This window comes from Magnolia sinica, chromosome 18 (genome assembly GCF_029962835.1).
Source record: "Magnolia sinica isolate HGM2019 chromosome 18, MsV1, whole genome shotgun sequence".
Classification (NCBI taxonomy): Eukaryota; Viridiplantae; Streptophyta; class Magnoliopsida; order Magnoliales; family Magnoliaceae; genus Magnolia; species Magnolia sinica.
This window is the reverse complement of record NC_080590.1, coordinates 42,645,797-42,717,885: the sequence shown is the minus strand read 5'-3', so window position 1 is coordinate 42,717,885 and position 72,089 is coordinate 42,645,797. Positions and strand designations below refer to the sequence as shown.

At 40.5% G+C, this 72,089-nt stretch overlaps 1 protein-coding gene and 2 non-coding genes across 3 annotated transcripts; all 3 read left to right on the top strand.

Annotated features, from left to right (window-relative positions):
- The first annotated feature begins 3,520 nt into the window (after nucleotides 1-3,520).
- LOC131233521 (vacuolar protein sorting-associated protein 32 homolog 1-like) lies at nucleotides 3,521-4,088 on the top strand. The gene is made up of 2 exons (XM_058230266.1): nucleotides 3,521-3,645; nucleotides 3,731-4,088. Exons 1-2 carry the CDS (start codon nucleotides 3,556-3,558, stop codon nucleotides 3,884-3,886), a joined length of 246 nt encoding a protein of 81 aa, XP_058086249.1. The 5' UTR covers nucleotides 3,521-3,555; the 3' UTR covers nucleotides 3,887-4,088.
- Nucleotides 4,089-23,979: 19,891 nt separating this feature from the next.
- On the top strand, nucleotides 23,980-24,086 carry LOC131234124 (small nucleolar RNA R71). The gene has a single exon (XR_009165534.1). It is a non-coding gene; the product is annotated as a small nucleolar RNA R71 (small nucleolar RNA).
- A 27,390-nt stretch (nucleotides 24,087-51,476) lies between these two features.
- LOC131234184 (small nucleolar RNA R71) lies at nucleotides 51,477-51,583 on the top strand. The gene has a single exon (XR_009165592.1). It is a non-coding gene; the product is annotated as a small nucleolar RNA R71 (small nucleolar RNA).
- The last annotated feature ends 20,506 nt before the right edge of the window (nucleotides 51,584-72,089 follow it).

Below are 72,089 nucleotides of genomic sequence, written 5' to 3'. Positions count from 1 at the left end.
CAGGGTAATGTAGCGTCAATGATTTTGTACGTTTTGGATCGTGCAAACCATATTTAAAGTGATTAGTGCTAATTTCATAAGCACTCTAGTTTAGCATTTGCTAATATTAACCTAATTTCTAAAGGATTTGGTCTTGGGTGATTTTCTACCTGAGGTGGTACTCGGGTCCTTATACGGATTTTTCCGAGACGTTACACCTTGCATACCACTCCCTAGCCTAGCGAGCCCATCCGCCATCGATTTCGCCACTTTCGGTATGTGAACAAGACAGACCTCCATTTTACTCTTGAGAGACTCTATTCTTGCAAACCAGTACCACATTGACCGGTGGAGCATGTTTGTTGGAGAGGGTAAAGATGACCGACTTGGAGTCACTTTCAATCATTACCTTGGAAATTCCCTTGTTTGCGTATCGAGAGAGGCCCTCCTGGATGCCTTGGTTTCACCCCAGAGCCTGAAACGAATCCAAAACCCGCCGAGAACACAAAGAGAAAAACTCCTAAACCTGTCTCTAACCACTCCACCACCACCTGACGGGCCTAGATTTTTCACCGAGGACCCATCAATCACTACAAGAAATATGGTTTTTACCGACGAAACTTTTACTGACGAAATTAATTTTCGTAGGTAAATATGACTTTTACCTACGAAATTTATTTTCGTAGGTAAAAGTAAACTTTTACCGATGAAATTAAATTTTGTAAGTAAAAGTTATCTTTACCTACGAATATTTTCGCAGGTAAAGGGTGTTTTCAATTTTTCCTTACAAAAATTTTACTTTTACCAACGAAAGGTAATTTCGTAGGTAAATGTCATATTTACCTATGAAAATTGTCGTAGGTAAAGGGTGTTTTCAATTTTTTTAAATACAAAAAAATATTTTTACCGCTTTTCCCAGCGAAAGGTAATTTCGTAGGTAAATGTCATATTTACCTATAAAAATTGTCGTAGTTAAAGGGTGTTTGCAATTTTTTTAAATACAAAAAACATAGTTTTACCTATGAAAAGTTTACTCTTATGAACGAAAGTCAATTTTGTGAGTAAATGTGATATTTACCTACGAAAATTGTCGTAGGTAAAGGGTGTTTTCAATTTTTTTTAATTACAAAAAAATATTTTTACCTACTAACTATAATTTCGTAGGTAAAGGGTGTTTTCAAATTTTCAACTTCGTATGTCTTTTGCCTAGTAAAGGTCAGCAATGAAAGATTACTTTTACCTACGAAATAGAAATTGGTAGGTAAAACCCATCTTTACCTATAAAAGTTGTCGTAGGTAAAGGTGTTTTAAATTTTTGAAAAAACCAAAAATTGAAAAGTTTACTTTTACCTACAACGATTTCATAGGTAAAAAAACGTCTATGAGACTTTTTACCTTTAACTATTTTCGTAAAGAAAAACCTTTATGAGATAGTTGTGGATGAGGCGTTTACCTACGAAATATTTCGTCTGCAATTGTAGTGATTATGATTACTTGAATCATGGGTATATGATTTTTACGGGTGCCAGACTCTATTAGATCCAGGTATGTGCATGTATCTTTTTGATGATTACTTTGCTTCCACTAGTTTGTATGAGTCATATAATTTCTCTTCTTGGTAATTACTTTTCTCTTGCTCATTATTCCTAAATTAGTTTGTTGTTGAATTGTTCGTAAGTTGCTTGACAAACGGCACTGATAGCATTTAGAGTTTTCCAGCTACTTTCCTCGAAACATCTCTCCTTTTTAATTTTCAAATATTTTTTAGCACACCCAGATTCATTTTCTCCTTCCTTTCTAGATAGAGATTGATGCTATTGATGTAGTACATTTTCCTTCTTTTGGTTAAAAGACATTAACCTTAAGCAGTGGCCTCTACATTAACAGAATGCTTTCTGTTCCAACTGTCCGTCGATATCCAGAATGAATTTTTGGGTGAATGGTTTCTTTCAAGCCTTATATTGCATTCGTGAAAATTTGTATGTAACTTGGACATGGACATGGGCATGTGTGTCCGTGTTGGATACAGACACCAGGTGCTGGACATTGGAAACTTGGAAAACCTGATATGCTGGCACACCTACAATGATATATAATGAAATTGAAAATATATTTCATAATATGAATAACGACAAAAAATCCTATAGACTTTAGTTTCATAATATGAATTCATGAAGCATTAGATATATGCGATCTAAAATATCATGCTCTATCCACATCATCTGGCAGTTTTTTTATGAAATCCAGTTCTCTCAGTTCAGGCAGATGATGTTGGCAGATGGATATTTTGACTATGGGCATTTGAGTTATGAATTAGAGTTGTAGAAGAAAATATTGCTTTATTTGTATAAACAAGTGGACGTGTATATGATAAAGTTGTTGCAACAAACTTGAAGAATACAACAGTCTTCAATAACAACTTTTGAAAACCCTTATCATCTTTGATGCACCTGTCTGATTTGCTGCACCTCTCCATTCAATTCTCTTCTTGTCAGTGTTTCTCCTGATGGTGACTCTGTTTCTTACTATAACTCACTAGTCTAATCAAATTCCACCTCCCTTTTCTTCTTCGAGGCCACTTCCTTTACAGCTGTTGTGGATGAGAATATCCTGCAACTAGCTTTCTGTTGGGCCCACCCTCCTGTTTGTATGGCATCTAACCTGCCAATCCACATCACCTCACCATGATAACAGGACCCCAAAAATCTATTCAATTTGAAAAAATAAAAAAAAATCATGCATGGAGCTCACGTCTTTTTCTAGGTTGGAATTACATATAAACATCTTAAAAAACATGTGTTTTGACATGTGTGTAACCTTGTAGCAGCACCAGCAGCACACCCCACACTTGTGTACAAATTTCTCATCCATGTAATATCCTAGTCACTCATTTTTTCAGACTGATTTTATTCAAACGGCCATTTTGAAGTTTGAATGCTTGGCATTGAGCTAGATATTTGAAAAATCCAATGTCCATACCTGAAAAAAAAATAATAATCATGTTAGTTATATTCTTTTACTAAACAAAGAGAACAATGATTATAATTTTATCTAGTCTTTATATCAAAATGTGGACGATTGAAAATTGGTTTTGGTGGGCCGTTTATGTCACCAATAGAAATGGGCCATATCACCCTTATCCGGTGACGTGGATGATACAACCGTATTGTTCATGGACAAAATCATATGGATTGGGCAATGGTTTTGCCACAATGGAACACTTGTGGAGGATGTGAACTTTGTATTAGCTTGGATCTTAATACCATATTTTACAAAAACTGCACAGGAAATACCACAATGATACCTAGTTCTAGTGAAAAATTTCTCCTCTTCCAATGCAAAATCGTGATACACGAACATCCAGTCTAGGATTCTTCAACCATTTCCCCATTGCATTTGAAATCACTTTCTTATGGCCTGATGGTGTTTTGAGATGACAGCACTTTGCACACATGTGAATTCCCATTCTTAGTTTTAAATGAAAATTTTCACTCTACTCATTTATTGCAAAACTGGTTTCAATAATTCCATAATGGTGTTTTATTTTACAGAAACATTGATGATGTGGACAAGACAATGGATGAGATCAACGAGCAGACTGAGAACATGAAACAGATTCAGGAAGCACTGTCTACTCCTATTGGCACAGCAGCTGATTTTGATGAAGTACGTTCATCCTCGCATCAATCTTCATTTGTCAATTTACTTTTTCTAGCTGGAGATTCTGAATATAATCTTTTCACCATGTTAGAATGAACTGGAGGCAGAGCTCGAGGAATTGGAGGGAGCTGAGTTGGAGGAACATCTTACTGATTGCTTCCATCATGTGGAAATTTTGACATTGTTTTTTTCTCTTTCTGGGTTGTCTTCTAACAGGAAATGCCTTTTGGATGGAAACTTTTTATAAGTATACATCTCTGCCTGCTTCACTTTAAGGAATGTTTCTTATAGTTTAAATTTACAAATTTACATGGCATTAATATTTTTGGTGTTACATGATGTTTTCTAAGCATTATCTTTGATTGGGTTATCTTTGTGAATCATGTTTTTGTTTTCCCTAAGAAAGTTTGCATGACCAATAAATTGTGTTTTGAGGAGAATTGCATTTACCTAACCTTCTTATTCTGCATATTTTACTTTGAACTTCTGCAAGTTGGGAGGATGGATGATTGTCTTATATTTTTCTTCCCTTTGACCCTTCCATTGCTTTTATCTCCTTGCCTTCCACATTTTTGATCCATTAATAAACATGTTACATTTATTCTTCTATGCATGAGAAGAATTGCATTTGACATGTTTCGATATGGATTTGGGAGCGGTGTGGGAAACCTATGTCTTAAGTGAAATTAGTATTCACTTAGTACTATGATGGCATACATGTTGGCCTATTAAACTGTCTTGTGATTATACGGACAGAAACTTATGTTCCAGCTGACATTATACAGGTTCATGCTCAATTACTTCTTTGTTTCTGTAAAAATGCATAATCTACTCTTTGTAGACTTGAATCATTTGGATTATTGTGCTTTAGGAGTGCGATGGAGATACACACAGGGTATTATCAAATATGTAGGCAATGGAGTAGCTGGTAATAATGCAAGATGAATACTACCTCAAATGGCATCCTTAGTGGCATATATATTTTGGGTTTTTGCAGGATGCTGAACAGGATTATGAAAGAGAAGCTTAACGAAAGAATAGCAAAACTCTCTGGTGGTGTTGCTGTCATTCAGGTACTCTTTCGGAGTCTTCTTTTAAAGCTGTCATTTTCATGTTTTAATAGAACTCTCTATGTTAAAGTGGAGGTTTTTTTAAAGCTAGTGTTTTGTGAACATAGTGTAGCCATTGGTTTAGTTTTCCATTCTATGTACACTCATTACTTACATGCTTATTAGCTTCCTAATATTCTCATTGCTTGTATTGTAAAAGCTTAATACAAGTGCCTGAGTGGATTTCGAAATTCAGGTTCTATTTTCACTAGATATGGCATGGATAAGGCACTGGTATAACATGGATGCAGCTTGTGTACTAAAGTAGCCCAAGGGTTGAAATAAAATTAGAAGCAAGAAGTACCATATTTGATGGTCAATTCCCCATCTCTCTAGGTGCTTCAGTCGATCTCCAATCAATCCCCACACCTGGAAGAATAAAAGGGGAACAGAAAATGGTGATTTCATATCTAGGATAAAATCTGATTTGCATTTGTAATTTGTCAACAATCTCACAAGTTCTCATTTTATTGGAACCTGAACCAAGTGGAAGTTCCTAACCATCCACTCTTTGGCATTTTTACAGACTATTGCTGTATTTTTTTTCCTTAACCGTTTACTCCAGGGACATTGATCGAAAGATCAGGAACCTCTCTATCAGAGGGCATCTTCCATCCACACTGAGATTCATTGGATTTATAGTGTGGATTATCACTTGCTCCATTTGGATGGAATGAGTGCATCATCACAGTTTTTGCATTTATGTATTTCTATTTTGTTGATGAATTACTTTACTATGAATAATTGCACAAGTGGTGGATTCTTGAAAACAGATTTAGAAAGTAAATCAGCAACCGCAACTTTCAGGACAAATAAAATTAGGGGCAAGTTTATGTGGGCCCCATGCTACTGTATATGATTTAATACTTTGGCAGGGTGTGATGGATGATACACTGGCACTCAGAAATGGCACATCTGCCTAAAATTAAACTGCCTAGAGGGTATTAAAGGCAAAAAAGAAAAAGGAAAAAAAAAAAATCTGAATGTGGGTATGATTGTAGCTTCTGCGGTATCAATGCCAGTTATTGGGAAATGGGTGCTTGGGGTGTATGTTATAATAAGCACATTACGTACTTGGGGTGTTTGTTACAGCTTTATACAATTTTTTGGAAAGAATAGTGATATAAGAATGAGAAGCCAACATTTTTGGTTGTTCCTGAACTTCGCAATTGGGTATAACCGTACTTGGATTTTGGATATTCTTAGAAAGGTGGGATGGGATGCTTTTCTGCAATATTAATACCTTTCTGTTTTGGGTAGGATGAAACACTTTGGATATTATTTTGTGCAGAGAAGGTAGAGACACCATATCCCATATAATGTGATTCTGGTTTCTTACTCCATCTGAAATGCTTGGCGAGTTGATGGCTGTTCTTGTTGCCAAAATATATGAATAACCAGTGATTTGGAGTACATCAAAACACAGCCTCATTGTGGTTTGTGCATAATTAGCGGTGGCAGTTTCTTAAGGGGTCCTCATGGTACATGTTGACAAAGTCCATCTGTGCATCCTAGAGTATAGGATGTTTTTATGTTCTTCATGATTATACAGTTCTGTGCAATTTCTGAGACAGAAGAATTAGTTTTCTTCCATTGAAGATCCAGGTCAGTTCCCAACCTTAGGTGCTAAGTGAGATCAGCAAATGTGATCGAGCTTTTCTATCTTACTACCAACCGGCCTGATCTGGTTTTACGGATCCCCTTTCTTCCTAATGCTTAGAGAAACATTTTTAAGAAATGGGTTTGACTGAATTGTTCCATTTCAATCAGCAAATGTGATGTTGCCATGCATTTCCATCATTGTTGTCATTAACAATCCACCTGCAATGTAAATTAAAATTAGTTCATCTCATTTTAGTTAAGAGTATTTATATTTCAGTGATCTTGGTTTATATAAATTATCCATGTCATTGATATAAGAATGTGAACCTTTCATCCATGATTCAAGTTTTTGCCAAGACAAGGTGTGGTTGTGAAAGGATCCAGGGAAATTGTTTTTCATGATTGGTTGAAAGGTCAATTGACATCTCGTCCCATTTTGCTTTGTTGGAAAGCACACATAGTAAAGGTGAAGTGCCTGTTTACCTGTTAGTAAACTTAATTGATGTAGTGTAATTGAAGATTTAACTTAGAACTGGATTCCTGCGAGAACTCTTTTCATGTTTCTAGTCTTGTTGAGTCCGGATCAAGACAGGATCTCCAGCAAGTTTTTTTAAAGAGTTAATCTCCAACGAGTTTTGAAGAGACGCAGCTCAAAATCTTGCCAAGTCGAGTTGAATGATAGGGTAATTAGGTTCTCATTGTCCTTTTTTAAAGTGTAAATCTTACTAATTGTATTCAATATGTGCAGAGAAAAGCAGTTGTATAGCACGTACTTGGGAACGAACCTGCTGATGTTTACAGAGAAAAGCAGTTGTATAGCACATGACTTTTCCTTTTTGTTTATAACCATCTTTTGAGATGGTTGGCTCAGTTGTTTTTTGTTGCATTGAATGGTTGGTTTAGACAACACATCGTGGTCCAAGATGAAGTCCCAGCCAATAGGTTGGGCTTTATTCCCATCACAGCTGACCCAAGGCTGTTCGAATATGTTTCAGGTTGACAGTTCGTTGACTTTTTATTTTTATTTTGGCTTTCATTAATTTGAATTGGGCTTATTTGTACATTGATTTTAAATTTTTTTTTTTTTAATGTATGTATTAGGTACTTCTTCAAGGTCTTTCTTCAAGGGATTTGATTTGTGGAAGGAAGAAACTGTAATGAAGGTAAAAAATCAAAGATAATATGGTTTGCTAAATCTGTTTCAGGCATATGAATTACTAAAGAATAAGCGGAGAATTGTGAAATCTGAACGTTTGAACTTTTTAACTGTCAAAATGCAAAAGGTTGTCCCTCCTGAAAGACTTTTCAATGATTTAGATTATAGTAAATGATTTCCTTGGTCAAGGAAGGTTTCTGGATTATCTTTTGTTGTTTGACAGGAGCATGAATGTTGACCATGAACAAAGCCTTTTAACTAAGCTGAAGCAACAATGGGGTGGCCAACTTATGTTGTAGATGGAAGGAATGGTCTGTCATATACTAACTACTTGCCTGAGCTAGTTGCATGCGTGCGTGTGTTTTCTTCTTCTTTCTAAAAGGGATTTCTTGGTGGTGTTCTTTCATGTTTTTCTGGCAATGCAGGTTACTGATTTTCCATTAGCAAGGGAGAATCAACAGAATGTTTTGAAGCTCCATGCCCATTTCCATCTTTATATTGCTAACAGAATGTCCTTTACCTTCACTATGGTTTTATTTAGGATGATGGTTTTCATATCTTTTCTTTTCCTTTTCAAACTATTCAACAGTCTATGTTTGTAGCTTGCTCAGCTCCAAGATACATACATGTTGCATCGTATTCTAATTAGACCAAGCTATTCAGGATGATGGTATTTTAATTAGACCAAGCTATTTGTGACAAGAGGTCTTGTGAAAAAGCTAATTGTTTTGCTAAATGTCAAATGTGCGTAGGTATGCTCGTGATTTTGTTCTGACATCTTTTGAGAAAAGCTATTGTATTTTATTACACCTTTCAAAAAAAAGGCTCTTGCGATTTGTTTTGCCAATGCGTATAGATGTATGCTAAGTGTAGTTGTGTGCTCTGTGGAAGCCAACCCAAGAAATGTGCTGATTGGCCCCATGTATACTACTGCCGTGTTGAATGGGAAGATGCCATTTCTTTCAATATTGCCACTTCTGACATACCTACTCATATTCTTTTAAGCTTTTTTTTTTGAGCAAATAATTTGGGGATTTTCCATATCTGTTTGGTTGTTGCTTGTTAGGTGACTTTTGCCTCACCTTTGTTCGCAGGTCGGCTTACTTGGATTTCACAGATGGTGATAGTTTCTCCAAGGCCTCCGAACTTAACGGTTCGGAACTTGGGGACTACGCCTTGAGCCAAGAAGTGACAACCGTGAAGGTGGTGGCAGGAGCGGCGGTGTTAGAGGTCGTAGAGATAGTGGTGGCCGATTTGGAGGCAGCCGAGCCGGTGGTGGTTTTGGCGGTGGTAGGGGACATGGAAATAAACCAAGCATGGGCGCAGCTGGTACAGGTAGGTCATGAAGTCTCATTACTTGTTAGCCAGTGTCGGGAACAGATGAATTGTATGATCTGCAACCCGAGGATGTTATGTAATATCTTAGTTCCTACAAGTTGAGCTCATTAGCGTGAGTGAATGTGAATATGATAAAATATATTACATAACAGGTGTATATCAGGAAGAATATAATGAAATATATTGTCACAGGTGTACATCAGGAATTTTGCACTCGAATGTTGGGAAAAAAAAAGAAGATACTTTTACCAACGAAAATATTCGTAGGTAAAAGTTTTGTAAATATTTTTTGCTACGAAAATTATCGTAGGTAGAAAGTTTTGTTAATATTTTTGCCTACGAAATAAAGCGTCGCTAAAAGATTTTACCAACGATAAAATTCGTCGGCAAAAGTCTCATCTTTGGCAACGAATTATTGTTTTCGTTGGTAAAAGTGTTTCCCCACGGACTTTTACCAACGAAATTACCGATGAAAAAATTCGTCGGTAAAAGTTTCTGCCAACGAAAAAAGGCTTTTAGCGACGAAAAATGTCGTTGGTAAAAGTGGCTTTTCTTGTAGTACTCAAGTTGCTTTGATGGCGTTGGGGGTTTTTCCCCATTTGACCACCTGGAGAGTCGGAAGTTTGGGTTGGATGCCTACGATTCCCAAGATCTGTAGAGATAACGCCATGGACATATTTGGAGCCTTAGGAAGTGGCAATATAAGCCCAAACAGTCTGATCCAATGGAGGGTATTAGAAATAACTGTTGATGGCCGAAGCATGGTGCCATCGAAGTGAACCATGTTTCTGGCCTTCCAAATCTCCCAGAAGATAATGATGGGCATGAGGCCCTTCAAAGCAGGAAATTTATTCGAGTTTGTAGTAGTAGCCCACCAATTTCTAGACATCCCAACCGCCGTTGAGGGGTGGGGCCCACAAATATTGAAGATCTACCTGAAATGCCCCCACACATGTGTTGCCGTTACACCGGAGGAGAACAAGTGGTATATTAGATATATGGGCGAAACTAGAGAACATCTATGCAAAGAAGTCTCTTGAGAATCACTTGTATCTGAAGTTATAATTGTTTAATCTTAAGATGACAGAAGGTACCGACGTTAAGGCCCACATCAGTAACTTTAATAGGCTCATTTGTAAATTGCTAGATGTGGATAAGACAATGAAAAATCAAGATCAAGCATGCATTATATTGAATTTTCTTCCAGAATCATATGAGTCGCTTAGAGACTCTTTGTTCACCGGTAGACCGTTATCTCAATACTTTAATCAAATTAGATGGTTGTACAGCGACGAGAGCTATTGGGAGCCTCCAATCTGAGAGTGGACCAAGGCCTGTCCAATCCATAGTCCAGAGGCAGCAATCCCCACACCTAATCAGCTAGCACGAGCGAGCATCAGCCCTTGGGCTTATTCTGCAAATGTGCTTCCAAAATGGCGATGCGAGCAGAGTAAGAGACCCCACCTACTGACTAAAAATCCCTAGCATATTTGCCCCTCATGAAGGTGCTCCAGGAGTTATTTTCTACTATGTACCAACTCATCCGGGCCATATTCATGCGGAAGGCCTCCATAACCGAGTTGAGACTGCGCATCCCCATCCCCCTCTCAGGCTTTGGGAGAGCCATTCTATTCCAACTCAACCAGTGACAGCATTTTTTGTTGCCTTCCCAGAGTAAATGGTTGTTTGACATTTCCATCCCCTTTGAAGATCATGCAAGAGGCTGGAGAGAATATCCGTGGCAACTAGAGTGTGGATAGGGACGCTTGCAAGCACATGGTTGATCAAAGTCATCCTGCCAGCCTGGGATAGAATACAGCAGTTCCAACCTATTATCCTATATTTGATTTTCTCAATCAAAGCTTGAAAGTAGGCCTTTTTCGGTCTGCCTTGGAAGATAGGGACCGGTACGTGAATGGCGCCGTTGCTTTTTGAAAATTAAGGATATTAGCGGTTGTTCTACTATGGGACTCAGATTGCTTCGAAGGGGGGGATGAAAAAGCTCTTCTCCTTGTTTATTTTCTTACCCGAAGCCATCTCATAGTCCTTGGAGAAAGCTAACGATCTAGTTAAGGGACTCGCATCCTCCGTTGGTGAAGAGGATTGTGTCATTTATGAACAAAAGGTGGGATCTGACTTGGCATCCACGTTTTAGTTGGTAAGGCTAGCAGAAACCCCGGTTAATCTCTCTTAAAGCCCCCATCGAAAGCTTCAGCTATTATGATAAACAGGCTTGGGAAAATGGGATCTCCCTGATGCAGACCCCGTGATGACTCGAAAAAAACGCATGATTCTCTATTTACCAGCACAGAAAACCAGCTGTTGGCCCAACATTTTTCTTCCAAGAATATCCATTAATGGAAGAACCCAAACTTTTATGACACTTCTTTCAAGAAGCCTGACTCCACTCTGTCATAGGCCTTTCAAGATCGAGCTTCATAATGATGCTGCTACCTCGAACTTTTCTCCTTATGTCCATGTAGAGCTCTTGCATCAGGGATATGCTTTTCGGCTATGTTTCTTCCTCTAAAAAAAGCCCTATGTTCAGGGGAAATGATCTTGGGGAGAAAGACATTCAACTTAGCTACCATAATTTTGAAACAGATTATATATATATATATACACACACACACAATTGCATAAGCTAATGGGGAAGAAGTCAGAGAACTTAGCTGGAGTGTTTCTCTTAAGGATGAGGCAAATGAGCGAACTTGTGAAAGCACACAGGATGTTCCCACCTAAGAAGAGGAAGCACGTCTCCTAAAGAATGCCAAGGCTAATGATGTCCTAACATTTTCCACCCAGCGCACCATCGTGGGAAAGGCAAAACCGCCCGGCGTACCTCCTCCATAGATGATTCTTTGGATCGGGGCCTTGTTATCGGCCTTAGAAACAGATTGGGAATTACCTCTAGGAGTCCCTCCATGTGGGGGCTGGCACAACCTTTAGAAGATGCTCATAGAATGAGAGGGCTACAACCATGATGGAGTTACTATCTCGAGAGAACCTCCCCCGTCAAGCTTAATCTCATGAATTGCCATCAAGCTTGATCTCATGAATTGTGGATTTTTTGGTTCTCACGAGTGCACGCATGGAAGAATGCGGTGTTTCTATCCCCTTTATGCAACCATTTGTTACGCAACTTTTGTTTCAGAAGATTTCATGACAAAGCTCAAGACGAGCCTCGTGCCGCTTGTAACTATTAGTGAAGAACTGGATCGGAGGAATTTTGGACAACGTTCTCGCCGAGATGAGGTTAGCTTTTTCCTGGTTGAGATATTGGAAGATGTTGGCTCTTCAAATATTGGATCTTTCTTTCTTTTGTTTTAAATGCTTCATCTTGATAAAGAACTTGTACATCGAGGTGGCGAAGATCTCGTTGTCCCAGCTAGCCTTTACCACCTCCTTGAACTAATCGTGTGTTGTCCACATACGCTAAAATCTGAAAGGACGGGGGAAATTGATTGATTTGGCCTAGGAGGTGAGAAGGATGGGGGAATGGTCGGAGAAAGAATAGGTTAGGTGCTCAACTTTACATCTTGGGAAGCTTCTCATCCAGTCAGGATTAAAGAGGATCCTGTCAAGTCTAGCCCATCTTCGGCTCCTACCCACATGATTGTTACACCATATAAAAGGGGAACCGGAGAAGCCCGTCTCCATCTGCCCTATGTCTTGAATAACCTCCTGAAAGTCGATCATCGCCGCAGTCATCTGCAAGGGGCCACTAACTTCCATAGTTCTCTTCTACGCTAAAGGGAGCATTTAACATATACAAATGATAAGAGGAGTTTTTTCTTAATGTCTTGTCTCTCTAAAGTAATTAATATCATTTATTGTGACAGATTTTAGTGACATGTTCAAATGGGAGGAGAAAAGGACCCAAAGTTTCCCACCTACTTCCGCGTTAGACAGGGAAGCACAAAAACCTAACTTTAAACCTATTTTGACTCTTTTGTTATCGGGCAACATAGGCTCTAACACTGCTAGTATGGATGGCTTGTGCTTTTTGATATGACGCTTGAGGGACCCAATGGTGGAAGCATTTCCCACCCCCCGAACATTCCACATTAGTATGTTATGCATGGATAACATGCTCTATTGAACCACCCCTCCATTTTAGTCTTCTCGAGTCTCCCCGCCAACTTCCTTCTAGGTCTCGGGGCTCGCCTCCCGGAGAAAATCATGAGAATATCCCGGCATCACCGGTTTGGTGTGTTTCCTTTAGCGATATGTAACCTACAAAGCTCCAACAGCTTTGGATCAGCTTGGACCAAGCTCTAGATGTGTCCCGGCATCAACACTATGGCAAGCTCCTGTTATGGGTGTCCGAGGGATATTTTGGTATGAGATCCCCATGAGGGGCCACCCCTGGGGACATATGATGTTGTTGTGGATCTCACCTAGGGGAGAAGTTGCTGGGGTTTTGAGAAGAGACTTGTGTATGGGATGCCCACCGTCGTCCCGTCCCCATTGCAAGAGTCTAGCTTGACCAAATCAAATACCCCTGTAATGTATTGGCCTCGAGTTTGCTCTCTCACATGGAAAAAAAAGCTCTCTTATAGGGAAGGGTCGAAGTACGGAAGAGGTCAATTGCAAAATGTCCTCTAGTGGGCATCCTTTTTCAAACCTCTAGTAGAAGGGGATAAGAATTCCAAGTAGTGGCACAGGCATCTTCATTGTCTTTCTCGATTGTATCACAAATTCTTAGCAGGTTGTGGCCCTGAGAGCGCCTTGGAAGATGGTCTATACCATGGGGGAGAGCCGTAGGAGGGTCCGGGAGAAGGCTCTACTATCAAGGGAGCTAAGGACTTGAGTCCGAATTTGGGGGCATTCGGGTTCGTGGGTTTGGTATTTGCCTAGCCTTGGTGTGGAGTTTGGTTTAGCCTGGGTTGGATTGGAGATGATGAGCGGTTGAAAGTGGCTCTAGATTGGGAAGGATCCCCACCGATTCTGGCCTTAGTAATGTTGATCGGGCCGTTGGAAGTTCAAAGCAGGGAATTATCACAAACATCGTGGGAGGTTGGTATTTTCACAAACAAAGAAGTGGGCAGCAGGGAGAGGAGGGGTGTTCGATGCAACCAAGAGACCCAGTCAGTGCGACCAAAGTGATGTTCGGTGCAACCGAAGGTTACCATCGGTGCGACTGAAGTGTAACAAAAGTGTGAAATTTTGAAGTTGGTGCAAATTTTTCTTATTTATAGGGGTGCTTTTAAATTGTCTAAACACGAATTAAGATGGACCTAGAGGTGGTGGAACTTCCAAAAAGTTGTCCTTCTTCTTCAATCCTTCACTTCTATTTGCCATTTATGGTTTTTTTTTTTTTAAAAAAAATTTTAATAAGATGTTAGCCATGCTAGGCTAATTTCTTAGTTAAAGCTAAGGGATGAAGCTTGTATTTCAATTAAAGCTTGTATTTCAATTACAATATTTAGTTTATTTGATTCAATAAATTTGGTTTGAATGATGATAGTAAATTAAAATATATTTAGATTTACTTTAAAATCTTTGAGTTATTTATTTCTAGATTTGTTGTACACTACGGGTACAATGAATGCTTTGATTTAATAATTGTATAACCTTAATTAGAAAATGATTTAATATTTATAATTGATTGATCTATTGTCACCTAAGAGTGCTTTCGACTCTTTTGATTCCATGCAATTGAGATCTAACTGCTTCATGAGAGAATCGTTCAATTGAACTCATATTCGTATTGGCGTTGATGATTGGTTTAATAGAATTATCTTCTGCATAGATAGGATGGGACTTCGATTCCAATTGAGTTATATATTAAATCAGTGAATGAAATAATATGATTGTCATGAGTGGATTCATAGATCCTTAGTCTTTTATTTTTATTGTTTTAAAATCATTTTCTACTTCGCTAGATTAAAAGCCCATACCACTCTTTACTTTTAGATTAGTTCTACGTTGTGTTCCTCATTCCCTAAGGTTTCAACCTTGGTCTCACCAAGTTATTACTACATCGAAGCCCTGCACTTGGAGTTTATTCAACAACATTTTGGCATCGTTGTTGGAGAGTGGCGCAAACACAATTAGGTTTAGGTTTTATAATTTCAGACTTTTGTTTTAGGTTAGATTTATCTTTTTAAAATTTTTTTTTTCTAAACTAGGATTTTTGTAGGCTTTCTAATTTCAGATTTTTTAAGGCTCGTTTTCTTTTCTTTTTTTTTTAGAATTTGTAACATTATTAACATCGGCTGTGTGTCTATTTTGTAGGATCTTCAAATATAGTTTTTTCTTACCGGTAATACCTTCCTTAATCCCTCTAATTGCTTTATTAATTGTTATAGGACTTAGGAATTAGGGTTAGAGTTAGAGTTTTGTATGGTTCATGCCCAAGTGGGTAAGCGACCATACATTAAGACTTTTGTTCGAATGAGGTTTGGTTGACAATCTTACAATCCATCTACGAGTTAGAAAACACCTAAATACTCTTAAAACATCATCTGAAAATATGGCTAAAACTAAACAATACTTTGAGGAGAATCTTGTGCGTAACACCACCAGTTAGGATAATTTATGTAAATGAAAGAAAAATGAAATCCCTTAACGGGGGATTTTACTTACAATCCGTGAAATTAAAAGCATAAAGTTCAAATAACGAAAGCATGTAAATCATAGAGTACTAGTTGAGTTATAACGGCTCAACTACGCTAGCATAATATTCTTCCTCGTCAAACTCCTCTTTAGTCACCCCTGGAATCCCAACTGGAGGTTCTTCTTCCATCATTAGACCTACATCTATTTGTTGCAACCGCATGATAGGGTGAGTGATAATTCAGTGGCAATTTTCCTCAAAGATTTCATGCATATCATAGTATTCCAATATAGTTTCAACCAACTTAGAAATTCATAATGAGAGTAATATAATATGAACATGTGCATGGATGTATGGATGTATGTCTAAAGTCACAGACCTGGGGATGCATATCCAGCTGTAAAAAGAAAGGTTGACCCACAGTAGACTAACTACCTGCAAAAGATCATGTAGTGAGAGTGCCTAAGGAAATTTAACTTCCCGAAAAAATATTTAGGATACACTCGAGGAGGTCTTAAAAATCTGAAAAAACCTAATGTAAAGAGAGCGGCCCATAGGGTTATGATAAAATGATAAAATTTAGACCTAACAGGATGTGGCTTACATCAAGCACCCAGTAAAGCTCATATGTTATGCATCTGTTCACTCCCCAAGTATAGGGTTGTGATGTAGTAATAAACTCGGTGAGACCGAGGTCGAATCCCAAGGGACTGATACTTGTACATTACCTGAAACTAGATAGAAATAGAACTAGCTTAAGATGAAATCTAAATCAAATATAAATTGATGAATAATGGTGAGAGATTAATGTAGAACTTAAGGAATTCAGAGGAAGGAAACTAGGGATTCAAAGGATCCACTTGTAGAGATCGGGGAGATCTTATGCCTGCATCAAGAATCATGGAAATCAAACTGAACTTACTTGATCTAGTCTTCACGAGATGAAAGGTATATGAATTAGAATAGATTCCATCATCAAACTATGCCCAGGAGACAAAGCAAACAACAGAGTTAAACTAATTACCAACCAATCAACAATGCATGAAAGTTAGGAAGGATACCGTCATCCAACCATGCCCATGAGACGATGGTGAACAACATGGCTTCCTGACGTCATAAACATCAAAAGGAGGAAGAAATACTCAAAGCCATCGTAGATCTATTGTAATTTTAGTCACAACAAACCATTAAAAAAACTGAAAGTATTCCTTTTAATTGAACTAAATTCAACATCAGTCAATCTAAACAAGAGGCACAAGCAAAGTCTCTACCATCAGACTACAAGCTTCACCTCTTAGCCCTAACTAAGAGGTTTAGCCAATCACGGGCATGATTAGGCTGAATTCAAAATAAACAAAAGAAGAAGAAGAAAAGAAAAAGAAAAACCAGGCCCAACCCAAGCCAGCCCACGTTCTCTCTCTGCCTCTGCAGCATTTGATCAGGCTCCTGAACCAAATAAAGTTTGAGACTGATATGGCTGCCTTCAATGAAGAGTTTGCACTCTCTCTCTCTCTCTCTCTCTCTCTCTCTCTCTCTCTCTCTCTCTCTCTCTCTCTCTCTCTCTCTCTCTCTCTCGCTCTCTCTCTTTATAGTAACTCTAGTCTGGAGCAGATTTTTCGTAGCAGCGGGGTTGGCTGGGGCTTGCGTATCAACCTTTATGCAGTCAGTAAGTTACACAGCAGCCGGCGGAAAAATGCAAACTCATTGCGTTTGGTTTGAGTTTTCAGGATGGTGGTCATCCCATCTTCCATTCTGACTTCATGGCTGGGGTCAGGACCACCTGATCGAGCGTGTGGACGGTCCGGATTATCTATGTGATCAGCGATAGTGGCCCACCTAGATCAACCGCAGCTCTGTTGCGAAACAGAGCTTACGCAGTCGTGCGCTGTGAAAGTCGGTGGGCCCCTTGTCGGTGTCTTTATGGAAATCCACTCGGACCATTTGATTCACATCGAAAAACCAGTCGGACGTGGTCCGTTTTGGATCGGATTCGATGTGGCCCACAGAGTTTTTCATACTACCGTCCGTCCCCCGTTTGGATGGCTGAAATCCGATACGAGCTGTCTCTTAACATCCCGTCAGCTAGGATTTGGTTAGAGGGCCCGTGGAACTCCAATAGACGGTCCAGATCTTTCGAATGGAGGATAGGTGGGGCCCACAATCATCATCCGGCGGTCCAGCGGTGAAGACGCCGTTTCCTTGCGTGAGACGGATCGAGTCAAGGCAGTCAAAGCTGCCTTGATGTTTTGGTGCGGCGCGGGAGTGCACAGTACCGTGCACTTGCAAGGAACAGATGGGGTCCACTATGATGTATATGTAAGATCCGATCCATCCATTTGTTTTGTCAGCTCATTTAATGAGTTGAGCCCAAGATTGAAGCATTTTCAGATACCAGGCGGGCCCCAAATCACTGATTTATGGGCTGATCTGTCCGTTGGGCCACTTTCAGAGGGATCCAATGGCTGAAATTTGACGTGTACGGTTAGTTTTTGGTCCTCGAGCCATGTATAAAGTTTCGAGCCGAACAGATGATGGAAACCCAGTGATCTTGCATTCTGGCTGACTTTCAGGCCGCTTGAGCTTCAGTTTCTCGATTTTCGCGGATCCCTGGCGTGTAATTCCGTCGATCTTGGTCCCCTGGAGTCTCGTCCAATGCCTTGGTGATGCCAGAGTGTTAAATCCATGTTTTTAACGTCCTTTCCAGTCCACGCTCGTAGATTCACCTTGCATCACAACATGATTAAAATAAGGCGTTACACAGTATCATGCTCGTAAATCCAGCTAATAAGTGGGGTCTAATATGCAATATTTGATCCTCAACAAAATGTTCAATCAATACTGTGCGGTCCCGAGCAAGGTATGCGAAAAATAATTTCAGAAATAAAGGGCAATTCCTATAAACCCAAGTGACTTGTGAACAAATAATCGAGATGCGAGAATTCTAAGATTCATAAATGGTGAGTGGAATTTTCTCTCGGAATCAAGCTCGCGGTAAACTTCATAATCAAGTTCAAAGTATTAGTTCATCAATTAGAACAATTCTAAACATTGATTTCTATGGATGCATATTCTAATCTCGAATTATCAACATTAAAATTCACTTCTCTATTTAAGGATATCATTGGTAACCAATACGAGAATTCATGATAACCAAAACTTGCCTTCCACATCATCTTTTCATTTTTTATTTTTATTTTTTTAAATTAAAAGTAATGCCAAGAAGGGGAATCAAATCCTCACTTATAGGGAGCAAACCTATGATGAAGACTGTACACCCAATTTTTTTTTCATATTATTCATAAGGAATTAAATCTACACCTATAGGGAGCAAACCTATGGTATAGACCATTCGCCCAATCCTTTCAATTTCTCAGGTTGGTTCCTTTCAAGCTTAGTGATCACCAAATTAATCCTTCAATATCGAATGAAACCTTAATGTGTAAGCGAGATGTGACATGTAAAATTATGATTCAATCAATGTTTACAACTTCTAATTCTGGATTAACAATTCAAACTTAACTATGAAATTCAATAGATACTGAATCTAAGCGTCTTAAATTACCAACATCACGTATCTTGAAATTTCAAGTGCCCTAGATGGCCGTCAAAATCCCTTTGAGTTCACAAGAAAGTCTAGAAAAATTAAAAAAATTTCACAATTTTTGCTCAAGACCAAGAAAATGTTGATTAGGAAACCTAATCTCCCACCCCCAACCTAAAATCTACATTGTCCTCAATGTAAAAGAAATAAGCATGCAATGCACATGGGACAACGAAAATATAAGAGTGATGAAAAGATAGTACCTGGACGAAAGAATCAAGAAGCTTTCCAAAAATATCTACGTAAAAGCAGGTCAGCACCAGAGAAAAACCAACAGAAGTAAAATAAAAAATAACAAAAATAAAATCCTACCTATACCACTTTCGCAGGTACTCTCGATTGCATTTAGCGTATGCAACAAGCCTTTAAACCCCTAGGTTGCCCCTAGTGGATGAGTTGTAGTCTCCATGAGGATACGCAGTAACCACAATGTAAGGGCCAGTCCAACGAGATCGAAGCTTACCTGGAAAGAGATGTAATCGAGAATTATACAAAAGGACTTTCTGACCAGGTGTGAATGATTTTCGTAGAATACGTTGGTCATGAAACGCCTTCATTCTGTCTTTGTAAATTCTCGAGTTCTCGTACGCATCGTTCCGGATTTCTTCAAGTTCATTTAATTGAAGTTTACGTAGCGAGCCAGCATTGTCCAGATTGAAATTCAGATTTTTGATCGCCCAGTACGCTTTATGTTCCAACTCCACAGGCAAGTGACAAGCTTTCCCATAGACAAGTCTAAAGGGAGACGTTCCAATAGGGGTTTTAAAAGCAGTACGGTATGCCCATAAGGCATCGGTCAATCGGATTGACCAATCCTTACGATCAGGGTTAACCGTTTTCTCTAGGATATGTTTGATCTCCCTATTGAAAATCTCAGCTTGTCCACTTGTTTGTGGATGGTATGGGGTGCTCACCTTATGAGAGATACCGTATTTCTTCATTAAGCTCTCGAATGGTCTATTACAAAAGTGTGAGCCCCCATCACTAATGATGGCTTGAGGCGTCCCGAACCGCGAAAGGATGTTCTCTTTTAAGAATTTAATGACCGTGCGATGGTCATTATTTCGGCACGGAATTGCTTCGACCCATTTAGTGACATAGTCTACAGCGAGCAAAATATATAATTTTCCAAAGGATTGGGGAATGGTACCATGAAATCAATGCCCCAACAATCAAATGCTTCTATGATAAGGATGTGATTCAAAGGCATCATATTTCGATGGGACAATGCTCCCAATTTCTGACAACGCTCACAAGTATTGTAAAACTCATGAGTGTCCCTAAACATTGTGGGCCAATAAAAGCCACACTATAGAATCTTAGCCGTAATTTTTTTAGGGGAGAAAAGTGACCACCACAGGGCTGTGAGTGATAGAAGGAGATGACACTTTGATGCTCATCGTCGGCACACATCTCCTTAGGATTTGGTGGGCAATATTTAAGCAAATATGGATCGTCCCGAGAAAAAGTTGCGCACCTTGGTAAAAAATTTCTTCTTATCTTGCGATCCAATGTGTCGGTATGGAACCTATGGTAAGATAATTAGCAATATCGGCGAACCAGGGTGAATGGGAGACTCAAAGAGTTGTTCATCGGGGAACATATCATTGATATGAGTCGCCTCAAGGGAATCGGAGGTATTAAGGCGAGACAGGATGGTCGGCCACTACGTTCTCTACTCCCTTTTTATCTTTAATTTCCTAATCAAATTATTGGAGTAGAAGATTCCATCGTATCAAACTGGGCTTAGAATCATTCTTAGAAAGAAGATACTTAAGTGCCGCATGATCTGTGTAGATAATGATCTTGGATCCGATCAAGTAGGACCTAAATTTATCCAGAGCGAACATTACAGCTAAGAGTTCCTTTTCCGTAGTCGAGTAGTTCACTTGGGCAAAATTTAAAATTCTTCTTGCGTAATAAATGACGTAGGGCCTCTTATCTTTTCTCTGGCCTAGAACCGCTCCAAGAGCATAATCAGAAGCGTCGCACATAAGCTCAAAAGGAAGGCTCCAATCGGGTGGTTGCATGATAGGTGCAGTGGTTAACATGCCCTTAAGCTTGGTGAAAGCTTCCTAGCATTGCTCAGTCCACTCGTATGGTGCATCCTTTTGAAGTAGATTACATAAAGGACGAGAGAGGAGACTAAAGTCCTTTATGAATCGCCTATAAAATCCTACGTGTCCTAAGAAGGATCGCACGTCTCTAATGTTCTTGGGTGGAGGTAGGTTAGAGATAAGATTGATTTTTGCCTTATCCACCTCGATTCCTTTGGACGAGATAATATGTCCAAGGACAATTCCCTTATGAACCATGAAATGACACTTCTCCCAATTAAGTACCAAGTTCTTCTCTTCACATCTTTTCAGCACACATTTAAGACTCTCTAAGCACTCGCTGAAAGATGAACCGAAAACAGAGAAATCGTCCATGAAGACCTCTAGATATTTCCCCACCATGTCAGAAAAGATACTCATCATACATCGCTGAAAGGTGGCAGGGGCATTACATAATCCGAATGGCATCCTTCTGTAGGCAAAGGTGCCATAGGGACATGTAAATGTAGTCTTTTCCTGGTCCTCAGGGGCGATTTCAATCTGATTGTAGCCCGAATACCCGTCAAGGAAACAGTAATAGGAATGACCAGCTAGCCTTTCCAAGATTTGATCAACGAAGGGCAAAGGAAAATGGTCCTTCCTCGTGACGGTATTCATCTTCCTGTAGTCAATGTACATTCTCCAACCAGTAGTAACTCTAGTTGGCATGAGTTTATTATTGGCATTGGCTACGTTGGTGATCCCGGACTTCTTAGGAACCACCTGAGTTGGACTCACCCATTGACTATCAGATATGGGGTATATAATACCCACATCTAATAGTTTAAGAACCTCGGCCTTAACCACTTTCCTCATGTTTGGATTTAGTCTACGTTGTAATTACCGAGCGGTCTTATCATTATCCTCAAGATAAATGCGGTGAGTACAAATCGAGGGGTTAATTCCCTTGAGGTCCGCTATCGTTCATCCAAGGGCTCCCTTATGCTCAATGAGAGTAGATATGAGCATACTCTCCTGTTCTTTCTCTAGGTGGACAGAGATCACCACCGGGTATGTCTCATCTTGACCTAAATAAACATATTTCAACTCAGAGGGCAAAGGTTTTAGGTCAAGCTTCGGCGGCTTGAGGTTAGACGGTAGAGGCACTACATCAGTTTGGGGCAACTCTTCAAATTGTGGCCTCCATCGGTTAACTTCAAGTACCGGTGCAGTATCAAGTAAGGCACACATCTCCTTAATCATGTCATCATCAAAATCATGGGAGTGGGCCAGGCACGTCTCTAGAGGGTCAGAGGATAAGGTCAGAGGTATCATATCTTCCACTAAAGAGTCAATCATGTTAACGTCATGGAGATCGTCATCGTCCTCTGAGTTTCTGCCGTTATTGAAAAAGATGTTTGACTCCAATATCATATTCCCAAAAGACATAGTCATAACACCATTCCTGCAATTGATAATTGCGTTTGAAGTGGCAAGGAATGGGCGACCAAGAATGACGGGGATCTGAGTGCTCATGGTATTGATGGGTTCGGTGTCCAGGATGATAAAATCTACAGGGTAGTAAAATCTATCAACTTGGACCAACACATCCTCAATTATCCCTCTTGGTACACGAACAGAGCGATCAGCAAGTTGTAGTGTGGTTAGGGTGGGTTTTAATTCACCCAAACCTAACTGTTTGTATACCGAGTAGGGAATCAGATTGACGCTCGCTCCTAAGTCAAGAAGTGCATGATCAATTCGATGGTCCCCGATTACACATGATATGGTTGGGCTACCGGGATCTTTGAATTTCTGTGGCACGTCTTGCTTTAGGATGGCACTCACTTTCTCGGTCAAGAAGATCTTCTTTTGAATACTCTGCCGTCGTTTGGTCGTGCATAAGTCTTTCAGGAATTTGACATATGAAGGTATCTGTTTTACGACATCAAGTAGAGGAATGTTGACTTTCACTTGTTTCAACACCTCTAGGATATCCTAAGAGTTAGAGAGGTTTTGGTGCGACCAACCGTTGGGGAAATTGAGCAACTGGCTTTTCTATAAGTTTCGGTTCTAATTTTTGTGGGGCCTCACTAGATCCATTATTGTTGTCTTCTTTCGGTTCTTGAGGCTTTTTGGGCTTAACTAAAAGGGTTTTATCAATGATCTTCCCACTCCTAAGAGTGGTGATGGATTTAGCGTGCCCCATTTGATTTGAAGAGCTGGGATCACTTATCTCGTATTGCGGTTTAGGATTGGGGAGTGGTTGTGCAGGAAGCATCCCCTTTTCTATAACCGTCATACGTGAATCCATCTTTTGCATAAAGTCTCGCATTGCCTGGGTCAGCTCTTGCATGGAATTTTGAACCGGTTCTTCTTGAGGTTTCACTTGATTTGAATTTTGATTGAAGAAACCTTGAGGAGTAGCCGTTTGTCCATTCCTCCAACTAAAGTTTGGATGCTTTTTCCAACCAGGATTGTACATATTGGAGTTAGGTCCAGTAAAATGTCTTTGATAGTTGTTTACAGCATTGACTTGTTCATTCAACACTCCTCGAAAGGCGGGTATTGTAGGACAATTTTCAATTGTATGAATGTTGCAATCACAGATGCCGCAAACAATTTCATTAACCTTATCCTTCTTTCCTTCCATGGCCTCAACTTTCCTTATGAGCGTAGTCACTTTACACTTGAGATCATCCTCTTCTTTCAAGAGATATAATCCACCTTTCTCCTTTAATTAAGTCGGCCTAGACGTGGTGTTCGACTTTGGGTAATAGTCCCATGATTGTGTTTTTTCAGCAAGACTATCGAGGTAATCTCATACCTCGTCAACATTTTTATTAATGAATTCTCCATTACACATTGTCTCGACCATTTGGCGCATGGAAGATGTCAGTCCATCATAGAAAAAATTTGTAATGCGCCATGTTTCAAATCCGTGTTGTGGGCATGAACTGACCAAATCTTTGAACCTTTTCCAACATTGGAAGAATATTTCATCTTCCTTTTGGGCAAAGTTCATGATTGTTTGTCTGAGGGTAATCGTTTTATGATGTGGGAAGGATTTTTTTATGAATTCCCTCTGCATGTCGTTCCATGTGCCAATGGATCTAGGACGCAGTGAATATAACTACGTCTTAGCTTTCTCTTTTAAGGAAAAAGGAAAGAGTTTCAGCCTGATTGTATCCGCAGATACATTAGGAAAATATAATGTAGTTATAATCTCATCGAACTCTTTCAAATGTAAATATGGACTTTCTGATTCAATTCCATGGAATTTAGGAAGGAGTTGGATAACTCCTGGCTTGATGTCCATTTGTCCTGTGTTTTCAGGGAAAATCATGCATGAGGGTGTGCTCACTCTCACCGGTTGTAACTAATCTCATAAATTACGAGGTGCGGGTGCTTGATGCACCTCATTCTCATCCTAGATGTCTTCCTCCCTAGGTTGGGGTAGAAGAGCTTGGTTTCCAACCATCACTTCAATTAACTCTGGGGATCTCGAGTGGTGTCTAGTCCTGCGATGGATAGTTAAGCTCTCAACTAATCCTCCTTCAGTCAAGAGATATCGAGTGTTGTCACGGGCCCACTTGGGCATGAAACACTCACAACCCTTAATCAAATTCGAGACCTAATCCTAAGAAAGGAAAAGAAAATTTAGAAAGAAGGAGAGAGAGAGTTGGAAAGAAATTACCAAATTGAAGCCCCTAAGTTAAGGACCTGCAAAAGAAAACAAGCAAGTCAGTTCTAAAGAGAATGTCTAGAATTAGAAAATCCTTAAAAGAAGATAGAAGTAAACTAGTTTCTAAAAGAAGAAAGTCCTAAACTAGAAAGTAAATTATTAAAAGAGAATTGAAAGAGAGAAAGCTTACTGAATTAGAAATTTCTACCTTCAAAGCCTACAGAATAGGAAAGTTAGTTTCTAAATAAAAATTCTATAAGTGGAAAATTAGGAAACAGAATTAGATTCTAAAAAAGTTAAAATTAGAAAGTTACTAAAAATAAAAATAAAAAGTTAATTTCTAAAAAGGGAAATAACTAACCTAGTTTCTAAAAACAAAAGAGGAAAGTTTCTAAAAATAAACTATTTCCTACAAATAGGAGGATACGAGAATTAGAAAATTTCTAAAATTTAAGCCATAATTTTAAGAGTAGAAAAAGTAGAGAAATTAGGAAGGAATTATCAATTTAGAAACTCATGTCGGGGTCCTACAAAATCAAGAGAACAGGTTAGTTTCTAAAAACAAAATAATAGTTCCTAAAAATAAAATAAAATAAAAACCTTTAACCTAAAGTTAGTAAAATCCTAATCCTAACCTAATTCTAAAACTAATTAATTTCAGAAAAACGTAACCGTCAGTCCCCAGCAACGGCGCCAAAAACTTGTTCACTCCCTAAGTGTAGGGTTGTGATGTAGTAATAAACTCGGTGAGACTGAGGTCGAATCCCAAGGGACTGATACCTGTACGTTATCTGAAACTAAGTAGAACTAGAACTAGACTAAGATGTAATCTAAATCAAATTTAAAGTGATGAATAATGGTGAGAGATTAATGTAGATCTTAAGGAATTCAGAGGAGGGAAACTAGGGATTCAGAGGATCCACTTGTAGAGGTCAGGGAGATCTTATGCCTGCTTCAAAAATCATGGAAATCAACTAGACTTCCTTTGATATAGTTTTCAAGAGATGAAAGGTATATGAATTAGAATGGATTCCATCATCAAACCATGCCCGGGAGACAAAGCAAACAACAGAATTAAACTAATTACCAACCAATTAACAATGCATGAAGGTTAGGAAGGGTACCGTCATCCGACCATGCTCATGAGACGATGGTGAACAGTAGGGCTTCCTAACGTCATAAACATCAAAAGGAGGAAGAAATATTCAAAGTCATCGCAGATCTATTGTAATTTCAGTCAACAAACCATTAAAAAAACTAAAAGTATTCCTTTTAATTTGAACAAAAATTAACATCAGTCAGTCTAAACAAGAGGCACAAGCAAAGTCTCTCCCATCAGACTACAAGCTTCACCTCTTAGCCCTAGTTAAGAGGTTTAGCCTAAGTAGACATGATTAGGCTAATTCAAAATAAACAAGAGAAGAGGAAGAAAAGAAAAAGAGAAAACCAAGCCCAATTCATGTGTTCGTTCTGGCATCATTTGATCAGGCTCCTGAAACATATAAATTTAGAGAGTGATTGGGCTGCGTTCAATGTTGAGTTTTCACTCTCTCTCTCTCTCTCTCTCTCTCTCTCTCTCTCTCTCTCTCTCTCTCTCTCTCTCTCTCTCTCTCTCTCTCTCTCTCTCTCTCTCTCTCTCTCTCTATAGAACTGTAGTCGGAGGAGAGTTTCCGCACTCCATGCGGAAGTTTTACGCAGCAGTGAGGCCGGCTGGGGCTTGCGTATCAACCTTTACGCAGTCAGTATGGAACAACCGGTGGAGGACCCTGGTATTTGTGATATCCACAAATGACGTAAATGAAGACGTCCCTACGGACGGTTTTGGCCCCTCTACACAATAGACGGTCTGGATCAAGTACCTGATGTACGATAGTGGCCCACCTGGATCAACCGCAGCTCTGTTGCGAAACAGAGCTTGCGCAGTCGTGCGCTGTGAAAGTCGGTGGGCCCCTTGTCGGTGTCTTTATGGAAATCCACTCGGACCATTTGATTCACATCGAAAAACCAGTCGGACGTGGTCCGTTTTGGATCGGATTCGATGTGGCCCACAGAGTTTTTCATACTACCGTCCGTCCCCCGTTTGGATGGCTGAAATCCGATACGAGCTGTCTCTTAACATTCCGTCAGCTAGGATTTGGTTAGAGGGCCCGTGGAACTCTAATAGACGGTCCAGATCATCCGAATGGAGGATAGGTGGGGCCCACAATCATCATCCGGTGGTCCAGCGGTGAAGACGTCGTCTCCTTGCTTGAGACGGATCGAGTCAAGGCAGTCAAAGCTGCCTTAAAGCTTTGGTGCGGCGCGGGAGTGCACAGTACCGTGCACTTGCAAAGAACAGATGGGGTCCACTATGATGTATGTGTAAGATCCGATCCATCCATTTGTTTTTTCAGCTCATTTAATGAGTTGAGCCCAAGATTGAAGCATTTTCAGATACCAGGCGGGCCCCAAATGAATGATTTATGGGCTGATCTGTCCATTGGGCCACTTTCAGAGGGATCCAATGGCTGAAATTTGACGTGTACGGTTAGTTTTTGGTCCTCGAGCCATGTATAAAGTTTCGAGCCGAACAGATGATGGAAACCCAGTGATCTTGCATTCTGGCTGACTTTCAGGCCGCTTGAGCTTCAGTTTCTCGATTTTCGCGGATCCCTGGCGTGTAATTCCATCGATCTTGGTCCCCTGGAGTCCCGTCCAATGCCTTGGTGATGTGAGAGTGTTAAATCCATGTTTTTAACGTCCTTTCCAGTCCACGCTCGTAGATTCACCTTGCATCACAACATGATTAAAATAAGGCGTTACACAGTATCATGCTCGTAAATCCAGTTAATAAGTGGGGTCTAATGTGCAATATTTGATCCTGTTATGCACCATAATTCCCATGCAGATCTCTTAGATTTGGCATTAATGTTCCTTAACATGTGATCACTATCCAATCTTAAGGTCCTTGGAAAGACCTTCAACCTTGAGTCATGAATTTGATCTCACTTTGATGTAATTTTCCATAATTGTTCTATTTTTAGATTGGATAAGATCACACAAGTATAGAATGCTAGCATACATGTGTATCTATTCCATGTAATAATTTCAATTCTCTAACTAATACAAGAATATTATAACATGATCTTTCTCACAAGATGTAATAAAAGAATATAACATGTTTCCAAGACTTGTATCATGAATATTAGAAGTAAATGTAAACACACAAGATTTATTAGATAAAGCAAGATTAGTAGCAATGAAATCAAGTTCACAAGACATTGCACATTATAGTTATATTATAAAGATTTCATTACTTACTAAATTTAACTAACATGGAATTCAACGAATGCAGAAAACAAAGAGGGTGACTCTTCACCTTTTAAATCGAAGTTTTCATCCAAAATTGCTTCTAAGATGTAAGTACTTAATCGAGATCGAATCCAGCCCTGATGAGTTGAACCAAAGTATCATTTCCGCAAGGTAGGAGGACGAAGAACCAACTCGATTCATTTATAGTCTTAGACACTTACATATTACTAAGTCAGCAACTTGGTGGTTCCATTATTCGCAACAACTCGCTAAGCTTAGTGTTAACTGAGTTCAGCCCATGGGTTTTGGTAGAGATTCACTGCTTGACATTAGAATCTTACTAGACAACTGACAATAATTAAGTCAGAGACCCGCTCTTTGGCTGACTCGGCTAGTCAAGTCACTCGATCTTCCTCCCTTCTCCTTTCTTCCTCCATTTCATTTCTTTCTGCTTCTCTTTCTCTCTTTCTATTTTGAACTTGAATAGGTCTGGACGTGGCCCAGACGCGGCCCAAACTTGGCCCAAACTCAGACCGTGACTCAACCGAGTCGAGGTAGCCTGACTCGGCAGTAGTCCAACCCGACTCGACTTCTATCCTCTCTCCATTTCCTTCTCCTTTCTTGCTCATCTAGCAACTCCATCACCCTCTGGACTCGGCAAAAATCCATCAGACTCAAACAGGATCGCACCATGCAGACAGACTCGGGCTCTTCTTCTTCTCTTCCTTCTTCTTCTATTCTCTGGATCTTTCTCTGTTGGGACGGCCAGGTTGAGTTCTGGACTTGGCCCGATGTTGCAGCGACTCGGGTCGAGTCGACCCAACCCGATGTGGTAGTCAAACGGCGCCTTCTCCCTCTCTTTCTCGCTGTCCTTTTTCGGAAAGGGAAGCTCTAAAAGAGCCTTAAATAGGTTTTATTAACCTATTTCTAGAGCTTCCATTCTAACTAATCGGCAGATTAGCTATATTTTAGCGATTCTTAATCACGAGAATTCGAGATGATCTAATCGAACTTGTGTTTGCATGGCTACGATCCAATGCTACAACCGGACTTCTGACACCATGACCCACCGAATGGACGGCCTTGATCATGAAATGGGACCCACTGTAAGATGATGGTTATCTAAGCTCAACGAGGAAGATGATCCGGCTATTAATGGGGGATCACTTCCAGATGGTTAATCCTTCGGTCCACCACACCTATACGGTGTGGACTCCATGGAACTTATACAAACCAATGTCTCATACTAATAAATACAGAAATGAACAATTTAATACATGAAACCAAAGAAAATGCAACTAGTCTTAAGCTGTAAGATCACGTAGGTTCTCTTGACAGATATGGTCATGCATCCTGCCTCATCAATCTGATCATGAATATCATTTAAGTCACCTGTATGGTTGTATATTCGATAAATGAGTGGCCACCTCAGTGTGAATTTCTCTCAATATTATATACCACCGCATTAGTTAAGCATAGTTGTAAACAAAAAGGCATTCAAAACAATACACGATATTATCTTATTAAATGCATGGATGCGTAAGTGCACGTCAATTGGGGATACTCATCCAATTGGCTTTTGGGTGAAACTCATGCATGTGGCCGGTCACCAATGAAAGTACATCCTGTACATGTGTAGTGTCAAACTCACCGAAAGTAGGTCGATAATAAATAATTTGGGAGCTAGTGAAACGATACCACGACTAAGGGCACGTGCTACAACATCTAGAATTAGCCACCTGTCATCGCCCGTATTCTATGAATACATGATTAGCCTAACCGTTATTATTCCACTTACAACCAGCCAATTTAATAAAACTCAAACATCACTATGGGGGGTTCATCACCCAACGTATGCCGACAGCTCGGGCATAGTGTCCCATGACCACCATCCCCAGCTTATGAGGATACCACCTTAGGATGTTTAATAGAACCCATTAACTAGTGGTCAATAAAATTTAATACGGGTGAAATTACCATCACATGGTTGTATGGGAATGAATCGTCGAAGCCGCAAGGGCAAATACCAAATCTTGGGATAAAAACAAGTCGGTGCGGTAAAAGGGCATTTGTTATAAATACTAAATCAAAATGGTAGGGCAACATTAAATCAGGGCAATAACAGTTCATCCCCAAGGCCATGTAGGCAAAAACATCCTATGGATGGTAAACCAATATTAATAATTCTCCACTAAAAATAACTTCCAAGTCGAGGGTCTATTTCTAACACATTTTGTCTTATTACACCCTAAGTATGGGCTCACATACATAGTTGGAGTTTTTCACTATTTAATGTAGTGATTTGGATTTTATAAGTGACGTGCAAACAATTCATTGACATGTGGAGGTGTGTGGATACAATATGCAAGTTATGTGTTGATAATAGAATTTTTAACTATCACCAAAGATTGCAAAATCAAAGCATAAGCTACCAATTAAAATGAAAACTCAAAATGTAGGGTTTGATGATTATCGCATGTGAACATGATTTACGAGCTATCAATTAAAAATGGGAACTTAGCATGTAGATTTTAGTGTCTATTGCATGTGAACGTGGTTTGCAAACTATCGATTGTGGATCCATGTAAGCCATCCAATATGATTCAGTATCTAACATAAGTGATAAAAAGTTCGATGGTAGTAATCATGATTTAAATGGAAACTATCCTTGGACTAATTTGGAAATGGAAAGCCTAAGGGGAAGAAGTCATCACCTTATGTTTGAACCGCCTTGCTAGTGTTGCCGAAAGGGGTGCACACTCCCAGGATTGAGTCTTTCCCTAAAGTTTTCAATCATAGAGTTAGGTTTAAGTCTTGTTTTGCATCTGGCTAAGGTTACACTCCCGAGTTGGGTTTGGGCTCTAGTTTCTATTGTACAACTTATGTAAATTGCATTTAAAATCCTTACCAAGAATGGGGAGATGGTTTACCTTCTTTCCTGTGGAGTGGTTGGGTCTAACCGGCCTAAGTGAAATGTCAACCCAAATTAGAGTTGTCCTAATAAGGGTATGTTGCTGCCCCACTGACAGTTCAACCTGAAATAGATAGGGACTCGGTGAGTTATTGAGTTAATTTAGCCTGAGAAAGTCGATAGTCGGGGCTGATCTACTAGCTGTGGACGACCCTGTAACAACGGCATTTGAGTTAGCTCCTCGTGACTCAAGGCGAGTTGACTCAGTTGAGACTTGTAAGCGAGGCTAAGTTCCAGCCATCACACCACAGCCTGGTCCTAAAGGGTCCATGGCTATTGCTGGTTCAAGGGTTGGCTTATAGAAATAGAAGCTAGGAGGCTACTGAGTTAACTCCTTCAGGAGGAAACAAATTGACTTAACACCTTGAAACAGCTCCGGCCTAGTGGCGATCTGGGCGTCATGGCATTGCTGAACGATTGAAAGCCCACTTAGTTGCTAAAGGATACACTCAAAACTCTCGACATCGACTATACCAAAACCTACTCTCCTATGTCCGGCACTAATGCTTAGGACACATCTGTGGACATCATTCATTAAGGCATATGGTCATCCTATGTGAAGGGACTGAATTGGGTGAGGATGGAAGGTCTCCACTATTGGGAACTGAATTGGTGACGATTGACAAGGTTGATCTTAGCCGTTGATATTAATGACCACGAGTCTTTTAGACAATATTTGGTGTTGCCTTGGATGAATAAGGTCATGTGAAGAGTGAATGCAACCACGCCCGATTTTCTGCGCTCCTTCACCTTCACTCGAGAGAGTGTTGTGCTGAGACAGCGAGTGCAACCACGCCCGATTTTTCTGCGCCCATTCACCTCTCTCTCTCTCTCTCTCTCTCTCTCTCTCTCTCTCTCTCTCTCTCTCTCTCTCTCTCTCTCTCTCTCTCTCTCTCTCTCTCTCTCTCTCTCTCTCTCTCTCTCTCTCTCTCTCTCTCTCTCTCTCTCTCTCTCTCTCTCTCTCTCTCTCTCTCTCTCTCTCTCTCTCTCTCTCTCTCTCTCTCTCTCTCTCTCTCTCTCTCTCTCTCTCTCTCTCTCTCTCTCTCTCTCTGGTTAGCTTATCAAAACGGCCCACATTTATAGCTGTGAAGCACGCTCAAACCGTTTCATCGAACGGTCGGGATAGGTGGCTGAACTCGTGTGTCCACCTCTGATTCTTGGATACATCCATCATGAGGGATGGACTTCTATTGTTGTGGGCCACCAGAAAAGTACTTTAGGTCAAAAAAGGGGCCCACACTATTCTGGTGGTTTTTACAGCTAGACGGAGAAGATGAGCTCGCTTGAAATGGTGATTTCCCACCGACGGTCTATCTTGAGGATCCGGACCATCTGGATGGACCAGATGGGTCCTTTGACCCTTGTAGGGTCCACTAATCACATCACGGTTCGTCAGTGAGAAATGCTCGTGAGAAAATCGGACGCGGAGTCTTTCTCGTGAATTTCTCGTGAGAGCAGCTAGGGCTATCGTTGCCCTAAGTTGGACAGCTAGGATGATCGGATCAGGCTTCAAGACAGCCCAGATCTCACCGGCTAGCATGTCCCAAAGAAGAAAACTCTTGACCACTTTTCTTCTACCAATAGCGTGCCTGCCTTTTTCTGGCACTGAATGCAGGGCGGGGATGATTTGCTGGATGAAGGGTTGTGGTTGAAAGGAGGCAAGGGGTGCGAATTGCCCTTGTGGTAGCCCCCAAAGTTACCGTTTTTGGGAGGGAGCCATCGTATGCTTCTAGTCAAGGCCTAGTTCGTGTGCACGTGGGTGAGCATGGTTTCGAGGAGAGACACAGTTCTGGTCGTTCGGTCGAGCTCTGTCCGATGGGCGGCTCAGATTTACGCAGGGTAGTGTGATGGTGGGCCACTTTCGTCACAGCGAACGGTCTTGTTTGAATTCTTCACAGGATGGAAATTGAGGGAGAATTTCTCTTTTTTTTTTAATTTTTATCGGGTCAAGGCGTGTTTGACCAATTCCTTGGACCGGTGCATCGCGGTGCATCCCTACTATGGTACACATGCAACCCATGATGGCGTCCATGATGGTGTATTTCTCAAATCCACACTGTCCATCCTCTTTGGGGGGGTCCCATCTGAGGCATTGGGCCAGGGGTCAGGCCGGTCCAACGTTCGAGTGGCCTATGTGTGGTGATTGGAGCGCTTATTCATGAATTCCTACCAATCTGAGGGTTAGATCCTTCTGGGCCCAGGTATAAATGGTCAAAAAGGGGTCTCAGAGTCACTGATGTGCTCAAGCCCAACCATCTGTGTGTTGAACATCCTAATATCGTCATTCATACATCATGCACGTTACTATATGCGTACACTTGGACACCCATCCATTCGTTTACTCACTTATAGGGTCCACCTTAATCAGGATTGTAGATGTGGGCCATCTTTCTGATCCCAGGCACTCCTATTCGTTATGGAGTTTGTGGTCCTAGAGTGGGGTCCATATATTCAATTTGTGAGACCTGCACTGATCACCAACTTCAACTACCCAAGTTAGGACAAGAATCCATAGATGAGGCAGGTCCATAATTTAGATGGGTCATACTAAGTGATTTCATGACCAATTTGTGATTCCTACTAGTCCATCATTCAGATGGATTTCCAAATTTGATGCACCCCCGACAATAGTTTCCCCATCTTAAGTTGGGTCCCTAGCCAAGGGATAAAGTAGATCCATAGTTTAGGTGGCTATGTGTTTTGATTAAGTGTCAAATCATCCCACAGGAAGGTGTGGACTTACGGAACGGTGGATCTCATAATTCAAGCTTTTAATTCTAAGATAGATGGTTGGATTTAACTATCAAGGGGATTGATATCCTAAAGTAAGTTACTATAATCACGAGAATTCGAGATGATCTAATCGAACTTGTGTTTGCATGGCTACGATCCAATGCTACAACCGGACTTCTGACACCATGACCCACCGAATGGACGGCCTTGATCATGAAATGGGACCCACTGTAAGATGATGGTTATCTAAGCTCAACGAGGAAGATGATCCGGCTATTAATGGGGGATCACTTCCAGATGGTTAATCCTTCGGTCCACCACACCTATACGGTGTGGACTTGTCTTATAGACACTATGGGACCCACCATATGGAGAAGCTTGCACAAAAACTCAGTGGGTTTTGAGATTTTTGGCCACGGGCGGATTTCTCGGGCGAGGATGAGTTTCTCACGAGATCTCTTCATTCCACAAGATAGGGCATTGCTTGCCCTAAAACGGACACTCTCGATGCATTTAGAGCACCTTCTAGAAGCATCTCGATTGTTGGGATTGGTTCTTCCATTTTATTAAAAGATTCTTTCTACATTTTCTTCTAGTTAAGGAAAAGAACCCTAAAAAGAAACAAACAGAAGGCTATGATTTTCCTAAATGAGGGGTTGAGATGATGCAAAGGATCCCGACTCGGATTGCCAGCGTGGCAACAAGAATATTTTCCATTTCTGGAAAAATGCCGCACACTACCTTTGTTTGTGCTTTGATTCGTGAACATGCACCCCTATTTCAACATGCAAGAGCTGTGTATTTCAGTGCACCGCGGGTGCACATTTATTATGCACATGCACGTCCCAGAGTGGGGTCCACATAGATGGTTTGACAAATCCACTCCATCCATTCCCTTTGTAGGCCCCAATCAGGGGTCCTGGCCAAGGGTCAGACAAATAAAAAGATAAGGTTTTGGTTTCGGTGGTTGTGGGTGTAAACATGTTGTGTACACACACAGTTATTGCGGAGTCCACGATGATATTCAATGAAATCCACTTCTTCCATTTGTCATGAATAGAGTTGTTGGGCCATCCCATCAAAGATGAGGTGGATCAATTATTCAAGTGGGCGACACTACTTACCTTTGTGAATCTTATTAACGTTTACTGACATTTTAACGGTCAGATCGAACTGAAGATGAACATCAACAGTCCAAAGTATTCTAGGCTCCTTTTGAGTGATAGTCTGTAGTAAATTTATGTGCCATATGACCTACTGGTGAGGATCAAGTTTAAGTATTGTTAGGTTGATCTTGATCCGACGGTTAAGAATGTTTCAATTGTCTAAACTTACTTCCACTTTTACTGATTTGAGGTGTATATTTATAATAAGTTTAATTAAGCAGTCAGATCTCCTATAGATGTGGATCGAGTCTCTCTTGAGTTCTTTAGTCGTTATGATATAGAAGTATGGTCCATTCTTCAAGTTCATGATCACTTCTACTGAAATTTCCCTTAGACGTGGCTAATCGCTATTTGATCACTTAGTCTCTTATTCAAGGATAACGATTTGGTGACCTTAAATTCTATTATTTAAGTGGCACACAAGACTTTGTAACTACTGAGATAAAGATCTATGGTAGATCTCCCAAATCAACGATCAGATGGCCAATCTCTGGATGAAGATTACTCTTAGTGGTCAAAATTTAGGCTAGAATGAAGGTAAATGTTCAAATAAGATATGTTTGTATTTATACTAAGTTTACCATAGAATTTAACATATTATGTACATGTGAACAGTACCAATCTAGCTAACCTAACCTTGCATCCATTCCCTAATGTGAATATGACCATTGGGAATAATATCCATTCATAAATCAAATCATCTAACCATTGATTTTAAGACAAGACCATCCATCATGTGATTTGACATATGTACCTTCCCTTAAATGAATTGGCGAATAATTCTTTTATCCGTAATGATTTAGACGTAAGTTCTCTTGTAAGAATTGTTTAGAAAAGTAATATAACTATATAAAACCATTAAATTTCACAAAACTCTTAGATCAATAATAATTACAAAAATGTCATTAACCTATACCCTTGAATTCTAAATCATATGGTTCTCATGATCCGTTTCATGTAAAATTTTATACCAGTCCTAATTATTATAATTTAACCATACACGTCGAATTTCAGCCCTTAGATCATTGTAAAAGTGACTCAATTAGCACATCAGCTATTAATCATTGATTTTGATGTCCATCGAGTGAGAAAAGGTCACAGGTAGTTGTAGTAGGATAATTTTCTCCATATGAACGACTTGGATTGACCATCATATGGACCAAGTGTAAAAGACTGGACTCCTCACAATTTCTTCCTCCTTTCACGCTCCCCCATTCGGGAGGTTGAAACCAACTGCACCTATAAAACTCAAGGTCAGATCATTGATTTGAACCATCCATTGTGTCCGTGGGATGAATCCGACCAAACCCCCACTCCTACACGTTGGAGCTCCTGCACAATGTCCCTTTCCTTCGGCTAAAACCCAAGATCGTACATCTGATCTTACGGAGGCAGGAAGTTTCATGTACATTGTGGCCCACTATTGTCATCACTCTAAATGATCTAAACCGTCCATCATGGCCACATATTAAAACCGACCAAACCTAGGCCTCCTTCTTCCTTCTTCCCACTAAACATTGCGCACCATGCGGAAGTTTTTCTTCTCAGTCGCGGACGATCATACCGCTGATCAGGTGGGCCAAATCAAATCTCAGCAGATCATCTGGATCTGAAAGAACCTACAGAGAGAAGAAGGAAGATCTGGAAGAAGGGATGCTCGCTACTCCATTTTTCTTTACGCAAGAAAGAACTACGTAGGAACTTCTTTCACATTCACGGTTGCACAACAAGAGTTTCATAAACTGACCGCAAGAAGAGTCTGGAAACTCTTGTGCCTATAAAAACTCCTGCATCCGACCGGGAGGAGAAAGAAAGAATCAAGGAAGAAATCACTTAGACTTCTTTCTTGTTCCCTTCCCCAATACCTTGATCCAAATCGTATAAAAAACCAGTTAATTCAAATCAAAGCTAAAAGAAATTGGTAATAGTTGGTTAAAGATTTAATCCTTCGACGCACACCTATGCTCAGGGAAGGATCAACACTAGAGGTGAGGGATTCCTTTAGGCTTACCATGATTTAAGTTGATAAAATTTATTCTGCCTTTTATATGCCCTGTTATCATGCTGTTATGATTCTCTTCTTGCGATTGTTTTAATTATCACCAACGATTATTTATCCTTTGGGAATGATGGTTAAGGCTCGAGTTTATTTATGTGTATCTTTATTAATGTGGGGTGATGGATACAAGCCTTGCCTTTGCCCTTACCAATTTTGTTGAGTTAGCCCTTCTACTCTTCTCTTTGTTGAGTTAATTTTCCATGTAATTGAGTGATTTACCACTATCAATTATTTATCCTTTTGAGAATTATGGTTAATTTATGATTATAATTATGCGTGATCTTTATAAATTTATGTGGGGTGATGGATACAAGCCTTGTCTTTTACCAATTTTAAGAGCGATGTATGTTTCTACTCTATATTGAGTTGACCTTTTACTCCTCTCCCCGTATTCTTATTGAGTTAGCCTATTCGCTACTCTTCTCTTTTATTGAGATATCTTAACACTACTTTTCTCTTTTATTAGGTTTGCCTTGTGCTACCTCCCTTTATGGCTTGAGCATGTGTCTTGGAATTCCAAAACTCCCGTGTTTCAATTTATTTTCTCTTTAGTGCAAGTGATGTGTTAGAGGTCTCACAACTAATGATTCAAATATTTTATCGTAAACTTAATACGCTCTAGGTAGTGACTCTCTCGGTCGACGAGTAATTTCATGAATTTTGGGTGGGAGTGTATAAATTGATGTCAGTAATTCGTAATGCATGTTACATCACTTCCAAGATTGGATGTCGTAAATAGTCACTCCATGAACAAATTGTGTCATGTAATTCATTTGATTCATGTGTTGTGTCGCCTCGAAGTGTTCACGTAAATCCACAGTAGCATTGGACACGCCGACGAATCTCCGTAGTGTAAGAATGAGGGGCGAGATGGTTTTCTATAAATTATATTCCACATTGTGATGATCACTACATATGATGAGCCGCACACACTTTGCTAGGCATGCATTCATATATATTGGTTTGCTCATGCTGATACCATTGTAGTAGTGGAATACGAGACGTATCAGAACCTTTACATTACTTTTATGAATCTTTTGAATTATTGTTAATCTTAAAGGATAACCATCACTATGAGTAAGGCGTTTACCTTCTCCAACCATATAGATGATGCGGGTGATGTACAGATTGAAGACTTAGAGGACCATCTCTATAAGGAAGATTATCTTGAAAGAATAAGAAGATAATTTCTATAACCCAAAGTTTTTTTCGTAAGTTTTTTAAATTTAGAATTTTTCAATTTATTTTGTAGCAGAGTTTTTAACAGTACTAACATCATTTGCTTGTCTTTATTTGTATGATCTTCCAGTCTAGTTCTTCTATACCGGTAAGATCCTTCCTTACTCCCTCTACTTGCTTTCTTAATTACTATAATACTTGGGACTTAGTGTTAAAATTAGGTTTTGGTGTAGTTGATGCCCAAGTGGGTAAGTGACCATACATTAAGACTTTTGAGTGAATGAGGTTTGATCGAAAGGCTCACAATCCATCTACGAGTTAGAAAACACCTAAATACTCTTAAAACATCATCTGAAAATATGGCTAAAACTAAACAATACTTTGAGGAGAATCTTGTGCGTAACACCACCAGTTAGGATAATTTATGACAAGAATGAGGTATACAAAGTTCCACCAATTTAGACCTTACGTGATTATTTACAATCGACGAGAACAAGTACACCTTCCTGTATGATTTTCCTAACCAATACAGGAAACGTAGACTTTAAAACAGGGGTAATCTAATTACTCCCTAAATTCTATGGGCATGCATGATTCATAAAGTCCATAGTTACATATAAAACAGTTCTAAGAGATTATCACAATCATATATACATAAGGAGAGGTTTAGCAGCTACGGGTCGTCATCCATGACATCAGAGAGCAGTTGAAGAGGCAGATGAAGGAGTAGGAGAGGAGGATGGAGGAGCTGGCGAGGCAGAGGGAGGAGCAGGAGAGGAGGATGGCGGAGCTGGCAAGGCAGAAGGAGGAGCAGGAGAGGAGGATGGAGGAGCTGACGAGGCAGAGGGAGGAGCAGGAGAGGAGGATGGAGGAGCAGGCGAGGCAGAGGGAGGAGTAGGAGAGGAGGATGGAGGAGATGCGGGTGGAGCATGAGCGACGGATGACGGAGATGTTTCAGGCTCTCGCTGCACGCTTACCCACCGATGCCCCACCACCTCCGCCTTCATCTTTGTGATTTTTTATATTTTTATTTATGATGTTAAACTTATATGTATTTATGCATGAATGAATGTGATGTGGATAAGATTGTTTGTGTTTGGATGAATGTAGTTTATGTTTGGATGGATTTACGTAGTTTGGGTTTAGATGGATGTGAACGTGAATATGATGAAATATATTATATAACAGGTATATATCAGGATGAATATGATGAAATATATTATAACAGGTGTATATCAGGAATTTTTTGCTGTAATGTTTTTTTTTTAAAAGGGACTTTTACATACGAAAATTTTCGTAGGTAAAAGTTTTGTAAATATTTTTACCTACGAAAATTTTTGCAAGTAAAAGTATCGGGAAATATTTTTACCTACGAAAATTTTCGTAGGTAAAAATATTTGACTTATTTTTTACCAACGAAATAATTCGTCGGTATAAGTTTTTTAAATATTTTTTCCTACGAAAAAAACATCGATAAAAGTTTCTTGCTTATTTTTACTGATGAAAAATTTCGTCGGTAAAAGTTTTGTAAATATTTTTACATACAAAAAAATCGTCGGTAAAAGTTTTACACTTATTTTTTAATGATGAAAATTTTCATAGGTAAAAGTATCGTGAAATATTTTTACCTACGAAACAAATCGTTGGTAAAAGTTTTTTACTTATTTTTTACCGACAAAAAAATTCGTCGGTAAAAGTTTTGTAAATATTTTTACTTACGAAAAAATTCATCGGTAAAAGTTTTTTACTTATTTTTTACCGACAAAAATTTTCGTCGGTAAAAGTCCTACCTTTGCCGACAATGAAAATTTTCATCGATAAAAACCTTTTGCCTCGGTCTTTTAGCAACGAATTTACCGAAGAAAATTTTCATCGGTAAAACCTTTTACTTATGAAAAATTGACTTTTAGCGACGAAATTTTTCATCGGTAAAAGTGGGTTTTCTTGTAGTGACTACTCAAAAGCTCAAGGACTTACGTGCCCCAAGAGGGTCTCTACCTAGAGCACATTACGTCCATTATATAATATTTGAATCACTAGTTGTGATACATCTTATACATCACTTGCACGAAATAGTTGCAACCATACATTTTAACAATACTCTCCTGATGTGATTAGACTAAAGTTATTTCCATTCTATCAAAAGGAGAGGGCCACAAAGATGGCTTCACTCCTTAATTAAAAATGAGATTGTTAACACCCCAAGTATAGGGTCATGACTCGAAAATTTTGTGCTAAGACCCAAGTACTACCTCTATTTTCCTTAGAAGCTTATTGGGGTAATTAACACTAAACTCGATTGCTTGTGAAATCTGCATCAATCACTTTAAATTGTATCTGCATGACTCAAAACCTGTAGATTAGTTAGCGCTATGTTACTCTGAAATCTGGGATCCATCGCTAAATCCAGTTGTTCTTGGGGATTTTTAGAAGTTCTGGATCGGACCTGGTCCGCGTGTCGAAAGTCCGATAGCGATGATCTTAGGCTGTTGCGGTCACCATGTTGGACTTGGCCATCACCTCAAAAATCAAGTCCAGATGATGTTCTGGGTCGATTTGATTGAGTCCGGAGTGAAGAGTGTGAGAACGGTGAGAAATTAAATAAGATTTTATGAAATCTGAGTCGTGTCGCTTGCGCGATGATTTTAAGCAATCTGACCGTTGGATTCTGACCCAATTTCACCCTCTGATCAGGAAAGGTGGCCCAGGCATGTCATGATGCTTGTGGACTGATCGAGTTTCGATGGCCGTTGAATTGAGTGTGGTTCGCCACGGTTGATGAAGATCCGGTCGTTACGAAAACTCGCTTGACCTAGATCCATGGTCGGTGAGCTTAAGTCCGACCTTTCGTGGTATTAGGCCCACTGAAGTGCTCCGTTGGATCGAGAGAAGCCTATTTTGGTTATAACCTAAGTATACCTTGGCCCTAGGGTTATTTTCATCAATGTTAGGCCTATATATTTTCCTTAAAACCCTAGCTCTCTTTTCCATATGAATTTCCTAACCCTAGTTAAGAGAGTGAGGAAAAGAGAGAGAAAGTGAGAGAGAAAGTTAGTGAATCATCTTAGATTCTTTCCATTTCTTCTTCATCCTTAAACCATCACTTTGGAATCGTTATTCCGGCGATTCTGAGTTCATCTTTGGGTAAGTTAACCTAACCCTAATCTGTGTTAGAGCTTAGAATAGTCTTTGTGTTGTTGTAGCTCATTTCTATTCTTGCTTTAAGTTGTCCTGTAGCCGTTGACGAAGACATATCATCTGAAATCAGTTCGGTGTTCTTTTCTGGCTTAAGGTGCGGACTTTAATCGTATAGGTTATGGTTTTTAAGGCTTTCAGTGCCATTGAATGGTTTATTCTTGTCATGGATGAGATTTCACATGCTAAATGTTATGTTTATTTTGCATTCCTGATATGCATGTGTTACTTTGAGATTTGTGTATTCTGTGTGTATGTATAGAGTACCGTATACGTATAAAATATGAACATGTGATTGCCATGATTATTTGTCGTGTACTTATGCTAATTGTATGTGCAGCAACTCCTTGGTAAAAGGAATTGTCCAAATGTGTGTATTTCAACATACGTCATGTATGTTGAACTATGTATTCTAAGTGTTTGTAGAAATGCCTGAATGATCTAAAGTGTAATATATTATACTATATGCGGGCGTTGAGGAGCGATTCTCAACACTCCTATTGATGTGTATGATTTCCTTCATGCAAGTCACATTCCTTGTTGTTTAATTTCAAGTCTTATTTATGCTTAAATCCATGTTAAGTTGATATTCTTCAAATGCTTACGTACTACATGATTTGAGTTGTTGTTCCATTACTATTCTAAATTGTAAATATCAATATCTGTTATAGTGGAATGTGTTTGGGACTATGAATAGTCCAGGAAATCGGTAATCGGCCTTAAGTTCGTGGCTGAGGTTGCTTTCGCCACGTAGGACGTGATTAGACGAACCCGAGTTGTATTAGAGTTGTCCGCAGTGGTTTAGCTACGCGGAGTGTTTGGACACTCTATGTCGTTCAACCCAACGTGCGCTCGTGCTAGTCGAGTTCGTCAAGTAACCCGATTGTCCGATGTATGTTCACTATGTATGGATGTTACTGTATGAATCTAGGGTACCAAACTTATCAGTGAAATCCTATTAACCATGGTACCTTGATCCGCTAAGATTCATGAGCCGGACATGGTGGTATAGAACACCGTGGTCGAGCTGTCGGCCTACGCTGGGGTGACGAGCCTCCCCGTAGTGACCAGTGAGCAACCAAACTCGTGAGCCGATTATGGTGGTATGGGACACTATATTCGTGTTGTCAGCCTACATTGATTGGTGACGAGCCCTTTGTAGTGACCTCGAGCATACCTGGATACCGCATTGAGGTGACGAGCCTTATTGTAGTAACGAAGGTATGATAGGCGTGCATTGATTGGTGACGAGCCCTTTGCAATGACCTAAAACCATATGATCGTATGAGATGCTTAGGACTGACGACCCTAGAATGGATCACTGTTTGGATGGTGATATGAGGAAGGTACCTTAGCTTCCCAATCCTGCTGTATGAAAAGGACTAATAACAACTTGGTAATCATGTTCATGCACCGCATTTGCATGTGCTTTGTAGACGTGGCGCACTTTGAGGTGATGTCATGCATAACGTAAGATGAAGACACTGAGGGTGTACACACGAGGGCACGCATCATTCTTCATACATCCTTGCATTAACAAGAGTACTTAAGACATGTTTGATTGTTCTGCTTTATCATTGCTGCTTGATTGAACCGATAACATGTTAACCTTTGCTTTATTGTTCCACTAAGTTGATCACTCACTCCCACGTTCTGGGGCAGTGTTAAACACCCACCAGACTCTGTCTTAGCTGCAGATGTTGATGAGACCTCTGAGGCAGAGCGGGAGATCGAGGATGATAAGGCTGCATTCTCTTTCATGCAGTTTTCAGACGGGTTCTAGTGAGCCTTGTTCTGATGCGCAGGACTCTCGGATTATTTTTGGGAATTAAATGTTGTAATTTGATACTTGTAATTTTAATAGCAACACTTGTCATACAACCTGGTATGTATATGTATTTCAGGGATCTGCACATGTACATATATATTTCTTTAAGTCTTCCGCTTGCGTTTTTCACTTATCCTTGAATTATATTTGCTATTTGGCTTAATCTATTCCATGTTTTATACACTAATACAGACAACATACATCCATCATTAAATATGTTGCATAAGTGATGTTTTGGAACTCAGGAGCTGAGTTATGCTCAACCCCCGAATTTCACACCTCAAGTATAGGGTTGATGATGTAGTAATAATCTCGGTAAGACCGAGGTCGAATCCACAGGGACTGAACCTTGTACATAATTTGAAAGTAAATTGAACTAGAACTAGGCGAAGATGTAATCTAAATCAGAGGCTTTTAAGAGAGTAATGGTGAAATATTAAACTAAACTTGTGAAATTCAAAGGTGGGAAACTAGGGTTTCCAAGGATCCACTTGTAGAGATTAGGGAGATCTATACTTTATTCAAGAACACATCTGGACTCAGAGTCCTATCTTTATCCAGATGGAAGATATAATATTAAAATCAACTCTGAACTTCTTTTGATCCAGTTTTCAAGAGATGAGAGGTATGAGAATTAGACTTGATTCCATCACAAGACCATGCCCAGGAGACAAAGTAAATAACTGAATTTAACTAATCCACATCCAATCTGAGAGAGTTATGAAAATAGAGAAGGATTTTATCATCCATCCATACTCATGGGACAATGGTGAACAATAGGGTTCCTAATTTCATAATCACAATGAAGAAAAGAATATGCTCAAAGATATCACAGATCCATTGTAATTTAAGTCACAACAAACCATTAAAAACTAAAGGCATTCCATATAAACAAACTAGAATCAGATAGAGTTCATAAATTAAAATGAATCAAAAGGCATAAAGAAAAGTCTTCCCTCTCACTACACGCCTCACCTCATAGCCCTAGCTAAGAGGCTTAGCCACATATAAACATGATGAAGCTAAGTATCTTAAAGAAAAAGATAAAGAAGAAGAAACAAGAACTCTAGGTGTTGATTCCACGTTCCACCCTTTCTCCACATGCACAAGATTGCCTCCACGGCTGCCCGTCCTCCCCCTTTCGTGCGTTCCTCTCTCTCTTTATTGCTGAACATGGGTCGGTGGAGTGGAGAACCGACTCCACGTGTGCAGAAGGAGTTTACACAACGCAGCGTGCAAATAAGAAATTACTTGCATTTGGACTGAGATTGCGGTGCGAAATCAACACATCTGTTGATTCTGACACCTTGGATAGGGTTATGGACACCTGTTGCAACATGTGGATGGTCCAAATCATCAAAAAGATCAAAGATAGTGGGCCACAAAGCCCCAGAATTTCTAGTTTTCACGAACGCACGCCATTCGCACGTCACCATGCTGACGTGTTCGGTGGGCCCCATATTGATGTTTTCTGAGAAATTTGACCCGTTCATTAGATTCCTAGTAAAAAATCAGTCAGGAGAGAGTGGTTTTTATCAGGTTTTGGTGCGGTCCACTGTATCAAACCAACTAGCTGTTAATCTTACGTTTTCTAGCGATTCATATGTGTACATTTGCATAGGCCAAAAGGCCACCTAGGCAAGGGTCATAGCCCCCCCTCTGGACATAATGGACGGTCCAGATCTTTAAAATGTATGATGGGTGGGGCCTACAAGCCAAAAACGGCAGTTGAACGTTCGTCCGCTGTTTGGTTTTGTGATTTTAAAGAAGGCATGATCCGGTGCACATGCAACCATGTACACACTATGCACATGCGTCATGTGTGTGGGTCCCACGATGATGTATATGTGAAATCTGTTCCGTCCATCCGTTCGTTCACCCTGTTTAAGGGTTGAGACCAAATTTGATGCATATCCAGATATCAGACGGGCCCCAAATCAGGATTTTAGGGGCGGATCTGTACATTAGGCTACTTCCACAAAGATCCAATGGTTGAAATTTGATGTGTACGATTAATTTATGGTCCTCAGGTCATATATGAAGTTTCAAGCCCAACGGATGGTTAGAACCTGTGATTTGCATTCTGTATGATTTCCAGGCCTGTTTAACGTGAGTAGTTTGATTTTCTTGGATCTCTGACGTGTAAATTCTTCGATTCTAGTCCCCTATGGTCCGTACCTTACCTTGATTACTTCAGAGTGTTAAATTCATGATTTTAGACGCTTTTTAAGTCTAGGCTCCTAAATACATCTTGCAACACAAACACAATTAAAATAGGCTGTTAAACAATATCATGTTCGTAAATTCAAGTAATAACTAGGGTTTAATATGCAATATTTGACCATCAACACAATCTCCAACCAGTATTTTGTAAGTCCCGAGCAAAGTATGCGAAAAATAATTTAAGAATTACGGAACAATTTCTATAAATCCGAGTGATTTTTGAAAAAAACAATCCAGTACATGAATTCTAAGATACATCAATATTAGCATTACTTTCTCTAGACTCAAGCGCACGATAAATTTCATAATCAAGTTCCAAGCATTAATCCATTAATTAGAAAAATTCTAAACATTGAGTTCCATGAGTGTATAGTGCAACCTTGACTTATCATAATTAAAGGTCCAATCGTCAATTTTCATGATAATATGAATAACCAAATGGAATATTCCGGATAACCGCACCTAGACCAAAACTCGCCTTATAGTTCAAAATCTTTTTGATCGGGGGCTTTCACGCCGTGTTAACCTTGGGGAATCGAACCCTCACCTATAGGGAGCAGACCTATGGTGAAGATCGTTCGCCCACAAGCACATGTATCAGGTAGAGTCAAGGAGAGACATCGAACCCTTACATACATACATATATATATATATATATATATATATATTTTTTCTTTGAACATGATGGACAAATTCCCCAGGTTGGTTCCTTCCATGTCTAGTGACTACCAGGTTAACAATTCAATATTGATCTAAAGCCTTAATGCGTAAGGTAGGCGTGACATGTGAAATCATGACTCAATCAATGTTTAAAACTTCTAATTGTGGATTAACAATTCGACTTAACTGTGAAATCTAATAAATAACTAAATCCAAGAGTCATAAATTACTTACATTACGTATCTTATACGTCTAAATCAAAGATGGCCATCAAAATCACTTTAAATTCACAAAAATTTCAAAATTTTTTTTAATTCAAAAAATTTCACAATTTTTGCTCAAGACTGAGAAAACACTGATTAGGTAACCTAATCTCCTATCCCCGACCTAAAATCTACATTGTCCTCAATGTAAAAGATATACGCATGCAATGCATTAGAGACAACAAAAGTAAAGGAGAATTGATGGAAAGATAACATCTGATGATGGAGTTAAGCAACTTTTTCCCAAAGAGATTTTAGCGTGAAGGCGGCTCAGCACAAGAGTTAATCCAATGAAAGCAAACTATCCTAAAACAACAGGAAAGTAAACTAACCTAACGGCATAAAGCCGACTATCCTAGAACAACAAAAATTAATCAACCCTAGTCCTATGAAAGCAATAAACCTACCTATACCTCCATCTGACTAGGAGATCAATCCTGGTATACAGGATCATTTAGAGGCATGGACATATCCACTGAATCAAATTTCTAAACTGATGGCTTTAATCGATGTTCATTTACTTTAAACTCATTGCTATTATTTAGATTCCGAATCTCGACAGCCCCATGAAGATAAACATTGATAATAGTGAAAGAGTCGGTCCAACAAGATCGGAGCTTACCCGGAAAGAGATGTAACTAAGAATCATATAAAATGACTTTTTGAACGGGCGTGAATGATTTTCGATAAATATGTTAGTCATGAAACGCCTTCATCCTATCCTTGTAAATTCTCGAGTTCTTGTACGCGTCATTCTAGATTTCTTCAAGTTCATTTAACTAAAGTTTGCGTAACGTGCCAGCGTTGTCCAGATTGGAATTCAAATTTTTGATTGCCCAGTAAGCTCTATGTTCCAACTCCACATGCAAGTGGCAAGCTTTCTCATAAACAAGTCTAAAGGGAGACATTCCAATAGGGGTCTTGAATGAGGTATGGTAAGCCCATAAAGCATCGGTCAATCGAATTGACCAATCCTTACGATCAGGGTTAACTGTTTTCTTCAAAATTATTTGATCTCCCTACTGGAAATCTCAGTTTACCCACTTGTTAATGGGTGGTATGGGGTGCTTACCTTATGAAAAATACCATATTTCTTCATTAAATTCTCGAATGGACTATTACAAAAATGTGAGCCTCCATCATTAATGACAGCTCGAGGCATTCCGAATCGGGAAAAGATGTTTTCTTTTAAGAATTTAATGACCGTTCGATGGTCATTGTTCCAGCACGGAATCGCTTCAACCCATTTAGTGACATAGTCTACGGCGAGTAAAATATATAAATTTCCAAAGGATTGAGGGAATGGTCCCATGAAATTGATGCCCCAACAATCAAATGCTTCCATGATAAGGATGGGGTTCAAGGGCATCATATTTCAACAGGACAATGCTCCTAATTTCTGACAACTCTCTTAGGCCTTGCAAAACTCATGAGTATCCTTGAACATATTGGGTCAGTAAAAGCCACATTGCAGAATCTTGGCCATGGTCTTTTTAGCGAGAAAAGTGACCACCACAGCTGTGAGTGATAGAAGGAGATGACACTTTGATGCTCATCGTCTGGTACACATCTCCTTAAGAATTAGTCCGGGTAATATTTAAACAAATATGGATCGTCCTAGAAAAATTTGCACACCTCGGTGAAAATTTTCTTCTTATCTTGCGTAGTCTAATGTGTCGGTATAAAACTTGTGGTAAGATAATTAGCAATATCGGTGAACCAAGGTAAATGGGAGACTCGAACAACTGTTCATCAAGGAACATGTCATTGATATGTGTCGTCTTAAGGGAATCAAAGAGATCAAGGTGAGAAAGATGGTCAGCCACTACGTTCTCTACTCCCTTTTTGTTTTTAATTTCCAGATCGAATTCCTGGAGTAGAAGGATCCATCTTATCAGGCGGGGCTTAGCATCATTCTTAGCAAGAAGATACTTAAGCACCGCATGATTTTTATAAATGATGATCTTATATTCGATCAAGTAAGACCTAAATTTGTCCAAAGCGAACACTACGGATAAGACTTCTTTTTCTGTAGTCAAGTTCACTTAGGCAAAATTTAGAGTCTTGCTCGCGTAATGAATGACGTAAGGTTTCTTATCTTTTCTCTGGCCTAAAACAGCCCCAAGTGCATAATCAGATGCATCGCATATAAGTTCAAAAGGAATGCTCCAGTCGGGTGGCTGTATGATAGGTGCACTAGTCAACATGCATTTAAGCTTAGTGAAAGCTTCCTGACATGGCTCAGTCTACTCGTATGGTGCATCCTTTGGAAGTAGATTATATAAAAGATGAGAGATGAGACTAAATTCCTTTATGAATCTTCTATAAAACCCGGCTTGTCCTAAGAAGGATCGCACGTCTTGTATGTTCTTGGGTGGAGGTAGGTTAGAGATAAGATCGATTTTTGCCTTATTTACCTCGATTCCTTTGGACAAGATAATATGTCCAAGGACAATTCCCTTATGAACCATGAAATGACACTTCTCCCAATTAAGTACCAAGTTCTTTTCTTCACATCTTTTCAGCACACATTTAAGACTTTCTAAGCACTCGTTGAAAGATGGACCGAAGACAGAGAAATTGTCCATGAAGACCTCTAGATATTGCCTCACCATGTCAGAAAAGATACTCATCATATATCGCTGAAAGGTGGCAGGGGCATTACATAGTCCGAATGACATCCTTTGGTAAGCAAAGGTGCCGTAGTGACATGTAAATGTGGTCTTTTCTTGATCTTCAGGGGCTATCTCTATCTGATTGTAGCTCGAATGCCCATCAAGGAAACAGTAATAGGAATGACCAGCTAACCTTTCTAAGATCTAATCAATGAAGGATAAAGGAAAGTGGTCCTTCCTCGTGACGGTATTCAACTTCCCGTAGTCAATGCACATTCTCCAACCAGTAGTAACTCTAGTTGGCACGGGTTCATTATTGGCATTGGCTACGATGGTGATTCTGGACTTCTTAGGAACCACCTGAGTTGGACTCACCCATTGACTATCATATATAGGGTATATGATACCAACATCTAATAGTTTAAGAACCTCGGCCTTAACCACTTCATTCATGTTTGGATTTCGTTTACGTTGTGATTGTCGAGCGGTCTTCACATTATCTTCAAGATAAATGCGATAAGTACAAATCAAGGGGTCAATTCCCTTAAGGTCTGTAATCGTCAATCCAAGGGCTCCTTTATGCTCAAGGAGAGTAGATATGAGCATACTCTCTTGACCTAAATAGACGTGGGTAGAAATCACCACTAGGTATGTCTCATCTTGACCTAAATATATATATTTCAAATCAGAGGACAAAGGTTTTAGGTCAAGCTTCGGTGGCTTGAGGTTAGACGGTAGAGCACTACATCAGTTTGGGGCAACTCTTCAAATTATAGCCTCTACTGGTTAACTTCAACTACCGGCATAGCATCAAGCATGGCACACGTCTCCCTAATCATGTCATCATCAAAATCATGGGAGTGAGCCAGGCACGTCTCTAGAGGGTCAGAGGATAAAGTCAAAGTTGTCTTATCGTCCATAAAAGTGTCAATCATGTTAATGTCGTGAAAATCATCGTCATCCTCTAACCGTCTGCCTATATTGAAAAATATGTTCAACTTTAATGTCATATTCCCGAAAGACATAGTCATGACACTATTCCTGCAATTGATAATTGCGTTTGAGGTGGCAAGGAATGGATGACCAAGAATGACCGGAATCTTAGTACTCATGTTACCGATGGGTTCGGTATCCAGGATGATAAAATCTATCGGGTAGTAAAATCTATCGACCAGGACCAACACATCCTCAATTATCCCTCTTAGTATACGAATAGAGCAATCAACAAGTTGTAGTGTGGTTAGGGTGGGTTTTAATTCACTCAAATCTAACTGTTTGTATCCCGAGTAGGGAAATAAATTGATGCTCTCTCCTAAGTCAAGAAGTGCATGCTCAATTCGATAGTTCCCGATTACACATGATATGGTTGGGCTACTAGGATCCTTGAATTTCTACGGCATATCTTGCTTTAGGATGGCACTCACTTTCTTAGTTAAGAAGATTTTCTTTTGAATATTCTGCTATCTTTTAGTCGTGCATAAGTCTTTTAAGAATTTGGCATATGAAGGTATTTGTCTCACGACATCAAGTAGAGGAATGTTGACTTTTACTTGTTTCAATACCTCTAGAATATCCTGAGAGTTAGAGAGAGGTTTTAGTGCAACCAACCGTTGGAGAAATGGAGCAACTGGTTTCCCTTGAGGTTCTGGTTCTAATTCCTATAGAGTATGGCTAGATCCATCATCTTTATCCACTTTCGGGTCCTTAGGCTTTTCAACCTTAACCGGAATAATTTTGTCAATGATCTTCCCACTCCTAAGAGTGGTGATGGATTTAGCTTGTTCCATCCGATTTGAAGAACTAGGGTCACTTATTTCATATTGCGGTTTCGGATTGGGGAGAGGTTGAGCAGGAAGCATCCCCTTTCCTCCACTTGTTAATTATGACTCTATCCTTTGAATAGATGATGCAAGCATTCCTAATATTGTATGGATATATTGGAACGATTGTGCTAAATTCTTATTAAGTATCTCTTGTTCTCGAATATGTTTTTGAACCAGATCCTCTTAAGGTTTCTCTTGATTTGGAGTTTGATTGAAGAAACCTTGAGGAGTAGCCGTTTGTCCATTCCTCCAATTGAAGCTTGGATGATTTCTCCAACCGGGATTGTATGTATTAGAGGTAGGTCCATTGAAAGGTCTTTGATAATTATTTACAGCATTGAATTGCTCAGTCAGTACCTCTTGAAAGGCAGATATAGCTCGACATTTTTTAGTTGTGTGACTATTACAACCACAAATACCGCAAACAATTTCCTTACCCTTATCCTTCTTTGATTCCATGGCCTCAAATTTCCTTATAAGATTAGCCACTTTAGCATTGATATCACCATCCTCTTTCAGAAGGTATACTCTACCCCCTTCCTTTAATTGAGTGGGCCTAGAAGTGGTACTCGATTTTGGGTATGTGTCGCATAATTGTGTGTTTTCAGCAAGTCTATCCAAGTAATCACACACATCATCGACATTTTTATTCATGAATTCCCTATTGCACATCGTCTCAACCAATTGGCGCATGGAAGATGTCAGTCCATCATAGAAAAAGTGTGTAATGCGCCACGTTTCAAAACCGTGTTGTGGGCATGAACTGACAAGATCCTTGAACCTTTCCCAACATTGGAAGAATGTTTCATCCTCCTTTTGGGCGAAGTTCATGATTGATTTTCTAAGGGTGTTCGTTTTATGATGTGGAAAGAATTTTTTTATGAACTCCCTTGTCATGCCATTCCATCTACTAATAGATCGAGGACATAGTGAATGCAACCACATCTTAGCTTTCTCTTTCAAAGAAAATGGAAAGAGTTTCAGCCTGACCGTGTCATTCGGACACGTTTGGAAAGTATATACTGGCTATAATCTTGTCAAACTCTTTCAAGTGTAGGTACGGATTTTCAGATTCAAGCCCATGAAATTTTGGAAGGAGTTGGATCACCCCTGGCTTGATATTCATGTGTCCTATATTTTCTGGAAAAACCATGCATGAGGGTATACTCACCCCCGCCGGTTGTAAATAATCTCGTAAAGTACAAGGCGGGGGTGCTTAATGCACCTCATTCTCATCCTGGATTTCTTCCTCCCTAGGTTAGGGTAGAAGAGGTTGGTTTACATCCATCACTTCAATTAACTCTGGTAATCTCAAGTGGTGTCTAGTCTTGCGACGGATAGTCAACCCCTCAACCAATCCTCCTTCAGTCAAGAGACGTCGAATGTTATCACTAACCCACTTGGGCATGAAACACTTGCAACCTTCAATTCAAATTCTAAACCTAAACCTAAAAAGGAAGAAAAAAATAAAAATCTAGAAATAAAAAGAAAAGAGTTGGAAAGAAGCTACCAAATTAGAAGTTCCTAAGTTAAAAACCTACAAAACAAAACATGTCAGCTTCTAAAATTAAAATGTCTAAAATTAGAAAGTTTCTAAAGAATAGAAAGTAAATTAGTTTCTAAAATTAAGAAAGTTCTAAACCTAGAATTACAAATTTCTAAAAATAGAAAATAAAAGAAATTCTAGAATTAGAAAGTTTCTAAAAATAAAATAAAGGAAAGATAAGTTAGTTTCTAAAAGTAGAAAAAGTTTCTAAAAAGGGAAATAACTAACCTAGGTTCTAAAAATTAATCAGAAAAACCTAAACCTAGAATTAAAAATTAGAAAAACCCTAATCTTAACCTAATTCTAAAACTAGTTAATCTCAGAAGAATGTAACTGTCAGTCCCCGGCAACAGCGCCAAAAACTTATTCACACCCCAAGTATAGTGTTGTGATGTAGTAATAATCTTGGTAAGACCGAGGTCGAATCCACAGGGACTGTACCTTGTATGTATTCTGAAAAGAACTTAAACTAGAACTAGATTAAAATGTAATCTAAATCAGAAGCTTTTAAGAGAGTAATGGTGAAATATTAAACTAAACTTGTGAAATTCAAAGGTGGAAAACTAGGGTTTCCAAGGATCCACTTATAGAGATCAGGGAGATCTTATGCTTGATTCAAGAACTCAAATGGGCTTAGAGTCTCATCTTCATCCAGTTGGAAGATATAACCATGAAAATCAAATCTAAACTTCCTTTGATCCAGTTTTTAAGAGATGAAGGGTATGAGAATTAGACTTGATTTCATCACAAAACCATATCCAGGAGACAAAGTAAACAATAGAATCTAACCAATCCACATACATCTAAGAGAGTTATGAACCTTAGAAAGGGTTCCATCATCCAACCATGTCCATGAGACAATGGTGAAAAACAGGGTTCATATGATCATAACCTTCATACATTCATGGAAAATACCAGAAGATATCACAGATCCATTGTAATTTAAGTTACATCAAACGATTAAAAACTAAAGGCATTCCATATAAACAAATTAGAATCAGATAGAGTTCATAAATCAAACTTAAATGAAAGGCATAAAGAACAGTCTCTCATCTCACTACAAGCTTCACCTCTTAGCCTTAGCTAAGAGGTCTAGCCGAGCATAGGCATGATCAACAATTAACTAAAACAAAGATTAAAGAAAAAGAGAAAACTCCATCGCTAGCCGACCCCTTCTCTCTTTCTTTTCACGTGCAAAGAATGGCCTCCACGGCTGCCTGTCTGATCCTCTCCCCTCTCCAGGTCTCTCTCCCTTTTATAAAGCAAGGAGAGTCAATCGATTTACGCAACATGTTTGTAGAAAAATGGACTGCATATCTACGCAACAAGAAAATGCTGAAAACTTGCGTTTTGGCCCAAGTTTGGGGGGCCAACCGTCCAGATTTCTCAAAACGGCCTTCTTGGACAGGGTTATGGTCCTCTATTGTAGCATGTGGACGGTCCGGATCATGGATCTGGCCATGCCCTTGATCACAGAACGGCCCATTACGATCGGTTGCATCCGGACGTGCAATCTTAGAGTCTCCTTGTGCTGAGATGGTCGATGGGCCCCACATTGGTGTTTTCGGAGAAATTCGACCCGTCATTGGATTCCTGGCGAAATTTCAGTCGGAAAGGAGTGGTTTTGGTCGAGTTTTGGTGTGGTCCACTGTATAAAATCAATTCACTGTTCATCCTATGTTTTTTGACGATCCACGTGTATACGTTTTCATAGGGCCAAAAGGTCACCTAGGCGATGGTCACGCCCACCATATAGAGTATATGGATGGTCTAGATCATTCAAACGGATGATGGGTGGGACCCACTAGCCAAAACCGGCCAATGTGCGTAAGGCGCTGGAGAGTTTTTTGTTTTTTTTGGAAACTATTCGTCAGCACAACGCTGACCGATTTTGGTAGTTGTGGCGCACGGCCGGTGCACTTGTGTACCATGCACGCGGGTCCCATGTGGGGTCCATCGCAATGTATATATGAAATTCGTTCTGACCATCCATTTTACCACCTCATTTAAGAGGTTGAGACAAAAATTGAAGCAAATCCAGAGATCAGGTGAGCCCCAAAATTGCTGATATGTGGGCTGATCTGTCTGTTGGGCCACTTTCACAAGGATCGAACAACTACACCTTCCTGTATGATTTTCCCAACCAACGCAGGAAACTTGGACTTTAAACCTGAGATGATACAATTACTCCCTAAATTCTAAGGGCTTGATTCAAAAAAATCCATATTTGCATATAAAAGAAGTTGAAGAGATTGCACAATCATACATTTTTACAATGTTTCTCCTAACATGATTAGACTAAAATTGTTTCCATTCTCTTTAAAGGAGAAGGCCAAATCATCACTTCACTCCTTAAGGCTAAGATCCATTGGAACATGGGCCGAGATGAACCAAGAGTTCCTTAAAAAGTTCTTCTCGGCTCATAAAACCAGCACTCTCAGATGAGACATAATGAACTTCTCCCAAAAAGGAGATGAAACCTGCTTTCAATGTTGGAAATGGTTCAAGGAATTACTTCTCGCTTGCCCACACTATGGCTAAGATATTTGGTGGATGATTAACTTTTTCTATGATGGATTAAATCCGAATATGTGTCAATTCGTAGAGATTATGTCTAATGGAGAATTTAACAGCAAGGAATCGGAAGATGCCTAGGATTACCTAGACATGCTATCCGAAAATGCCCAATCATACATTTGACCAAGCTAGTAATCCCGAGGCAATGCCAAGATATAGGGGAGTACATGTGCTCAAAGGGGAGGAATCCAGCTAGCATCACCTAAAACTAACTTTTATCAAGGAACTAAAATAAGAGTACAACAGGAAGTTAATCCAGATTCCAGCCAGCATTGGCCAGATCTAACACAAGTACAAAAAATGTGTGCAGGGGCAGCCCACCCTCCCAAACTATTTCCCTTGGTGTGGCCCACATAAATCATGGATAGGCCTAATTTCTGGGCCCGAGCTTAAATTTTCATGATGTAGCTAATGGTTAATGGTTGGAGTGCATTTCATGTAATCATCATGGTGGACCCTATAAAAAATCAAGGGTGGATGTCCCTCTCCCAACCTTTTCCTTTGGTGTCACCCACATGAATCACAAGTCTGCTTGAGTTTTGGACCTCTTACACCTCGATCATGTAGTTTTCAAGATTGGATACCATTTACACTTCAAAGCAAATTTGTATTACCGTTTGGAGAAAAAGAAAAATAAATTGTATATTTTTTTACCAAACTCTCCATAAACAACAAAAGAGCTGCCAACATACTTATTATCGTGATAAGATCAGGTTACTATAATTCATCTTTTTTCCCATAAGACAATATAAATTAATTGTATTTAAGCATGAATGGAGTCTCCAATCTTGAAAACAGTAAGATTGACTCCTCTTGTGCCTCTATCTTTTAGTTTTCAAAATCGAAGAATCATTCATACTTCAAAGTAGTTTTGCATTGCCGTATGGGGAAAAGAAAAAATATTTATATTTTTGACCATACTCAATATGCAATATTTAACCCTCAACATGAGTCAACCAAGCTCCATTTAAGGTCAGGTCGGCTAGACGAGTGGCTGAATCAAGTACTTCAACAAGAAAGATGGCAAAGCTACACAGCCGACCCATGGCACGATATCAGCTCTACTCTGCCTGAGTCCAGACGATCAGTTGAGATAGTGCCTAGCTACCAAGTTCTTTTGTAGAGCTTTCACATCAGCCTGGAACCCAGAAGAAGTCATTACACATTTCAACCTTAAAATTTAAATGCGGAATTAAGAAAGAACTAGAACAAGATAGCACTTATCAATCCCAAATAACATAAATAAATAGCAACCTCAAATGCACAAGTATTGAGAGGTTGATACGATGTTGTTCTAAGGACAACCTTACACTAAAAACGAATGGCTTATGGTAGACTGTAAGACCCGTATCCTAACTGTACCATTTCGTAGGCTTCCGCGGTCCTCCCTGGCCAAATTTCGGCAACCTTCAACCCGTATCCGATGTTTGTGCGCGATCCTAAGTCAAGTCCTGCATATACCGAAGTCGGCTCGAACCGAAACTTGTATCTTAGCGACCGCGCCGTTGCCACGGTTCTGACGTCGTGACTCGTGCACCGAACCGATACCCAGGCTAGGAGATGTGGGCCAACATTTATTTCAAAGAAATGCCATGCGTTGTGAATTTCAAGGGAATCTCTACAACATGTCCTATCAATTAATCAATCAATCAATGTCAAGTACAAGCCATACCCCAAGTACAACACCTATCCCTCCTTTTCCATAAGTCAATTCTCTCTCTCCCCTAACCATTCCTCGTTACAAAATTTTAAATTAAGCCATGCCTCCCCCATCACCTCATCCCTTTTCACCCATCATTTCCCTCTCTCTCTCATTCCCTCTCTTCACTCCCAAGCAACCCAAAAATTTTCATACGGCCAAGCCTTTCCAAACTATCCCAAAGTAACAAGTGTGGCCCACCCTCTCATCTCTCATTCCCACCATCAAAACTCCATCAACCACCATCAAAAGTTAAGCATTGGTGCATACAAGCCTAAGGGAGCAAGAAGGGGGCCAATAGGTGGGTGATCCACCATTAATTCTTATTTTAGGGCCCACTTGTTGGTGGGACCCATTATGATGTATGTGTTGTATTCATGAGGGGCCCATAGTGGCGGGGCCCCTCCATCACCGTCAATTCTCATTTCTCTCTCTCTCTCTCTCTCTCTCGCTTTCTTTATCCTCTCCCTAGAATGATGTGGGCCCCACCGATTTGTGTTAAATCTACTCCATCCATCAGACAGTGTGGCCCACCACATTTCAGGAGAGATCCGCCATCTATATAATATATATAGTATATTATATTTATATTATATTAATATTATATTAATAAATGTATGCATGGTGGGCCACGTCCATGTGGAACCCACCATGACGCCTGTGTTGTATCAAAGCAGTCCAGCGTCCCCGGACGCTGGACGTGATGGAGGCTAACATGGAGTGTGTGTACTTGCATGGGTGTGTAAGAAATATAAAAGAAAATATATATATATAAAATATATATTATATTTAAGCTTTTGAGTGGACTACTCATGTAGGCCCCACCTTGATGTATGTACTTAATCCAATCCGTCTATCCTTTTCCTCAGATCATTTTAGGCGTTGAGCCGAAAAACGAACCCAATCTGATTTCCTGGCAGGCCATAGCATAGAAAATATTGATTTTAATGTTAAAATTGACTAGGACCCACCTTGAGCTAAAACATACTGAATATTGGGCTTGTTTGGTCGATCATGACCCATGAAATGCAATGGCTAGAGTGGATTCACCTGATGCAAGCCCCACAAGGGAAAAACCGTGAGATTTCTATTTTATAAAAGAACCAACAACATAGGTAGTAACACCTGCTACTGCCGCTGACACCAGAGGACGCAATAGCGTCTTAGGCGCTGGAGGCAGGGACTCACGGTCCCAGCTGTGGGTGCCATCGTGATGTGTGTAGAACATCTACACTGTGCATTTTGTGGGCCCTCCTTCTAGCTGTGGGCCGCCATAAAAATCAGCCGTGTATGTAACTCAGGTGGCCCACTTCACAGGAAACAATGGGATTGAACATCTCCCATTGAAACCTTTTTAAGCATCACAGAAGTTTTGGATCAATATGAAATTTGTTTTTCCTTTTCATCAGGGTCCGTGTGACCTTGTCAATGGCTTGGATGGCAGAGAAACATTATGGTGGGCCCCACCTGGGACCCACTGATCTATGTGTTTCACCCACACTGTCCGTGCATGTGGAGGTGAAACGGCTAGTGTACCTCACTCCAGCTATAGCTGCTGTAGTGGCGCCACCAAGTTTCATGGGTCCCACCTATATCATCTAGTCGTCCATCTATGGGACCCACCATGATGCACGGGTTGCATCCAAGCTGTCCAACCATTTTGAAAGCTCATTTTATGGCATGAGCTAAAGATTGAGACAGATCTAGGATCAAGCAGACCACCTAGCAAAAGGCAGTGGGGATTGAGCTTCTGCCATTGAAATACTTTTGTAGTCATAAAAGTTTGGATTGTTAGGAAATTTTTTTTTCCTTAGTCCAAGTTTGTGTGACCTCATGACCAGATTGGATAGAAAATAAATGTTATGGTGGGCCTTAAGAATTTTAATGGTGGAAATCATTGTCACCACTGTTATTTGGAGTGTGGTCTAGTTGATCTTTTGATATGATTTATATATATATATATATGAGGCCCATGTGATTGGCCCATCTTGATGTATTTGTGGCCCGTTGTTGAGGCCCACTTTGATATATATGAGGCCCATGTGATTGGCCTATCTTGATGTATTTGTGGCCCATTGTTGAGGCCCACCTTGATATATATACGAGACCCATGTTATGAGGCCCATTTAATGCACTAAAGGCCCATGGGTCGAGGCCCAATGGGTTATACATAAGGCCCATTGTAATGTGATTCCACCATGGTTTATGTGTTGACCTTTATAGAGGGCTATGCATTGGGAGCAATGATGGTTTGATGCCCACATTGTAAGTACAATGTTGGTTAAATGTCCGCATTTGACTCTCCCTAGGGCCCAATGATAGGCCCATACTTGTAGTGTGTAGGCCATTTAGGCCCATCTTTGTTATGATCAGAGCCCATTACCACATAACATGTTTATTATAGATCCATGATTCATGATCATACGCATCATATGTATGCTTGATATGAGTAGTGACGAATCATAGCACATGCCTTCAGGCAAATTGTTTATGGGCTCCTTAATAGGAGGGTTCCCCTACATGAGCACACGGTAAGCGTAGGATTGTTGCATGTCTAGTAGGGTGATTCATGCACCTACATTTGTGTGATTGAGATTATTATATGCCCTAGTGACATTAGGGCTATAGCCTCCACAGACACAACATGGGTGGCTGGATTGGATACTGAAAATTACTGTTTCTAGCATCGGGGCACCATAGATGTCCCTGGGTGAAAATCCCTAAACCCGATGGTATTAGAGGATGACTTCAATATCAAGACCGAGTGGATATATGAGTGTACAAGGGCCGAATACCAGGAGGTCGCGTCTCCCACCGTGTCGTGGTCGGTTAGAAAAGGGTGTGGCCTTACTCCCCGAGGGTAGGGGCATTACTAGGATGAGTTTGACCACTCGTAAATGGGTCCGCTATCGACGTCTTTGGATAGGTATTGGTAGACTATTGGCCGGTGGATAGTGAGGTTTCTTACGCTCACTTGGATTATGCGGCTGGGAGACGGTGCCATTTGGAGTGTATTAAACCCGGAGAATATCAAGAAAGATAACTGTACAGATAAATGATGAGGATTGGAATGCTTGACTTGCATTATGAATCTCATGCCCTTTATATGGAAGATAACATTCATGTTCTGCACCGCATAGCCTTGGTATAGCTAATTGCATTCATATACCCATCAACATGACCCCGCATTACTCTAGCCTTGTATTATAAGCACGCTCATATTGCGCACACACTTACACCACCCTCTAAGTTTTCTATAAGCTTATGCACGATTAATGCGTGCGGGACGTAAGGACGCAGCCATAGCCTCGCGTAGTTGGAGTGTGCGTAGAGCTTCTAGAGTTTACATTACTTTTATTATTTTGTATTTCTCTTTCATATGCACTTGTACTCAAAGTTTTTATCATAGTGGATTTTGTGATGGTGTTCTTGTGGATATTATTCGTGGGTTATGCTTTTGGTTATGCTTATATTGAATCAAAATCATGTTTGAAATTCTCCTTATAGGATCCAAGGATCGGAATTGGTGTATGGGTGCCGGAGCCGAGAATGGGGTACTACGGAGGCCATCGGCACCGATTCGGCGATCAAAATTTTGTGAGCCCGATTTTCGAGTTGGGGGCGTGACAGAAGTTGGTATCAGAGCATAACTTGGGAATAACCGAGAACGACATCACATGTTTGCTATGAGTCTAGGTTCCCAGTGCGTAACCTTCCAATTGAATTCTTTAATGTGCAACTCTCAAGGTTGATCGGTGTCCTTAATCTTCCTATAGGACATGCCGCGTAGGAGGGTGCCTCGATCGACTCCCACTCCACCACTCGATGCTCCCACTTTACCACCTGCGGCTCCCGCTCCACCTCCAAAGATCCCTGCTCCTCAGCCTGAGGATTTTATTCCTCCACCTGAGGCCGGTGCGGATCCGACTATACTCGTGAGTGCCTCTTAGTTACAGTAGATGTTACAAGCTATGACAGCTGCACTTCAGGGACAGGGCAGGCGCCCAGTTGTTTTGCCAGCTCAGGCCGAGCAGGAGCGCGCTAGCGCCCTTCTTCATGAGTTTAGATAGCTCGATCCTCCGCATTTCCAGGGTGAGCCAGATCCGACAGCAGTTGAGAGGTGACGCTCCAATGTGGAAAAGATTTTTGATACCATGGCATGTACGACCCAGTAGTGAGTTCAGTTGGTCGTATTTCTTCTCCAGGGAGAGGTCGAGCACTGGTGGACCTCCATTACCCGTGTTGCAGGGGCTGATTATGTCTGGACATGGGATGATTTTATAAACTGATTCGAGCAGCACTATTTCCCCAACCACATTCGTTGTCAGATAGCATTAGAGTTTGAGACTCTGGTGTAGGGGGACATGTCTATGGCGCAGTACGTGGCCCGTTTTATGGCGCTATCGAGGTTTGCGCCATATCTGGTTGACGATGAGGGGTGTAAGGCCCGTCGTTTCGAGAACGGTTTGCGTTACAGTCTTCGAGGCTGTGTTATTAAGCATGAGCTCACGACCTTTCAGGCGGCAGTACGGAGGGCTCAGATTTACGAGACTGAGTGGGTCGGCTCACAGGGCGACCGAGATCAGAGGAGAGGCCGGAAGAGGCAGGCCCCCTCCAGTATCTCAGCATCGACGACCATAAAGATACAGGAGTCACCCATCCGCCAGAGCACCAGTGACCATCAGCACCTCCAACAGCACCACCTCAGCAGCAGCTTTCTAATACTTGCTATGGATGCGGTGGGATAAGACACCATAAGTGGGAGTGTCCTCGACCTCGAAGAAGAATGAGAGGGCCACAAAGAGCCTTCCAGTAGACCACGAAGAATGACCTCACCACCGAGGCCCCATCGCAGTAGAGACAGCAGACAGTGCCACCGCAGAGAGAGTAGCACCAGTGGATCTTAAAGGGGATAGCACCTTCCCCACCAAAGCTAGGTTCTAGCAGCTCAGTAGGATCCGCAGTCATCTGGAGGAGTCATTGAGGGTATTCTTTCCATCTCTGCATGTATCACACGTGTACTATTTGATTTTGATGCATCACATTCATTCATGTCCGAGGATTTTTATCATTCGACTGGATTGCCGACAGAGTTTGCTTGTGAGGGGTTGATCATATCGACGCCCTTGGGAAAGACCATAGTATTAGGCCATTTCTATTCATCTTGCCCGGTTCTGGTCGGTGACATCTTTCTGCCCGCTGACCTATTTGTGCTATCGATGTCTGATTTCGACGTTATCCTAGGCATGGATTGGCTTACCGAGTACCACGCCGTGTTAGACTGTTTCGTGAGGATAGTCACGTTCTGCATACCAGGCTTGCCACAGTTTCAATTTGTTGCCGAGCCCCGAGGAGAGTCATTGTCTTACTTGATGTCCTGTACCGTTGAGGAGCCTGTTGCCGCTTGTATTGATCAGTGGCAGATTGTCTGTGATTTTTTCAATGTGTTTCAGGAGATTCCGGTATTGCATGTCATCATATTAACTTCCAGATAAATCTTGTGCCTGGTATTGCGCTTATCTTGAAGGCCTCGTACTATATGGCACCGATGGAGTTACGTGAGCTGCAACGGCAGTTGGACAAGTTATGTGAGTTGGGATTCATTCGTCCAAGCAGTTCGCCTTGGGGACCGCCAGTACTCTTTGTCAGGAAGAAGGATGGCTCGTTGAGGCTCTGCGTGGACTACTACGAGCTCAATCGAGTCACGATCAAGAACAAGTACCCGCTCCCGAGGATAGATGATTTGTTTGATTAGCTGCAAGGTACACAGTTCTTTTCAAAGATTGACCTGCGTTCTGGTTATCATCAGATTAGAGTCCGAGAGGAGAACATCCCAAAAATGGCCTTCAGGACGCGTTATGGTCATTTTGAGTTTCAGGTCATATCCTTTGGATTGACCAATGCACCCGCGGTCTTTATGCAGTTGATGAACGAGGTCTTCCGTCCATATCTCGATCAGTTTATTGTGGTCTTCATCGATGATATTCTCGATATATTTGAGGACCCGTGAGGACCATATGCAACATCCGGAGATCACTTTACTGCACCCTCCGTGACCACCGTTGTATGCGAAGCTGGAGAAGTACGAGTTCTGGCAGGAGGAGGTGGAATTCCTCGGTCACGTGGTGATAAGGGAGGGTGTTGTAGTGGACCCCTCGAAGGTTGAGGCAGTACGTCAGTGGGATTAGCCCACGACTGCGTCTGAGATATGTAGTTTCCTTGGTTTAGTGGGATACTATCGACGTTTCATTGAGGGCTTCTTCCGTGTTGCAGCCCTATTGACCAGGTTAACTCGGAAGGGCACAGATTTTGTTTGGACCGACGCATATAAGCGAGCATTTGTGGAGCTGAAGGACTGTCACGTCCGCTCCGTCCTCACTCTTCCTTCTAGGAGTGATGGAATTGTTGTATTTACCGATGCCTCACGTATTGGTTTAGGTGTTGCCCTGATGCACACGGCAGGCCTGTAGCCTTCGCATCTCGTCAGCTCAAGGTCTATGAGCCGAACTACCCCACGCATGATTTGGAGCTGGTAGCAGTTGTCTTTGCGAAGATGTGGAGACATTATCTCTACGGGGTTAGGTTCGAGCTCTTCTCTAACCACAAGAGCTTGAAGTATCTATTTTCTCAGTCAAGCTGAACATGAGGCAGAGACGCTGGATGAAACTTCAAGGACTATGATTTTGACCTCAAGTACCACCCATGCAAGGTGAATGTGGTGGCGGATGCCCTCAACTATTTAACCATGAGGCCTGGTGACACATATGATGATTCAAGAGTGGAGGATGCTTGAGGATATAGTAGAGTACAACTTCGATTTTGGTCTCAGCCTTCTATCGTTCAGCTATCGAACTTTTCCGATTCAACCCTCTCTTATCGCAAGGGTGATCGAGGCTCAACAGATGAGTCATTATAGGATTATCGAGCAGAGGCAACATCCGAGAGTCAAACAGATTGGCAGATTGGTTCGATGGTGGATTCTTCAGAGGCCAATTATGTGTCTAGGATATTCCTAAGTTGTGCAAAGATCTCATGATCGAGGCACATCGATCGCGGTTTTCTATCCACCCTTGATCGATGAAGATATATCGTGACATGAGGTGACAATATTTTTGGGAGGGGATGAAGCACCAGATCGCTAGTTTTGTAGCCGAGTGTGACACATGCCGGCGTATCAAGCCGATCATCAGAGATCCCCTGGTCTATTACAGCCATTGAGTGCCCTAATGTGGAAGTGGGAGCACGTGTCGGCAGATTTTATCATGGGCTTACCGAGGACTCAGGGTCATGACGCCATCCGGGTAGTCATTGATCGCTTGATGAAGTCGGCACATTTGCTTGCGATTCGTGTGACTTGGCCTTTGGACCGCTTGCGAGGTTATTCATCAAGGAGATGTGAGACTACACGGCGTTCCGGTCTCGATCGTTTCTAACCGAAATCCGAGATTCATGTCTCAATTTTGAAAGAGCTTTCAAAGAGTGATGGGCACTGATTTACTCAACATCACGTATCATCCGCAGACCGATGGCGACCGAGAGGGTCAATCGGATCCTTGAGGACATGCTTCGGGCCTACGTGATTGACTTCGAGGGTAAGCTAGGATGAGTATCTGCGATTGGCCGAGTTCGCATACAACAACAACTATCGGCGACCATTGGCATGGCTCCTTTTGAGGCATTATATGGCAAACCGCGCACATCTCCGAGTTGTTGGACCGAGGTTAAAGAGCGGCGTCTCCTAGGTCCCGAGCTTATGCAGAGGACGTCCGAGGCTATTGATATCATCAGCAGAGGATGCGCACAACTCAAGCCGAGAATTTTGCTGATCGCCGGTGTCATCCCTTGAAGTTTGATGTAAGGGACCATGTGTATCTCAAGGTCTCGCCATGAAGGGCGTAGTTCGATTTGGAATGAAGGGCAAGCTTGCCCTAAGATTCATTAGACCTTTCGAGATCACCGAGGGCATTGGCGTCGTGGACTATCGGCTTGGCTTACCATCTCGGTTGTTTAGAGTCCACAACGTTTTTCACGTCTCTATGTTGAGGAAATGTGGGTCGACATAGTTCCTATTATCGATTGGCGGTTGGAGGTTCGTGAGGACGCTTCTAACATTAAGCAGCCATTTCGTATCCTTGATCGGAAGAAGCAAGTCCTCCGGACCAAGGTCATTCCTTTGGTGAAAGTTCGGTGGGGTCACCTGTTGATGACGCGTCTTGGGAGCGCAAGGCTGAGATTCAAGAGCGTTATCCCCATCTCTTTGATGATTGATTGTATGTTGAATCCTATATGTTGTCTCCAATTTTATATGACGATACCTTATTTCCTCTTTTATTATGAGTTATAATTACTTACAATGATCATGTAAATTTCGAGGATGAAATTTTTATTTAGAGAGTTGTAAGACCCGTATCCTAGTCCGTACAATTTCGTAGGCTTCCGCGGTCCTCTCGGTCGAATTCTGGCAACCTTCGATCCGTATTCGACGTTTGTGCGCGTAATCCTAAGCCGAGTCCTACATACCAAAGCCGACTCAAACCGAAACTTGTACCCTAGTGACTGCGCCGTCGCCACGGTTCCAACGCCACGACTCGCGCACTGATCCGATACCCAAGCTAGGAGATGTGGGTTTGCGTTCATTCCGAAGAAATGTCATGCATTGCGAATTTTGATGGAATCTCTACAACATGTCTCATCAATCAATGTCAAGTACAAGCCATACCCCAAGTACAACACCCATCCCTCCTTTTCCATAAGTCAACTCTCTCTCTCTCCCCTAACCATCCCTCTTAACAATATTTCAAACTAAGCCAGGCCTCCCCATCACCTTTCCTTACAACAACCCCATCATCCCATCCCTTTTCACCCAACATTTCCCTCTCTGTCTCATTCCCTCTCTTCACTCCCAAGCAACCCAAAAATTTCCACACGTCCAAGCCTTTCCAAACTATCCTAAAGCAACAAGTGTGGCCCACCCTCTCATCTCTCATCTCCACCATCAAAACTCCATCAACCACCATTAAAAGTGAAGGCAAGGAGCATAGGCGTCCAAGGGATCAAGGAGAAGGCCGATAGGTGGGTAATCCACCATTAATTCTTATTTTAGGGCCCACTTATTGGTGTGATCCATCACGATGTATGTGATGTAACCGTGAGGAGCCCAATAGTGGCAGGGTCCCTCCCCTTCACGTGTATTTCTCTCTTTCTCTCTCTCTATCTCTCTCTTTCTCTCTCTCTCTTAAAATGAAGTGGGCCCCACCAATATGTTAAATCTACTCCATCCATCAGATGGTGTGGCCCACCACATTTCAAGGAGATCCATACCATCCACTATAGGGACAGTGGGAAGTTCCACACACCGGACTAAATGATATATAATATATTATATTTATATGTTAATATATATATATATATGCATGGTGGGCCATGTATAGGTGGGACCCACCACGATGGTTGTGTTATATCCATGCCGTCCAGCGTCCCTGGACACTGGACATGATGGAGGCTAACATGGAGTGCGTGTACTTCCATGGGTGTGTATTAGTAGTTAAATATATATATATATATATATATTATATTTAAGCTTTTGGGTGGACCACTCATGTAGGCCCCACCTTAATGTATGTACTTAATCCAATCCGTCCATCCTTTTCCTCAGATCATTTTAGGCATTGAGCCGAAAAATGAACCCAATCTGATTTCCTGGCGGGCCATAGTATAGAAAATATTGATTTTACCGTTAAAATTGACTAAGACCCACCTTGAGCCAAAAATACTTAATATTGGGCTTGTTTGGTCGGTCCTGACCCATGAAATGCAATGGCTGGACTGGATTCTCCTGATGCGGGCCCCACAAGGGAAAAACCGCAAGATTTCTATTTTTAAAAAAAAACAACAACAACATAGGCAACAGTGCCTGCTGCTGCCACTGACACCAGAGGACGCAATAGCGTCCTGGGCGCTAGAGGCAGGGACCCACAATCCCACTGTGAAGTTTATGGGCCCTCCTTCTAACTGTGGGCCGCTATAAAAATCAGCCGTGTATGTAACTCAGGTGGCCCACTTCACAGGAAATAATGGGATTGAACGTCTGCCATTAAAACCTTTTTAACCATCACAAAAGTTCTAGATCATTATGAAATTTGTTTTTCCTTTTCATCAGGGTCCGTGTGACCTTGTCAATGGCTTGGATGCCAGAGAAACATTATGGTAGGACCCACGTGGGACCCATTGATGTATGTATTATATCCCATATCGTCCCAGGGTGGGACGGCTGATGTACCTCACTCCAGCTAAGTAGCTAATGGAGTGGTGTCACCAAGTTCTGTGGGTCCCGCCTGTGTCATCCACGCAGTCCATCTATGGGACCCACCATGATGCATGTGTTGCATCCAAGCCATCCAACCATTTTCAAAGCTCATTTTATGGCATGAGCTAAAGACTGAGACAGATCTAGGATCAAGTGGACCACTCAGCAAAAAAGGCATTGGGGATTGAGCTTCTGCCATTGAAACTCCATTGTTGTCACAAGAGTTTAAATCATTAAGAAATTTGTTTTCCTCTTAATCCAATTCTGTGTGACCTCATGACCAGATTGGATAGAAAATAAATGTTATGGTGGGCCTTAAGAATTTTAATGGTGGAAATCATTGTCACCACTGTTATTTGGAGTGTGGTCTAGTTGATCTTTTGATATGATTCATATATATATATATATATATATATATATATATATATATATATATATATAGATATATATATATATATATATATATATATATATATATATATATATATATATATATATATAAGGCCCATGTGATTAGCCCATCTTGATGTATTTGTGGCCCGTTGTTGAGGCCCACTTTGATATATATGAGGCCCATGTGATTGGCCCATCTTGATGTATTTGTGGCCCGTTGTTGAGGCCCACCTTGATATATATACGAGACCCATGTTATGAGGCCCATTTGATATATTAAAGGCCCATGGGTCGAGGCCCAATGGGTTGTACATAAGGCCCATTATAAAGTGATTCCACCATGGTTTATGTGTTGACCTTTATAGCGGGCTATGCCTTGGGAACAATGATGGTTTGACGCCCACATTATAAGTACAATGTTGGTTAAATGTCCACATTGTGACTCCCCCTAGGGCCCAATGATAGGCCCATACTTGTAGTGTGTAAGCTGTCTAGGCCCATCTTTGTTATGAATAGATCCCATCACCACATAATATTTTTATTATAGACTCGTGATTCATGATCATACGCATCATATGTATGCTCGATATGAGGGGTGACTGATCATAGCATATGCCTTTGAGCAGATTGTCTATGGGCTCCCTGATAGGTGGAGTTGCCCTACATGAGTACGTGCGGTATGCACAGATTGTTGCATGACCGGTAGTGTGATTCATACACTTGCATGTGTGTGATTATGATTATTGTATGCCCTAGTGATACATCAAGGTCATAGCCTTCACAGACACATTGTGGATGGTCGGATGGATACCGAAAATACTATTTCTAGCATCGGGCGCCATAGATGTCCCTAGGTAAAAATTCTTAAACCCGATGGTATCAGAGGAACACCCCAACGTTGAAATCGAGTGGATATATGAGCTCACGAGGGCCGAATACCGGGAGGCCGCGTCTCCCACCGTGTCATGGTGGTTGGAAAGGGGTGTGGCCTTACTCGCCCAAGGGTAGGGGCATTACTAGATCGAGTTTAACCAGCTCATAAATGGGTCCGCTCTCGTGCTGGATAGGTATTGGCGGACTATTGGCCGGGCGGATAGTGAGGTTTCTTACGCTCACTTGACTGTGCGGCTGGGAGGGGTAGTGCCATTTGAAGTGTACTAAACCCCGGTGATTATCCGGAATGAGAACTGTATGATATTTGATGAGTTGTATGTGGATTTGGATGAGGATTGGTATACTTGAGTTGCATCGTACATCGCATGGTCTCGATATGACCAATAGCATCCATATCTTGCACCGCATAGCCTTGGTACGGCTGCTTGCATTCATGTACTCATTAGCATGATTCCGCATTACTCTGACCTTGCATTTTGAGCATGCTCATACTGCGCACACACTTACACCACCCTCTAAGCTTTCTATAAGCTTATGCACGATTGATGCGTACAGTTGACGCCAAGGCGCAGCGATAGCCTCGCCGCAGTTGGAGTGTGCAGCCGAGCTTCTAGAGTTTTTTATTACATTATATTATATTTTCCTTTCATATGCACTATACTCAAAGTTTTGATCATAGTGGATTTTGTGATGGTGTTCTTGTGGATATTATTCGTGGGTTATGCTTATAGTTATGCTTATACTCGAATCAAAATCATGTTTGAAATTCTCCTTGTAGGATCACAGATCGGACCCTGGTGTATAGGTGCCGGAGCCGAGAATGGGGTACTACGGAGGTCGTCGCGGATTCGGCGATTGAGAATTTTCATGAGCCCGGTTTTCGAGTTCAAGGTGTGACAAAAGTTGGTATTACTATAATGGTCTCAGTGTATCAAAATCTCAAACCTATACAGAGGAATAAAGAATAAAATAGAAATAAATATCTACCGCTATTACAACATTCACCACATGTGCAAAAATAAATTACAATCATTCACCACAAATGCATAATAATAAACATTCACCACAACTTCAAAGAATTATAGTGGTTTGCTTGTATGTACACCAACTGTTAAAAACAAACACACAACTACTCCACTCCCAATATCCTCACTCACGGGATATTGGCTTTCACTATGAAATAGGTTTTCCATGGTTCACCCAAAACCTTCACAATTATGTTTTCAAAGGGCTACCACAATTAAAAACCCTACTTACTGAGATTTTCTAGCTATCTCAGTCAAAACCAAAAATAAAAGATTTTCTGTCAATCTTACAAACCAAATATAGAAAATTGAAGTGTACTTATCTGAAGATTCTTCTTTTGATGAAGCCCAGAAGAACCAATTCGATGTAGATGTTCAATGTCCAATATTCAATGTCCGATCTCACATATGAAAGGGTTCTTAGGTCTAAATGATTTTTAGATTAAATCAACCTGGGCTAGCTTGATTTGATTTTGATCTCAAAAAGGGTAAAATTAATATTCCCTTTTCAAAAGAAATAGAATTGAATAGAAATCACAAAATCAAATGAAAAATAGATATTAAAAGAAACTTAAATACTAACCAATTAGCTTCTAGAATGTGGGGACAAGTTTCTCAGAGTTGTGACTTGAATAACTTTGAATGAATTGAAAACTCTAAAAATCGTCCTCAATTTATAGGCAAAAATATTGTTCACTCGACTGGCCTAGTGATCAGCTTGACTAGTCAAAGGACCAATAGCATTTCAAAATTCTGGCATAATAAGATAAGATCACTACTCTACTGGTCAAGTGGGACCTGGAAATGTTGCTAGACTTTGAGTCGAGCCTACTCGACTGGTCGAGTGGGACCCAAAAATGTTGTTGGACTTTAAGTCGAGCCTACTCTCCAGGACTGGTCGAGGGTCCAACAAAAAATTCTGAAAATTCACAACAAACCTTCGACTAGTTGAGGAAATTCTTGGACTGGTCGAGCCAGTGTCTGGACTAGTCAAACCATGACTAGTACTGGTCGAAAAATGACCTATAAAATTATCAAATGACTTATGATATAAGTGCAAATTGTATGACCTATCCTAAGGTCAATCTAGGGTCAAACAAACCTTACTTGTGAGATTGATTCATCACATATCATTCTCTTGAAATAGTTGAAGGTTGAAGACTTGATCTATTACTTGAACTTCTTATTCTTGAATCTCTTAATCTTGTACATGAACTTCTTGTTCTTGAAAAATGAACTTCTTGATGTTGCACTTAAACTTCTTGTTCTTGTACATGAACTTCTTGTTCTTGAAAAATGAACTTCTTGATGTTGCACTTAAACTTCTTGTTCTTCTACTTGAATATAGACAAGATTGGAAAGGATGACATGAAGTTGATCTTACAATAACTGCTAAACAAGATACAGATTCCAAGAGGTTTTTGGCACTACAAAATTTGACAAAACTAGGAGCTAGATAAAATAGCACTTACAAGATCCATTGTCATAGAACCTAGAAGAAGTCATTACATGTTTCAACTGTCAACTCTGACTAGTTCCTCATCAGCAAGCGACCGAGCTCGGCCCGCTTATGGGCTCGAATCGTTTTAAGTAGGATTCAAAATATAGGGTCGGTTCAGATGAGAAGTGACCTACAATCATGCCCAGAACTGACTCCAGTAACAAACGTAAGGCGTGACATCCGGCGCACGATCTCAGGGTAACCGCCAACGTCTCCGGTCACACAGCTCCTGCGTAATGGCATAGATCGTGTCGAGAATGACGAATGTGTTAACTTCAGTCAAATGATATAAATAAGTATGTAAGATCTCTCACCCGAAACCTATTTACACAACTTAGACCTAGATTCCTAGCCTGACTTTGACATCAGAGGGTCCCCAGCTTTAGCCAGAGTTTCCTTTGTTTTCCTTCGCGTAGGCTTATAGGACTCATCACAAGTGCTCGGAGCTCGGTGAAGGTGAGCCATATTTCTGCATCAACAGTATATATCAATAGCATGTGTGTGTGTGTGTGTGTATTTCCACGGGCTTATTACAATCATCGTATCAAACATAACATACATACACTAATTAAGAATATTAAAATTGATTTAGTAATTAAATTCAAACCTTGTAAATATCATGCATAATTACTTTTGGATCACGGGAGATTCCGAATCAAGAGTGCAGGATACAACTGAAAGATTCCAAATTTAGGGCATTTCTATTCATACTCAAATATAGTTTTGTGTTGTCGTCTGGGATAATAAGATGAACTATAATGACATTCTCCTTTTCCTAAATGGCAATACAAAACTGCTTTCAAGTGTGAATAGTTCTCCGCTCTCGAAAATTACAAGATCGAAGTGCAAGGGGAGTCAATTTTATAGTTTTCAAGATCGAAAACTTTATTTAAACTCGAACGTAGTTTCATGACAGCATGGCTTCACTCCTTAATAACTTGATCTTATCATGATGATAAGTATGTAGGCAGCTCTTCTATTGTTTATAGAGAGTCCAATAAAAATAAATAAACAAACATTCTCTTTTGCCCAAACGATAATAGAAAACTACTTTCAATTGTGAATGGTTCTCCGATCTTGAAAACTACAAGATCAAGGTGTAAGGGAAGTTAATCTTACATTTTTCAAGACCGAAGACCCTATCCATACTCGGACTTTCTAGTATAAATGGTTCTTTGATCTTAAAAACTATAAGATTGAGGTGTAAGGGAGTTGATCTTATATTTTTCATGACTGAAGACTTTGTCTATACTTGGACGTAATTTTATGTTGTTGTATGAGAAAAAGTGATAAACTACAATGACTTGATATATTATCACAATGATAAATATATCTAGTTAGTTTTAAGACTCAAATGTTACATATTTATCCTCTCAATTGCATTAGTTTCTGATGCATTCCAATGTTAATTTGA

What these genes read in the sequence shown, in the direction of transcription:
- LOC131233521 (XM_058230266.1), top strand. Translation starts at nt 3,556, where the DNA reads ATGGATGAGATCAACGAGCAGACTGAGAACATGAAACAGATTCAGGAA. An exon ending in CAGCAGCTGATTTTGATGAA is followed by an intron (nt 3,646 to 3,730) that starts GTACGTTCATCC and finishes TCACCATGTTAG; the next exon opens with AATGAACTGGAGGCAGAGCT.